Below are 71,087 nucleotides of genomic sequence, written 5' to 3'. Positions count from 1 at the left end.
ATGTTTTTCTCTGCTGCCCCCAAATGCACAGAAAAGCATATTTAATCATACAGTACATCCTGTTCATCTTTTTATAGTATCCAACAGTCCCCTCCTGAAACCACACAAACATTCACTAGATCCAGATTCTCCTCTGGATCTTCAACAGATTGTACAGACTCATACATTTTCATCGAGATCCATTAGTTATTCTCTGATAAATCATATCTCACAGTGTTAGAGAAAGTAAAAATATATTCCTGGATCCACCACCTGATCCAAAGCCACACCGAAATGAAATGTGTTCTTTCCCCTGACCCATGAGACATCTTTCACCCTAGTTTCCCGAGAATCTGTCCTCTAGATTTTGTGTAATCCTGCTAAGAAACAAACAACAAACGAAAACACAACCTCCCTTGCTGAGATAATAAGTAACGTGATGTGGATCCACCTTACATTTCATTTAACAGCATCAGAAGCCTCGTTGTCACGTGCATGTGTAACGTCTCTCTCCCACTCACCAATATTTAGAGGAACATTTACTTTGACTTGACAGAGCAGGGGTGAGGGGAGAGCTTACAATTATGCTATTATTCCCAGTGTGTCCTGTGAGACTGAATACTTCAAATCCATTAGAAAAAAAAAACATGAATTAATCTGGTTCATTTGAAAGGGATAATAAACCTTGTGTAATGAGCATTATATGGACGTGAGTGGCAGCTCCTCTCGTGGTGCAAGCTAGAGTAGGATAGAGAGTGAGAGAGACATGTGTGTGTGTGTGTATGTATGTTGATGTGTATGCTCATTTGTGCATGTGTTGTCTGTTTATGTGTTTATGGATTTGTCACTCGAATGGGTTGGGGGATGGATTGGAGATGCGTGCATGAGTGTGTGTGTGTCTGTGTGTGTGTGTGTGTGTGTGTGTGTGTGTGTGTGTGTGTGTGTGTGTGTGTATGTGTGTGTGTGTGTGTTTGTGTCTCTGTGTGTGTGTGTGTATGTGTGAGATGATGTGTACGCTCACTTGTGCATGTGTTGTCTGTTTATGTGTATATGGATTTGTCACTTGTGTGGGTTAGGGGATGGCTTGGAGATGTGTGTTTGGTGTGTGTGTGTGTGTGTGTGTTTGTGTGTGTGTGTTTGTGTGAGTGTGTGTGTGTGTGTGTGTGTATGGGTGGGTGTATGTGTGGGTGTCTGTGTGAGTGTGTGTGTGTGTGAGAGGGTGTGTGTGTCTGTGTGAGTGTGTGTGTGTGTGTGTATGTCTGTCTGTGTGTCTGTCTGTGTGTCTGTCTGTGTTAGTGTGTGAGTGTGTGTCTGTGTCTGTGTCTGTGTGTCTGTGTGTCTGTCTGTGTGTGTGTGTGTGTGTGGGTGTGTGTGTGTGTATGAGTGTGTTCAAATTCGCCTGTTGTGATCCAGTCCCAGCTGTGTCTCATTAACCGCTGTCATTTTAATCCTCTTAGTCAAATCCCATAATTTTGTCCATCAACAAAAACATAAGCAACAGGGCAGCGATTAGGCTACCCTGCTCCAGCCATTCAATCTGGAGAAAGTCTAGATAGAGTTCAGTCACATCCGCCCTTGTGTTATGTAAAGCAATCAGGGGCCTTCCATTACATTTTTCATCGACCATACTTTGGTGCAAAACCACTGTTAATCGGGTTTGGACTGTGCAGAGTTCTAGGGGCTGAAAGGATTTGCTGATTGTTGCTCTACTCCCGCTCGTCTGCAGATCTCTTCGGGGATGGCGAGCGGTTTTCATTTTTGCTGAGGAAAACTCTGGATTCCCGAAGTCAAATTCCAGTTTGCCCGTGTGGATTTATTTGAAAATGTATGACTGATTCAGTCTCCCTGTGGCCTCGCAGTCCTCTCCCTGCCATCATGAAAGCTATTTTCTTCTCCTTCCCCGCAGTGACAGCTGGTGTGTGCTCCTCACCAGCAACACTTCAGCCCAGACCAGCTCTATGTATAGATCGCCTTCATTGAAAAAGCCTATTTCGGGGGCTCTTGCAGCTATGAATATAAGAGCAACATTCTGCCATGCTTTATTTCCAACGCAATCGCCTCTTCCCCTTCCAAATGAGTCCAATAATGCTGCAATGCGCAAGCTCTGCTGGGTACATACAATCCAACTTCCTTTGTGAGGAGAAACTCCACATGATTGTCCAAATGTCAAGCTGTCCCCCGAGAGGCATTGTAATGTACACACAGCTCGCGGTTGGTTTTAATTGTGACATTTATGAGATGTGGGAGAGCAACGTTTGTGCTCCCTCTCTCCCGAGACAAAGCTACCCAGAGGATTTCTTTTTTCTCCACCGGAGTGAATTGTCCATTAATTGACGGTACGACTGGTGAATCGATCTGTCAGGTAGTATTTTCTCGAGCTGCAAATGAGTTTTCCTGGAAGTTGTTCGAGTACCCATGAGAGGGTTTGCAGCTTGTGTCTCTGTGCGGTGTATATGGTAATGCCACACTGTGTTGCCATAGCTTCCCATGATGCCCATAAGTTCAAATCAACGCATTGCAATTACCATCTATTCCTCAGTGTTGCGGCTGCCTGTAGAGTTGGGACAAGCTTCAGTGCTTTATTCTCCCGTATGTCATTCCGGGCTGAAAAACAAGATTAAATTGGTTCTGCTCAACTATTTACTGTCAGCTAAAAGTAGATGGTTCAGCCTCAGAGAAAAAAAAGGTATCCTGTGAATCTGCGACCAAACACTCAGTCAAACAGACAATGGAGTGCGTGCCAGTGCACAGGCAGGCAAGACAAACTCACACTCCAAGAGATTCACGCACACGCTCACAATGCATGATGACACACACTCGCTAAACGCGCAAGCAGTAAAACCCGCGGACCACACGGTCAAACATTGGCGGTGTGTCAGAAGTCTGTCATTTCTTGTTTGGACGATGTGAAGGCGTAGGCCGGATTTGTGACCTTTGTTGTGACTGCGAGGCTTGTTTCTCCCTCTTTGGAGAAGATGATTAATTTCTGTTATTTACATTACTGCCCTGAAGGCTCCTCAACAGGTTTCACACATTTGTCATTTCCACTGCACTGTTTTTCAAATGGAAATTAAACAGAATGTACAGCCTACTGGCTCCACCTCCCCAAGACTCTTTAAGGCAGAGAAGGCGCGCAGGAAAAAAAAACAAAACGTATTTGCTCATAATAAAAAAAAAGCCATGTCAACATGGCACTGCAGCAGTCACATAGTGCAGAGTCGTTTGGCTCCAGTAAACAATATAATCTTGGGGGCTATGAGGTGCTACACTCTAACCATCCCCACACTGCTCCTGCTTAATTAGAGCTCTGATTGGATGGGCACAGGCCATAAAACAGCCATAACACTGGTTCAGTCCAGCTGCAGATCTGTACGGCTTTTTTAACATTGGTTTATAGCCGTCGGAAACCATGACATCCCCAGATGTCTGTCTGCGTATGCTTCCCCCAACACACACACACACACACACACACACAAACACACACACACACACACACACACACACACACACACACACACACACACACACACACACACACACACACACAGACACACACAAAACTAGGTGAGGAAAAACCTCACGAATTTATGTTCACCCTGTTCTCACTTCCTCTTCCTCTCCTCTCTTCCAGCAGTTCAGGGCTGATTTCTCTCACCTCCTGGGAGTGTGGCAGCAGAGTAAAAGAAGTGAGAGGAGGAAACAGGGAGTTAAAGGGAAAGTGAAAAAAGACCTGAAGGTGTCCTGAGAGCGGTTTTCACTTTATGGAAAACGCTGCGACTAATCCTCTGAGTGTCACTGCACTCGCCGCATCGCAAATAAGAACTTTTCTTTGTGCGGTTAAGTACAGACAATTCCCTGCTTCCCAAGACGTGACTGTCTCCCTCCCTCCCCCACTCTCCTCCCTTCCTCCCTCCATTGCTCACACAGCCTCGGAGAAACAAACAAAAAAAACACTAACAATCAACCGTGCGCCTTGTTTTTTCATGACCATCATTAGCTTCCACCAACACAATTAGACTTTTTTTTATGCTGTTAAAGGAAAAACAGAAACAGAGTAGCTCTTCGCATTATTAGGGTCCGCTGGGTTTCACTGCAAACGGTCTGATTGGAAAAGTGAAGCCTCTGATGAGCCGTAAATGAGTTATGGTCATTTATGCTAATCGAAGCTACCTGCCACCCATGTCTCGTACTATGTCGGACAAACACTTTATATCCCAATGAGAAGCGCAGGCGTTGGCTCCCTGGGGTTGTATTACTACAGCTGGCCTGCAGCTATGATCATAACTTAACATCCCCCATAATGGGCTTGGCCTTCTAAGTAAGCTGACCTGTTAGACCTGGGACTGCTTGACGGTGGTAATTACACACGTGAGTCATTCAAATGAGCATGATTAGCCAGTAACAAGCTGGAAGAGTGAAAGGAGGTGATTAGATGACTTTGTGCTGATTCATCTTCCAGAGGGGAAAAGAAAACCCAAACCGCTGCAGGGGAATATTTGTGTTGCTTTATGCAGTAATAGCCCTGACGATGTTTATACTCGTGGTGTTGAGCCCAACTATAATGAGAATCTTAAATTGTAATAAAATGTGGTTTTACTACTCTGATTCAGACAGAAGGCACACCACGCCACAGTGAAAGTGGAAAGACTTTTATACTGTCGGGTCTGCTCAGGCACATCAGAAAGTCGGAGTCTATTTAATATTAGCAGTTCAGTTTCGGTCGCTTACCTACTGTTTATTTCAGTCTCTTGTTTAATTTAACCACACACTTGTGTTGTCAGCGTAACCCCTGAGCTACGCTCAAAGCCACAGCGTTGCCCTCTGGCTTTTTTTCTCCCTTTGCAGATAAAGAAAACCCATGGCTTAGCATATCAAAATGTTGCTCTTTAATGTGGCAGGTTTATTTATAGAGCGGAGGATTTATAATTATTTTAGCATCACAAGACACACTGGATTGTGTCATTCTAAAGCTTGTGTGCTCTACCTGCCGTCCTAACATCTGACAAGCGACTCCAGGCACTTTGCTGTGCGGCGTGAGCCAGAGTCCAATTCTGACACTCTGTGTTTTTGTGAGATTTCAATCACGCCCGCTGTCCAAACTTTTTCCATTTAGATATTCATGAGTGTAAACACATACCTTAGCAATCACCTACACAGCCACTGTGGATGCACAGCTCTTTGATTGGCCACCAAACATACATCAAAACGTTTAACAGCGTTCCTCTGATAGTTTCCTCTCTCTCACTCTCTCCCTCTCTTTCTGCAAGTACGTCTGATTCCAGAGCTGCCGGATCCAGATCTGACATACTCACCAATTATTATTATTATGAATATTATTACTATTACTATTATTAAACTACTATTAACTGGTGCTGCTATCATTAATAACATCATAACATCTCCTAGCGCAGTGCCAGTTCTAAACCTGCCTGTTTGAAAAGGGCTTTGCTCTGGAGCTAGTTCAGAATTTGTCCTTTTCATCAGTGAGTCCTCCTCAAACAGTTACAATACAATAAAAAGTGACGGTATACTTTTATTGTTTGTGTGCTGGAAGTTGTGTGCAGAGCTTTTCCTAAACAGTCTTCGGGGCAGAGTGAACTTTGTGATCATTCTACCTGGTTTATCTGTGATGACTTTATAGATTTTATACTCAATGTTTTTCATAAAAAATGTATTAATGTAGCTGAATGTGCTTCATTGCTTGTGGCCTATAAGTTATACCCATAGTAATACCTTTAGTAACCCATAAGAATTATTGAGTCAACTCGTGTTTTTTATTCTTTTTCAACAATCGACCCAATCTCTCTGGAAACTGGACACATGACATTGTGAGTGTTCCGGGTGACCGTTCTGCAGTTGACATGGAGTGAATAAAAGACTGTGACTTTTTTGTACGTTGCGTATTTTGCAGGCCGCTCACAAACACACACACCCATGGCCAAACACAAATTTCATAATGATCTTTCACTCAACTTGAAAAACTTGCAGAGCGGCAAGACAGTTCCAGCAGCCAGCGCTATTAATAACATGTTAATGATGTATATCTGCTTTGAAATTCTAATATTTTTGTAGGGGCTCAATTTGAAATCCATCACTGGTGTATGTGTGTGTGTGTGTGTGTGTTGGGGCGGGGGAGGTGGGGGTTGGGGAGGTGGGCTCGTTATTAGTATGTAGCTGAGGAATTATCGGAGCAAGGCCCTTCGCTGCCTGTCTGTCATTACAACACTGTCAGATGTGTTTTGGCTGGGGGGGCTGTTAACGGGAGCACAGGGACTTATCTTCTCAGCTGTAAAATGATTTTCTGTCTCTCCAAGAGATACTGGGAGTGTGTGTGTGTGTGTACGTGTGTGTGTGTGGGGGGGGGGGGGGGTATCAGTGATCTGAGAGTAATTAAGATATGGGCTCACATCACACGAGGGCTTTGCATGTGGGAGATGAGCAGATAAAATTGAACGTGGAATAGTTGAGTTTAAAAGGAGGACTTTGATTAATTACAAAACTCTCAAAGGGCCGTCCACCCCCTCTTGAATTGAACCGCCGTCCAATGGCAGCTGCTCCAGAGCTGATGACCTCGACACCTTTCCTTTATCTTTAATAGGCAGGTTATCTCGTTATTCATTGCAGCTCACCCATTCATTTGCCATATAGCTCTTTCTGCACGCCTGAAATATGTCATTATCTCTGTATCAAGCTGTTCCCTGTAAAGATTTCCTTTAGAGGGTAAGACAATCGCCTGCTCAGTGGCACTTGAACAGAGCTTATGACACATAGACTGCACATCTGCACTGCTCTCACCATTTTGAATGGAGACTCTTCTTTCTGGAGATGCTGATTGCAAGCTTGCCTCATTAATAACTTTGCTCCCGTGCTCAGAATCCCTGACCCTAACCCACATGTGTTCATTAGATATAATCCCACAGCCTGAAATGATTAAATCACAAAGACTGGAAATGAGGAAACAACTTGCCTCGCCCCAAGTGAAGTAACCAAATATGCCTAAACCTGCAGCTCCACAGAAACTAAATTAGAAGAAAATTACAATTCACCATTAAAGGGGGTTGTTCTGTGCCGGACCAGGCTATTTCCACCTCTTTCTGAGTAGTTGCCAGGCAACCAGCAGAGAGCCCTGGAAGGAACTGCCCCACGCCATAAATGATTAGTAACTCCTAAGTAATCGTAATAATTGCCATTTTCATGATTTGTTTTAAAGGGAGATCAGGACAATGTTGATTAGAGCGTTTAGAGGTGCTCGTAGGTGGTTTGTGAACTTTGGAAAGAGTCAAGCTGTGTCCCTCTGTCTCCTGCTTCTTCTCCAAAGCTAAGTGGACGCTGCTGTAGCCTTGTCGTAAAAGGTGCATGTTTATTCAGCGCTCTTCTAGCCTTGATGACCACTCAAAGGGCTTCACAGGACAGATCTTTCCATTCACCCACAAATTCATACAGTGCATATATCTTTTCTATTTTCTCCCATCAGGGGCGACTCGGGCTTCAGCATCTTGCTCAAGGACACGTCAGCATGTGGAATAGGGGGAGACTGTGATCGAACCACCAACCCTCTTTTCAGTGGACGACCCTCTCTCTGCCAAATATATTAAACGTAAAGACATGAGTATAGTATATATTTTCTAATCTTAATCTCTGCCAGAAAGCAAATATATGTATTTTCCAAAGTTTCGAGCTAATTATTTACTCGTCAGTGGTAGAAACACCCGCCTCGCTCTGTGTGATGCCCTGTGCATTCATTTGTCAAATTTGGGATTGTTTGGGTTCAATTCCCACAGAAATAATTGCATCTCGTTAAAATCTGGTGATCACAACAAGAGCGAGAGGAAGTAAAAAACATGTTATGAAAAGCAACTCGGGCTGGGCTTTCCTATGAAATGATTGTCATGGGAATTTGCTATCATCACCTCAGTGCCCCTACTATCCCCTGCGTCTGTGGTTTGTGTGCTTTTTTTGGTAAATTGCAAATATTTTTTACAAAAGCCGCTCAAAGGAGCTTTAGATTTATGCGCCGATGCTTATCACAGTTTAGTGATATGATGTATTTAGTCTTCCTCCAAGCTGCGATGCTTATGATTGATAAAACTTTCAAAGGGATTAAATTGATTTGCCTCCTCCCAGCGAGGTTAATAGGCCACACTTATTTACAGCCCGCCAAAGTGTTCCGTTGGCTTTTCAACCCTTATCTCCCTGTTCCTGTGGACCATATCACTAGATATCTGCTTCAATGACAAATCTCCGTTCACTGGCTGTTCCCCTGAATACTATTCACAGCTGACTGACAACTCTTTCCTTGTGGGACTGGGAAGAAAAAACACAGAGGCCACGAGACAGGGAGCAGAAGAGAAAGAATTTTTTGCAGCACAAATAAAGGGGAGGTGGAAGAGCCTTCTGCAGAGCCTCCTTTCATGATGATATTTCACCCTGAACAAACAAGCTGAGCCTCACAGAGAGAGGGAAGCATCGATCTACCCGGCTCCAATCATAATACATCCACTTTTACCCAAGTTTACTTTCTGGCATTCCATCAGGGCTTTATAAATTATTTTGGGTGACAAATCGATCCGTTGCTCTGCTCCCCGCTCTCTGCTGAGTGAAGGTAAACTTGATAGTGAGCACAGTGTGTGTCTATATATGTAAATGTGTGTCTGCATGTTTTGTGTGTCGTCTGCTTGGGAGGCATCATCTGCCATCTGGCCTCAAAGTACAGGGGCCACATGGCGGGGAAGCAAATGTCACCGGTCAGGCCGGCCAGTGCCAAGTTCTGACAAATGACGTCAGGAAAAGCCCACACCGCCACTGCCCAAACAAACAACCCTGCCACCCAGTCTCATCCCCTCCTGACCCTTTGCCTCAGCCGCTTGCTTGTGCGGATGGTGATGGTAATCTAGGAATTCAATCTTATCCTTCGGTGAGAGTCCCTGTGGGCAAGAGATGAATGACTAAATACAAGTAGAATTTATATGTAGGGATTAGCAACAAACTTAGGAAGTGTGGAGAAAACACTGAAAGCCTGAACTTGTGGTTATTTATCACCACCAGCTGATATAAAAAAACAAACAACAGTAAAGATCCACGTCTGAGCCGGCCGTATTAAAGCAAGTGACATTTAAGTATCAATCAGCTGAAATGGCATAAATTCCTGAAAACGATCCCCTGGGACAGTGCTGCCAAACAAATATGATTTCAATGCCGCAGCAGATTAGATCATATTTTTCCTGTCTTGGATGCAGTCCCATGTGCCCCGGCTATAACGGTCAAGCAAATTTATGCACACCAATGATGAGCAATGAACTCTGAATGTGGTGGTTAATGTCTGCTCTGATCCCGAGCTGAAAAAGATTGCTAACCTCTGTCTTTCTCTCAGCCATTACTCCGCCGCACCAAGGCAGCTGCAACATGAAGGTTTCAACTTGGGGGGAAAAATAGAAGAAGAAAAAAAGCTTCATTTCAATTTGCTGCTGCGGCTGCACAGGCAGTGTGAACCCGTTAACAGCCTTGTGTTCAGATGTATACATAGCATCTGCTCTGCACCTCTGCAGCGAGCTTTGTGCTCAACAGATGAGGCGGGTAAACAGCGCAATGTCCTTGGAAAACAATTACTATTTCAACGAGGGTTTGCCAAGCGGGCATCACGCTGTCTTTGGTTTTTAATTACACACCGTGAGATAAACACACATCTGTATTGTGCTCTGCTGCAAGGCTGAGAGAAATACTACAAGGTTGAGCTGACAAGGCGACGTATTGGAAGGTATGATTCAGTTTAGTTCCATGGCCTTGCTTTACATTATCCAGCCGATGTGCCCTTGTGCAGCGGTAGTTAATCGTGCAGCGGTGGTGCACTGGACTGGAGGAGCCCCGGGCACAGGCTGCAATCTATGCATGGTAGCTATAGGCAGAGGCTCTCACAGTGACAGACACCTCCCTTTCTCTGCTAATCCCTTCCGCACCTCCTCACAAGATGACAAAAGCTACTCACCCTATAGACACAGTGAGAACGAGCTTGGTGAAAAACAATTAGAAACGTGCCAGTGGGTGGAACACTTGTCCTTAACTTATTGTCTCCAATCCAGAATGTACTGCACTGTATGGATTCAATGAGTCAGATCATTCAACAACAAATGTGTGTTTTCCAGCTGCAACTGCATTAGTCACATATGCTACAACATGTTCGGATGTCTCTCGTGGCTGTGAGGTTACAAACATGAATGTGCTTCAAGTGCTAAAATATACAGGTGGCATTACAAGTGCTGTGAACCATACACACCCATATGTTCTATTTGTAGATGTCTGACAAGAGGCAGTTGTAAAATTATAGATTACACTGACAGGGATAAGAATATAGTCACACAGTCCTCGAGCACCAACATCAGCCGTCAACCCCCCTCCCTGCGTTACATCGCACACAGACATGAACACGTATAAATAGCTTCGCAAATGAGCGCGTCCTTTTGTACACACACACATGCACATGGACACAAACACACCAGCTGCCACATGCAATAAATAACCAAGAAGACCTACTCTATTTTACACATCCACAGGGGGTCAATAACTCATTAGTGCTGAGGAAAAGGCAGAAGCGGCTGAGGGAGGTGACGTGATGGGAGATGGGCTGTGCCGCTGTGGGCCGTTCACCTGAGGATGTAAGCATGTCGTTGTGTCCAGAGGTCATGAGCACGATTCATGGCTTCATTAGAAGCATGTCATAAAACACGCCACGGCGTTTCCAGCCTTGAAATAGGCTACTATACGTGTAATTTGCCTGTTTTATTCGTCTCTAACCTTTTTTCTTTTTTTTTCTTTCTCTGATTTTTTACTGCTCATCCTATTGGATTTTTATTTATTATCCTTTTATCACTTGTCATGATCTTTGCATCTCGTTGAAATGCTCCATAAAAGTAAAGTTTATTATAAAGTTAAACTAGACCCCTGTTCCACTTCAACCACAGTGCAGAGCAGTGGTCTATATGATTGTCTTTAAAAGGCATTGTAAGCATTGAAGCAAATATTTGCAATGTGGATGATTTGTTCTGCCCACTTGCTATTTCTGGTTTAAATTTAGAAAATCACTTTAACAGTTTCAAACATTTTTGAGTTTCCCTATCAATGACCTGCATTAAACGGCTACCGTCCCTTTACTTCTCCCTTAACAAGGCGCGGCAAGTCTCCAGTGAAGGGGACTCATCTGTTAAATCATCTCAGTCACTGAGCAGACTAAATATAGAAATACAGAAAACAGGCTGTGGTGTGGGCGGCATCAGGGTACGATTGTGGACAGACTGTTAAAGTCAAAGGATCAAATGGGAATAAAGAGATGGCTGTGTGAGTGTGTGTGTGTGTGTGAGAGAGAGAGAGAGAGAGAGAGAGAGAGAGAGAGAGAGAGAGAGAGAGAGACAGAGAGAGAGACAGAGAGCTAACATGAATGTCTTTGTTGGTTTATCAGAGTGACGGTGTGTGTTGGTTTTGCGTCCCTGCGTCACAACACAGAGCCCATTTAAGGATCTGTTTTCAAAATGTATCCTGTTGCACAACCTAATCCCAAAGGCTTCAGCGACACTTCAAGTTCAAAATGTCAGCAGGATCCATGCAACTGGAAGGGACGAGGGCCTGATCATGTTTTATTACGACTGCGAGACACGGAAAACCTTAATGTTAAAGAGATTCATGCAACATCCAAACCTGTGACTTCCGTCTTTGAACTGATGTCCACGGAATAAAAAACAACCAAGGTTGAGTTGTTCAACCTTGTTAAGGACACATGCTAATTACCTGATCCAAAAAGTAAATCCATAAACACACCGACGATGTAATTAAATCTTCCGCACGGCTCTGTGTCAACATCAATCATCTGAAATAACCTTGGAACTTCTTGAAATATAGACAGTGTTCATAAAGTATTTCAGCATCTTGGATTATGGGTTTCTGACAGAGACAAACACCACAAAACAATACCAGGAAGAAAGACCAGTGTTTAATAAACATCATTTATCCAACACTTACATTTTAACCAAATATCTATTAAAGTATATTTTAAGGGGATATAACACTGAATTTGACCCTGCATGGTCTTTGCCTTTGTCTTATGCTGATTCAGTGTTATATCCCCTTAAAATAGACCTTAATGTGCATTTGTTTAATATTTAACTGAGGACAGATGTAGTTAATTACAGTTTTAGGGTTAGTTGGTCTAAACAACACAGGATAGACTAAGGCAAATGGATATATGAGGAATTACAGATTAAAAAAACCTAATTTAATTGTGTCACATTGAATGTACAAAGCAAATATTACTAATAATTCAGAAGATTTTTACCAAATTGCTTTGCTTAAATGAAATGACATTTAAATGACAAATAACCCCTCTGACTACCTTTTAAATAAAAACACTGTGGCTATCTGTGCTCTGACAAGCTTGCAGCTAGTCTGGCATCGAGCTCAGCTGGGATGCCTGCGCTCGGTGCCATTTGGCAACCACTGGAATATTTAAATGCCCTAATGAATACATAGCCCCTGGGCCTGACTGCTCAAACTGAACACTGAGTGTGCTCTGACATGCTCAGCATACACTAATGGGACTTCTGACAGTCCTGTGCATTCATCCTACAAAAAACTCGGCGTTGCGCCAGAGGGGACCAGAGGCTGGGTGCGAGTGTAGTGCACTGGCTGGGGATCCGGAAGCCAAAAGGCCACAGGTCTGGCCTAAAATCTGACGTGTCCGTCCGCGGCCACTTATACTGTCAAACCGTCCTTGAGCGAGACACTGATCCCCTTCCTACTCACTTGTTGCAAATTACAGTACTTTGGATAAGCGCAACAGCTGCAGTACATTTTCCGAAAGGGAACGAGTCCTGGTTAATGGTCAGAGACACCATCTATTTTGCGGAAGCTCAGCAGCTGTATGTACTTACACTGGCTGAGAAGCCCGTGAAACCCCGCGGCTGTTGAAAGCTCGGGTGCTGTCCGCGGTGCTGAAAAACAAGGAATTCAAAATGTGTGCGAACGTGCTCCGCGTGGATCCGCAGCCAAATATGGTCCGCGGCGCGACACACGCTTCCACGGTGGACGCAGCTGCCTCGAGTTCCGTAGGAGATGCAAGCGTTGCGTTATGGAACAACAAGAGACATTTCATTGATTATGGTTATTTTGGAAAATGTCAGTAGAGCGGTGCAGTCAGATATTGTTGACCTTTGAGGCTGTGCAACAGAGTGATGCAATGGGAAATAACAATATCGATCAAGATTTGTTGCAGATCTGAAATCCTTACATTTATTTCTCCCACAGAAAAAAATATATAAAAGCTATTATATTGCAATCAATACATGCTGCAGCATTTTAACACGTAAATCAAACAAGGGCATCACTCTCAATCGGCACACTGAGAGGACCACACGTGTCATCTCTCCTTGCAGGGACCACAGAGAAACTTCAATGCACTTCATGCGATATTGTCTCAATGCGGACAAAAACAAACACATTACGACCCCGACATGAAACAAGCCCCCCCATAGTTCGCGCCTTCATACTAACGACGTTAAGTGGAATAGTGAGGGTCCGTGGTGCGCTACGCAAACGCAAACCTTAACTCGGGGCTTTTAGCGAAGCCGCCTATTAACAATACTCTACCATTACGCATTGATTAGTTCCCCCACGGTGAAGCAGCAGAGGAATTTCTGGGTGCAGATATAGGACCACTCCTCTCTCTCGCTCTCTCTCTCTCTCTCGCTCTCTCTACTGCATATGATTTTCTCTCCTCTCTCCACAGCCTGGCTTATGCTTGGTGCTGAAAAAGAGGGGGGAGGGTGGTCTTGCAGTCGACGAGAGGAACAGGACTTTATTGAGGAGTATAGCTGCAACGAGAGGGGAAAACGCATGCAACTGAGCGCCGCTGCCTTTTGCGGATGGTAACAAGAGGAAGAGGAAAAAGAAAAAAGGGGAAGAAAGGATCGCGCCGGGGCTGAACGGACACTTTCTGCTGAGAAACTGCCGCTTGAATTGTTTAACTTGTTGATGCGACGCTATTGTACCGTTTTCCTCTATCGCCGGGCTGCAGTGACAGATAGATGGGAGGCGTAATCGCAAGTGTTCTCTACCGAGGATAGCTGTTTTATTTCAACTCCCCGTGGATACAGTTTAAAGAGCAGCCTTTCCTGAGGTGGGTTTTCTTTCACTTCACTATTGGGGGCAGAGAAAAACACACATTCCTGCTTATTGATGGGTGACGGTCTCGAGATCCAATTCATATTCTGCCGCAAAGTAGGCTCTTCCATAGCTGAACAGTTCCACTGTGGGTATAAGGCTGGAGAGTGATAGGCTACTCAACAGAGCTATGCGCAATATCAGCACAAGTAAATGGGTCTGTGTGTTTTCCTATCAGCTCAGGTGCTTCTGCAGCCTATAACCACCGCTTGTCTCTATATCTGCTGCTCTCCCTGCAGATGCAATTCATCTCCGAGTCGTAGCACTGTGATCAGCGGAGCGGGGTCGTTTTTGAACCACTAGCACAGGTCAGCATGGCAGCAGGTGTAGCGGCTTGGCTCCCCTTCGCCCGAGCGGCGGCCATAGGATGGATGCCCGTGGCGAGCACCCCGATGCCCATCCCTCCCCAGGAGAGGAAGAAAGCCAAGGACGGACTCATCATCCTCAACGTGAGCGGCACCAAGTTCCAGACGTGGCGGAACACTTTGGAGCGCTACCCGGACACTTTGCTGGGGAGCACGGAGAGGGACTTCTTTTTCCACGAGGAGACGAGCGAGTACTTTTTCGACCGCGACCCGGACATCTTCAGACACATACTCAATTTCTACCGCACGGGAAAACTACACTATCCGCGCCAGGAGTGCATAGCTGCCTACGACGAGGAGCTCGCCTTCTTCGGCATCATCCCGGAGATCATCGGGGATTGCTGCTATGAGGAGTACAAGGACCGGAGGCGAGAAAACGCGGAGAGGCTCCAGGACGACGAGGACTTAGACAATGGCAATGACGTCACGCCGGTGAACCTGACGCACCGGGAGTTCCTGTGGCGGGCTTTTGAAAACCCCCACACCAGCACCATGGCTCTGGTCTTCTACTATGTCACCGGGTTCTTCATCGCCATATCGGTCATGGCCAACGTGGTGGAGACGGTTCCGTGCGGGATTCTGCCCAACAGGTCCAAGGAGCTTTCCTGCGGAGACCGGTACGCGCTGGCCTTCTTCTGTTTGGACACTGCTTGCGTCATGATATTCACCATCGAGTATCTCCTCCGCCTGATCGCGGCCCCCAGCCGCTACAAGTTCATGAAGAGCGTGATGAGCGTCATTGACGTGGTGGCCATCATGCCCTACTACATCGGCCTGGTCATGACCGACAACGACCAGGTGAGCGGCGCCTTCGTCACCCTCAGAGTCTTCCGGGTCTTTCGGATTTTCAAGTTCTCCCGGCACTCCGCGGGGCTGCGCATCCTGGGCTACACGCTGAAGAGCTGCGCCTCCGAGCTGGGCTTCCTGCTCTTCTCCCTCACCATGGCCATCATCATCTTCGCCACGGTCATGTTCTATGCAGAGAAAGGCTCCACGTCCACCAAGTTCACCAGCATCCCCGCGGCGTTCTGGTACACCATCGTCACCATGACAACACTGGGGTAAGCCTGTCAGCTGTCGCTCACCCTCCCAGTTTCCTCTTCACCTCCATGAAACACCCACGTTCCTCTCAAACACGAGTCCCCGTGTTGCTTCATTACAATGACAACAGCCAGTAATGAACCATTTTTATGACTCTAATTCCTGAGCAGTGAAATTAGCACGCTGGGCGACACGGAGGCTAATTAGCACACATTCTTCCGCCATTGTTTTAACTGGTTGTGCAGAGGCCACAGGTGTGCGTCTATTGGGCCTATTATCTGCCCCGGTGGCTGCTCAGCCAATCAGAGGACAGCCTTGGTCTGCTTTGTGTGCGCCATTCACTGCCTTTCAATGAGGCTGCACCTCACCAGCACCTCTCATCCGAAGGTTAACCCTCATCCCTGCTTGTTGTTATTGGATGAGCTTTTCTGGAAAGGTCAGCACAATGGGGGGGAATTACATTGTGGCCAAACAACAGACGGCGGAGGGGTTTGTGTTTGGGGGAAATAAAAGTCCAAATAACAGGAAGGAGAGGTCATTGGATGGAAGAAAGAAAGAATGAGGCTCCTAACTGGCCAAGATCCTGCATACGGCAGGCCAGAGAGGCACAAGTGTACAGGCCACACACACACAAACACACACACACACACACACACACACACACACACACACACACACACACACACACACACACAGAGAGAGAGAGAAAGAGCTGTGTTTCATGACAAATGAAATGTCAAAGAACATTACATTGCCTTCATTGATTTACTTGAGACTTACTCTAACCTTAAATCATAGTTATTAAGGTCTAACCATAACCCTTAACCGAATATAAATTTAACCTCACCTTAATCGAATCGTAATGTAATCTTAAAACATTCTTCACCTTAAAATGTTATACATGGGGACTTGATTTTCATGCTCCCTATAGTCCCTAGCCCTAACCTTAACCATCAAAACTAAATGCCTAAACCTTACCCTAACCCATGTCTATTCCTAACCCTAAAACCAGACCATTTAAAGTGGGTCAGACATTTTGGGATGTAGCTGGTTGGCTCAAATGGTTGTGGGCTAAAATGGTCCTCACAAAGATATCTGAATAAGAACACACACACACATCTCCTCTTTCTCTTCTTCATTCTCTCTCAGCTCCTGTCTCTTTCTCCCCCTCTGCCGAGGTACAGTCAATATTTGAATGCTAATTTCATGCTCATGAACAATGTCAGCTGTACTATGTGCTGATGTAGCATTAAATAATTAAACACTGTTAAGAAGATTACATCAAATTAATTTGTATTGATGAGTGCATCCAGCCGCTCAGCTGCGGGGCCTAACTTATTATTATTACTACTATTAATTTTAATATTGCCGTCATTCACTCCAGCTCAGCACCCATGGGGCGGTGCGCTTTCCAAGGTGCTGAAAAGTTGAGTCAGTGAGCCGAGCAGCTGCCATTTGGTTTTCATCAGTTCAGATTCATAAAACGAATGCAGCGTTTGGCTGCTTGAAGTGCGATTGCAGGTTACGCAGAGGGGAAATAATGATCACACCATTTCTTATTTGTGCGTAAAAAATATCCTGGTGTCTTCTTTACTCACTGCTGCGTGTGCCAGGCTGTGCTCAGCCTCTCAGGCGATGTTAGTCCTCTTCACTGATGACACTGAAATGAGGTCCTGTTGAAATAATGTTGCCTTTTAATTTCAAAGTCATAACATCAAGGATCAAACATTGCAAAACAAATTGCCACTGGCTGTTTGTACTTGTGTGTCCTAGTTGTGTGTTCGTAGGTGTGTATATGTGTGTGTAAATGTGGCTTTGTGCGCATAACTTCATGTTTGTGATGTGTCAGGAATAATTCTCTGAATATAAGCATTAAATACACACTTTTCTGTCCTATGTTTGTGTCAATGATGCATAATGTATTTAATTGACTTTTCATACATTAGATATGATGCTTCTTGTTTTTGTCTGTCCTTATATCTGCATTGTTGCAGCTATGCTGCACCTGGTTATGCTTCAGATCTGCAGGCAACATATATTTTTCTATCATTCAAACTATCCGTCACTAATATCTATGCGTCTGCTCTCATGCTGTGTTGACAATGCATTAGTGGATTTTCTTTCTTCTTAATTGCATACAAAGCTTCCCCTTGCCCTCACTCAATACCAGTCAAACTACTACTCACCCTCGAATTGTCCATTGAGAATAATTAGTGATAAGCACGAGCTGATGATTGAAGCTGCCACCTCAAACGTAACGCTGCGTCGGCCACACTTTCCTTTCAGATTCAAAACGGAGATGAAAGACGAGTTGTGTAAGAGGGTGCATTATTTATCTTTGGGGAGCAACAATGATTTTGCTGCATTCAGCCAGGAATCCCCTTTGTGTTGCTTCAGATGGATTTGAAAAAGATGTTCTGCCGTGTGAAAATAAAACTGAAATGTCCTTGGTAATGGGGACGTTTCTGTCACTCCATTGTGAGCCCTGTCAGCCTGGCTGACAGATTTGCAACCTAAAACTGAAGCCTTGCAGTGGCGCAAAATGCTGCATAGTGGACCACCGGTGGAGAGGCTGAATGCTTAGCACTGAAAGACAAAGTCGACTTCTTCTCATGATCCATCATTGTCTTAAAGAGTGCTTTTAAAAAACACATCTCACGCAACGCCTGTAGAATTTAATTGTGGTTGTCGTTGTCTCCGGTTTACACTGGAGTGGAGGAAATGTCTCTCGTTGTGCTCTCCTCCACTGACCTGCAAAGTGATCAGTTAGATATCAGGTGTTTCGGGGTTCAGCATGCAGAAGAAGAGCTCCATGTCAAACAATAGCTATTTATGTGAATGTGGTAGTCATTTCATTGGGTGACAAATAAGCTCTGTAGAGACCAGCGATGGTGCTACCGGCTGCATCCTCCATCTGTGGCCTCTGAAAGCATTTGATTTCATTCTGATTGTCAATGGCGTTTTATGCCAGCATCACAGTATCATGATGCCTTTCCACTACATATATTTTCAATTTCCCTGACTCGCACCCTGAAGTAAAGACAGTGGTGTGCGCTCTCTCCGCTGCTGATGGCCCATTGATTGTGCTTAAGCAGACGTGCAGATATTGTGAGAGCAGGGGCTGCTGTTCAGAGGCACTTGGCAGGCAGCCTGAATGGTGCCTGGAGACCATTGGAGAATCAATAGCACTGTGCAGCTGTGTGTCACGCCTCTGTGTCTACTGCTCTATGGCACCAAACACAGGAAAAGAACCACTTATCCCACCTTATTTATTGAGCTTAATCTCTGTGGCTGCTTTCAGACACCCTACAAAGTAGAATCTGCCTTCTGTGAGAATGCTGCTGCCAAGCTCTTCAAGAACTGACTGAGTGTAAAATATGTGATTGTTATCTGTGCTATTGTGTTCTCCAACTTCTGTGAAAACCACACTTGTCTCAGAGTTTAATTTTTGTGACTTGATTCAATATTGTCCATTTAAGAAAGCGATAGATTCCAATATAGAGATAGCGTTGCACTTTATTAGGCCGGAATCAGATGTTTTCGTGTGCTCTTGTTTTCCCTGGATGATCCACACAGTCAGACGGAATTAGCTGCTAAGGGAATTTTTGGTGCTTCAGATCTTTTAAGTGATTTAAGGTGTAATGGAGTGCACCGCTGTGAGCAGCTGTGAAAACAGTTGAAGTCAAGCGCAACCCACAGGGGAAGAAGATAACGGAGGACAGGGTTTAGTCTGGCACAGAGGCACACATGTTCCTCCGGACACAGACATTACCTTCGATAGACCTAACTGGCCTCAGCTTCTGACACGAATGTTATTTTCAAACACACAAACTAAACTTGCAATCCTTGGATCAACACCTTTCTTTTGGCTATGCCTCTGGATAATGCTGAGAGTAGTGATCATTCTAATTACTGATTTGTTGTCGCATTTACTCTGTGCACTGTCCTACGGCACAACACATATGGCTTTGCATTGCATTGAGTCTCCACCTATACAGAATTTATCACAGTGTAGTTTGTCTGTGCTACTGCTCCATCCACCAAACACGACAGGAAAGGCTTGACAAGTGAGCCCTATAAACCTCTCAAGCTAGGATTTATAAGACAGAGGAGGCAAGGTTAACAGACACAAGGGTCACCATAGGGCCCATAAACCACCAGATGTATAACCATTATCATGCTTGCCAGTTTTGACACCTTAGCCCCATGGCAATCAAAGCCTACAACGCAAAGCCTTAACTTCAGGATTCAATGTGGCGCAGAGCAAAGCTTTTTGAAGTCCAAACCCCTCGCTGCATGTCAAATGTAACTGAAGTCTACAGGAAGAGTCTGGGGGGGGGGCTTTAACTGTATCTGTAACCAGGAGATAACGAATGCAGTCTTAATGATATAGTATTCATGTGGTTGGCTAAGTTACCATGAAGAGGATTTTCACTTTTTTTTTCCAACTGAGCTCGACTGTCAGTGAGAACATTTGGTGCCCTTGATTATGTGCCGCAATCAGTGTAATTTCTGTGTTCAGTACAATACATTACACCACTTGGCATTGTGTATGTTATGCACATTATGAAAATCAGCAATTCAATCAGCATTCTGAACGACGTGATGTATAACCACGCAAACGAGAAGTGGCTGATGTGAGATGTGTAGGCTGCCGTTAGCCTATAGGCTCGGTACTCCTCCAGGTGCTTTATTGGAGGAGAGGTGATGCTAATGTGAGGCTGGTTATAATGGTCCTGATGTGACAGGTGACTTAATGAGGGGAACCTGGCACTGAAATGTGTTTTGTGCGAGCTTGATTCTGCCCATGCAAATTACTGCAAAATGGAGGAGTGAGAGCGAGGGGCGGGAACAGGCAGCCTTCCTCAGAGAAGATTAAGATCGTTCAGAAAGACAGAAGCGCTTAGAAAAAACCCTCAAATCCTCAATTGAAAATATGTAAATTGAAAATTGAGGATTAATTCTCCCCCTTATTCTATTTGATTGTTGATATGCTGCGCCACATACAGTGTGTGTGTATATATATATATATATCATTTGAAATACAATGTCAAAAGGAAAATGTATTTGTGGTCAGTCAACCCTGAACTGAAAAACAGATTATGGCCAGCTGGCAGGTTGATGTGGGGATACTGTGTGTGTGAACTGACTCTAAAAGCAGGCATGCGTCACTGCGGATGGTCAGATTGATAAATAATCTATATGGCAAGGACAAAATGGCTGTCCTTCCATTTGATTCGATTTCTTTGACAACCCGTCTTCGAGGCGGCACCAATAACACTCATTCCACGCTGGGGGTTTTCATTAATTCACTTTGAATGTGCTGCATTAAGTAGGGAAATAGAGTAGCACGTTCTGCACTCGGGCCTGGGTAACGTAGTGTGAGGACATAAAATATGGCAGTATTTTTTCCCCACTGCTCAGCATTTTTATCTTCTTCTTTGTCTTGCAAGCAACATCGGAGATTAATGTAATTTGTACGGCTTTGAGCTGCTCAGGATGAATGCGGCGTGGCTGCATTAGGAAATAAGGTGATATTTGAGAAAACACATCGCCTCAATTTCATTGTTGTTGGTAGGCATTTGCTCTGCCTTGTTTCACTTCCATCCAATCTAACAGCAACCCAGAAACGCCTGACCCAGCCTGAGTGAGTGAATGAAATGAGGAAACTTTTCCCATTATGTGTCTGTGCCCTATCTTGAAAGTTGATATGTTCCGAAAGATATCAGATGTTAAGTGTGTGTGGTGAGATCAGTGGATCAAATATTGTAGCGTGCAAATTTATCTTCTGCACCAAGCCCAACAGTTATCTCTTCCTCCGGTGCTGCATGGCTTATTTACATAGTCAGCATTAACATACAGATGAAAATGGCGTGTCTGGTCATGGAGATTGGTATGCAGACACACACAATGCCTCCTCATCACTTTGTTGAAATGTACAACCGTATTCTAAGTGGATTCTCTTTTTGTTTAGTCTTCTGGTTTACCCTCTGTTTAACATTAGATCCATGCAATTATCAGGATCGCAATGAATGTGCTCTAGAAGGAAATATTCAAAGTGTTTGGATTGCCAGTCTAAATATAGAGCCTTTTATGCTTAAACCTGATTCTTATTATTACTCTTCTTACAAAACTTATATTGAGATTGTTTATGTTGTTTCTTTTTTATCACTACACAGAGTATTTTGATATCATGTGGGGGACGGCCATGTTTCATGTTTTATAAGGGGAACATTTTCATAATTTTTATCATTGATGGGCTATTTCTAAATTTGTTTTCATCAGCACCAACATTTCTTTTTTAAATTTTATACAAACACAAAAACATGCAGCAGATGGTTTCTATTGCTGAAGTCAACCACTCGTGTATGATGTTGGAAAAGGATCTAACAATGACAGCTGTCGTATTGTCAACCTAGGATTCCAACAATATGGTCATATTTGCTACATATTCAGTTATATTAATTTTTTTCTAATGTTTTTCTTCATTAGTTTTTAGTATCTATTACTGTCATATTGTGAAGGAAATGCAAAATCTCTATTTGCTTTTGTATTTCCTTTATGTCAAATTGGTGATTTATGCGCCTTAATTTGATCATCCCTTTTTTTTCTTAATCCCCATGTGTCGCAAAAGGGTGAAAATTCAGGCAAAAGAACCACATTGAGTCATTCTTGGTGTTATGAATTGGATTAACAAACAAGATTTATCGTGTTGATTTGTGAGCTTTCGAGGTGATGACACAGACAGGCCAGCTACTACTCCCTGTTTCTAGTACGCATGCTAAAGGCTCAGCTCCAGGCTGCACTGTAGCTTCATATTTAAGGTAAAACAAAGACACTGGTCATCTGAGACTCTCCTCTCAGGAAGAATGGGCGACATAAGTCGTCTCAGCGAGCTCCTTACAAACAACCGATGTTTACATTCAAGTGATTAAACCCTCAAAGTTATCATGACAGGAGCAGAGGAGAAAGTCAGGGGACATTATTTTCAATCGACAGAGTCCACATAGAGTCCACAGGGGGAGGAAGCTGAAGTGGATAGATGAGTCAACAAAACACTTGACTTTAACATGGAGAAAATGTTGTTCATTTCCTGTTTCAAACTTACTCTCATAGTTGTGTTTCTAAGTATGACTACAATTGTTCCTAATAAAAAAGAATCCTTCCAAACTAAACCACAATTTCCCCTAAACCTTAACAAACCTCTTGAGCCTTCTTCGCAGACAGGTCTTTTAGTTGGATCTCTAATTCAATACATTCCATGTACTGTGTAACAAATGGTTTATAAGTCAAGAACAGCCGCTGGATGTTTCCTTAGAGAGTAATTCATAATTAAGTATTTAAATTCTCATGGTCAGCATTTTACTGTAAGGTCAGAAAACAAATGATCAACTCAAGATAGTGTAGAACAGAGGAATTAATTGATCTGAGTAAGTCCCACACCGGAACATTAGCATTAAGAGAATAAAACCACTGTAATAAATTGTAGTGTTTAACATATAAAGTCACTGGCCTTGCCCTTGTCATTTTTTGTGTAACTCTTAAACTTGTCAGCTAAGACAGAACAAGCTGCGCTCTGTTTTCATTGAGAGCTGCAACACAAAGTCTGCTATGGCTGTCTGAACATTAGACGGTTTCCTGTGATGGCATGTAATGAGTGCTGGTTTCAAGGGAAACAGTTGTTCTGTTATTTATAGACGCCACTGTAACTATGGTAAACATGGGACTAGTATTCATTATACTCCGTTTCCCCGAGCCGGACCCGCCTCCTGACCCCGAAATCCAGCCCCGCGGCACAGACGTAAGAGCGAAAAGTTGCGAGGAAGGTGATGATCCTCCCTCCTGTCACTGAGAAGACTGTGGAATGTATTGCTCCTTGCACCGATTATTTCTCGGGCGAATGGGACAGCATAGCAAACACGGCATCTTGAAACAGTGCCAGCTTTTATAATGCCAGAGAGTGAGAATGTGAGCACCCCCCCCCCCCCCCCCACCACCACCCGCTCCCCGTCCTCCCCTCGACATTTGTCTCTTTATCAAAAAACGCCCAGCAGCCAACAAGCCAACATCTGTGATCAGCAGAGATTCAGAGATAGTAGCTAACAGCAATAATCAGTCTGCTGCGTGAAATTAAACAGAGACGAGCTCGAACACTGATGCAACTTCTGCCTCGTCTGAAGAGCGATGGGACATCACCTTAGATAAGGTTTAAAAACAACAACAACACTTATACTGTTTTTCGATGCCTCTCGGCAAAACACTAACTGGGGTGAAATGAGAGAAATCCATTATCTTGACAGTCACCCTAGTTTTTCCACGTACCTGCACTTAAATGCCGTGGAGCACATATTCATTTCACGGTGACACACTTTTTTTATTGTGTAGCGATGTGTAATGTTAACACCGGTTACCTTCTTGTATTCGGTGCGGTCGTTGAAATCAATATGAACTTTCATGTATCAGCAACAAACAGAAGGCCTTTCTTGTCATCGGGTTTCTTGTCAAAGGGAAACGCAAAAACTTTGATACGAGCCCATTAATTGAAACTTGGTTCCCACTCCAAACACCTGAACGTGAGCGGCATCACGGCAAAGTCATGAATATTGATTGAGCTTGTTTGTCAGCTTAAAGCTCTGTCTCCCTGCTCATGAACCATTTTTTTTTTGCCAGCAGCGGAGGAATCTCGTGCCAGTTTACAGCAGCCAGGATGCAATAAAAGCTCCTCGTGATCAATACTGATCCCACTTGAATGAAATACACAGTGTTTGCTGTAAAGGCAGAGAACAGATCTCTGTAAGGCGCACAAGTGTGGCTTTGAATCAAGCTGTCCATAGTAGCCACTCTTAACCCAGTTTCATTGTTGAGTCTTTGCCACAGGCTCCATAGATTATTAGTTGCTGTATGTGGTATGAATGGTAAGAGGCTATGTCCCATTTCAGTTTAGGTATAAAGAGCTTCCTCCTGTCGGCCTGCCAGGGAGGTCCTGCTGAGATGAGGGATGTCAGCCTGTCACCCTGACGCATGGCAGCTGTTTCCTGCCTGCCCCGGCGCCTATAAATAGCTAAATATATCACCTAATGTAGGCCATTTGGTCAAACAGACACTAAACAGGGCATGTGCCGCCGGGCGACGTTTTCCTCTTTCACCTCTAACTAATTTCCAATATACAGGTGTGTCGGTGACCGCACCGCAGTCTCAATGTTTCCTTCTTCGTTAACCGGCTCCATGCGGCCTCAGATGGATTGATGACACCCTAAGTGGTGATCATATAGCTCCATTATTTTATGTCAGGTTCAGACCTTCAGATCCATCAACTGATCATTTCAGCTTATCTAATGCAAGTGTGATGGATTTTTTAAATATAATATAAATGCATCAGTTATTATTAAGCAGTCTATAATACCTGATGAGATACTGCCAGATGCGATTATAGTTACTGTTATAAGCCACTTTATATTGGTGATGGGCACAATAAAGCCTGCACATTATAGACTGTTCCAATAAGCTGGCGCTGCAGTAACTGCCACTCTAAAAAATTGCATTATTTCTTTTAGTTCTCTGTTTTGTGTGCATCCGAAATGTATTCAGAGGTGGTAAAAATTCCAATCGCACGTAACAATACGATGCATTTGAATTACCACAACCTGACTTTAAAAAAATGAACCACAGCAGGAAATGGTGATGATGCTTTTATTGGAGCCACCCACTGTAAATTCAGAGTAGTCACATGACAGATGGAAGGCAGCACATGCCGGTGTCAATCTACTGCCTGTATTTCATGATAATTTATTATCCCACAGAGCGGTGGCTTGTGGCAATTTTTACACATAGGCAAGCAGAGCCACAGAATGCCCCCCCCCCCCCCCCCCCCGCCCCTACCCCAACAAAGCAGCAGCTAATCGTGTGATTCAGTTGTTTACTACACCAAACACACTAAAATATACCATTTTATGATTTAATGATGCCTGTTCTTTCTGAGACTATTTCTCCTGCATCCTTCTGCTCTCTGCCTGGACATTGTCAGGTTTCTGCACTGCTTCCCGGCAGAAGAATTGTTCCATTTGATAGTAAATGTATAAAATGTATTGTATAAAGGAAAACGTGTAATCACTTCTATATAATTTACCAGTAACAATTACAGTCTCCAGTGAGGATGCAGAATCTGTATTTTTTCCTGTGTCTGACACACACCTCTTGAACTTACTGTAGATCTCACACAGAGAACACTTCACCTTGATTAGCAGTGAAGAAGAGATAAATATGATAACAAAGCAGAATTAGAATGCTTGGGAAATCGTAAACTCAATAATTATTAAACAGTAGGGTTGTGTGAGTGAGTCTAAAAATACCATGTTATCTTATAATTGTAAGGTAATCATTGCAGAGTAAAGAGAAGACCAGGGCATACCAGCAGTTTTGCTGAGACTGATATCTCATAGACTTTTATTAACTGATTAACTTTTCTTCTACCACCGATATCATCTCTACTTCGTGCTTAGTGTGAATAAGTAATTGTTAGCAGGCCTAAACAACAAACTAAGATTTTAGAATTGTCGTTGCATGTTGCATGGTTTTTTGCATGCTCTAACGTCACAATGTTACTCTTAAACATTTTCTACTAGATAAATCATATCTTGCTGTTTCTTTGTAATTTCGGTGGTTATATTTTTTGTCATGTTGCTGATTTTTATTAAGTGTGTCCATTTAGGATGCCGGTGTTCCTTTGCTAATGTGTCACTCATCATGTTCCCTCTGGGGGGGGCGGCAGGTCAGGACACTTTGCTGTAATTGTGTTTTAGCTTCACATGAGGTCATATTTCATTAAGCAGTGGTGGAAAGTATGGAAAATATGAATGATAGTAGGTCACTAGTTATTTTTGATATTAAGATTTTTAATACAACCAAAATATTTGCAAAAAATATATAATGTTCGCTAATGTGGATTAAACTGCATTGGAGTAAAGATGGTATGGAAAGTTCATTATTGGATATAAGTGGGTGAATAGAAATGTTAAACTGCTGTGCACACACTGCATTGTGATTTGGTTACGGCCAAGTTTATATAAATATCATGAACCAGTGGCAATTATGAGCGGCGCAAAGCAGGAAGTGAGTGTGGGTTGCTTTTGGTTATTTCAATCTGGAGTCATTCAGCGGCCATACCATAACAATCCTTTAACCACAGGGAGATGGCTTTGAAATGTGCACGTCTAGAAGCGAGAGGCCTCCTGAGTCCTTTTGGTTTCTCCATAAATATTTTAATGGGTATCATCTGGATGAATGCATTAAAAAAAAAAAACTATAGTCGTATGACAATGCATTCTGCTTGGAACAAATATAGACATTTGGATCCTATTTCCCGCTGTACTTTAACTGTTATTGGTGCTTTTTACACCAAACTAACTAAATCTTTTAAATGGCAGAGTGGGATGTTCTTCATCATTCTAGAAAATGGACTGATCCAGAACTCTTAGAACTTTAGGTATGGTTGTGTCAGGGTTGGTGACATATAATGATGAATCATCTACATAAAGTGAGATAATATCAAGCCACTGGATCTGATACCTTGGAGAAAACATTGTGGACTGAATGAGCTGAGTGTTTGATCCCTCTGAGACCGTAATAGTAGAGAATCAGTATGAACTGAGGCAGTGGGATCAGAGAAAATATGTTTAGAAATATCTAAATCCAAATCTAACAAATATGTGGAGTTGATAATCCCACTTCACCCTATCAAATGTCATTTCAGCATCAAGCAATTAGAACAAGACTGTTTGCCAGTGTGTTCATCTGGAAATATATGAGTTAGAACCATTTCAAGGCAGACTGCATTAACTTTCAAAAAACACTTTACAATCAAAGTTCAACAAACCGATTTGTCAGTATGAAGGACAACCAGGTGGGTCACATTTCCTTTAATAGCCGTATAGTAGATGTCTAGCAGAGACTGAGTGAGTGGATGTTTTATCCCAGCGCTCTTTGATAAATAGGGACTAGTTCATTTTTGTTCTTATTATTTTGAATGAAAATTCAGAACACATCTGGACATGGGGTTTTTCCACTCTGGTTTTTCCACTCTGAGACATAATTGCCGCGACAATGCTCCTCACTGTGAGAATCCATTATAATTCTGTTTTTCAGTCAGAGTCAATTGTAGGAATGTTCAAATTAGGAAATTAATTGTTTGATGTCTGCTGCTGAGGAGCCATCAGATGATGTAATGAGTGAGACAGTGTGAGATGCTGCTTTTTGTGATCAATTTGGTTGGTTTGTTCCCCTTTATGTAAAGTCTATGATATTGGTGTCTGCTTGGTTTTACGTCCCTAGCTTGGTCGTCAGTGCATTTTTCGGATAATACTTTCTTGTTTGTTTTGACTTAAGTAAAACATGCAGAGCTTTTAGTTGTTACATAGTATTTCTTCATTGAATTATGTTAATTTTACTAACGAGATCATCAGTTAGGGACCAGGGGCCTCATTTATGAAATAGTGCGTAGGATTCCTACTAAAAGAGTACGCACAAACAAAAGCCAAAAATAGCATATGCAAAAAATATATTTGATATATAAAACCGCAATGCTCCCGTTATAAATCAAAGTCCGCCTGGAAACGTTCCTGCCTCGTATGCCGCCCTCTACACGCCCACATCCAACCATAAATGGTCAATGCAAAGTCCCCGTGATTCATGAATACTAAATTATCCTGCTGACCAATGGGTTTCCACAGTGAATCACGGCATCAAGCGATGAAAAGAAGAAGAGCAACTCCCACACTGACATCGAGGTGGAGGTGAAGAGCGATTTTATGGGACAGCAGTGATATCATTAATAAAGAAAATACACTGGTACTCTGCTGCTGATAATACAGTGAGTGAGAGTGAGTACGATAGAGAGAACAGAGTCTGAAATAAAAAGATCTAAGGCAAAAAAAGAATCGCGTCACACCTTGAGAATGTGACGGAGCATGTTGTATCGCCTGTACCTATTCAAATCATCCGAAACAGCAGGATTATTACATTCAGAGACAACTCTGATGTCCCCTATCTATAAACTTTAACACAATTCTTTATTTAAATGATTACAAGACGCTCTACATAGAAAGGTCAATATTATACAGTGTTAATCATACCACACACAGACCTGTCGTCTAATAAACCAGAGTGATGAGTATTGTGTTTGTACTGGGATGGTTCGCTTCGGTCAAATATCCAAGATCACAGATATATAGAATCTATATCAGCTGATCGGTCATCATCATGGGTGTCATTGCTGTACATATTTTCAATTGAAGGTTCTCGTGGAATAGATATGTCAGGGGAGCACAAATAACGCTGTTGGTTTTAATGATAATATGAAGTGGATCAAATATCTGGCTGCAGTTCACCTCCCGTCTCCAAAATGTTGGTATGCATGGGTCAGAGTTGGCTTGGAAGTGCGCACATCCTCCCCTCAAGTTTGTTTTCGTTGTTTGCAATGGTTATAAATGAGGCCCCAGATCCTTCTGAGCCATAGCTGTGAAAATGTTAAAATACCAAAACACTTCATCAATTTAGGTTATTTATTTTCAAAGGTTACATGCTGGTAGCGAATACAGATTGCAGGGGGTATGTTAGGTGACCAGGGCTCAGCAGATAAGCATATTAAAGTTCAATGTTAAAATAAACAAATGACAAATTCTCTCCTGACAACACCCTCTGTTATTGTACTGGTTGGATCCCACTGACTTAAAAACTGCAACAATTTAAAAGCTTTATTTAAAGTGGGATTGATGATTACTACGTAGATAGTTATGATTGTCTCCGCGTTGTTAAAGTATGAGCTCAGCTCCCACCTAAGGGATTTCCTGTCTGTTTGTCTCCCTGCAGGCGCCCTATGCAGGAATATCTCCCCTGAAATGATTGCACTCTTTGTGGGGATTTTAGCTTTTTTTTCAAAGTATTACAGGAAAACCATAAACAGATGATTATTTGTATTTTCCTCTTAGCCAATTGTCTATTATCCCTGTGGAGGAGCTTAAGAGTTGGATTTCTGGCATCCATGGCCCTATCTTTACATAATAGCCACAGACAAATGGAGTGCGTCCTGTTTTTACCGAGCCAGGACAACTGATTTGGGCAGAGAGGAAAACCGACCCAGACAGTCAGCATTAATAAAGCAAGACAATACAATTAATTTCAGATGCAGCTCAGTCTCCTTTACTTGCACACACAGTCTCAGTGTCACATGCTGGGAAACACACATGACAGACACACCATTTACATTCCAGATGTATCTGCTGGTGGTGATGCTGGATGCTCCGCTCCTCGCTGTCTTCTGGAAGTCACAGGGGAATCACAACCGAGCATCCTGGGAGATAGATCCCAGCAACTGCCTCTGTAATGTGACATTCAATTACCTCCAAAGGTGAGGTTGTCTCATTTGGATCCAGAAATCAATTCTGTGTGGACTTTGCCGCAGTTTACTCCTCCGAGCTCTTCCCCCCACGATTTTGTGTACACATGTTTGTGACAGAAAACAAGCTGCGCCGCTACCGTTCCCCAGCTCCCATTGTCTTTTCTATGAAATGGCAACCATCAAAGTTAATGGGCTGTGATCATTACCACAAACACATCGTCCTACTCCTCGATCCTGAGCGTTCAACTCCCAGTCAATAGGATGTAAAGAGTGACAAGCTTGAGCAACACAATCTCCTATATCATTAAAAAGTCCAAGAGGGAATTGGGGGAGAATCCAAAGACTTGTTGTGTTTTTTCGAACTTAAAAAAACCTTTTCTGTTTCCTCGACATCTTTGGCGACTGCAGAGTTAAAAGATTTAGTTTATGTGGTTTTGGCATTCAGTCAATAATACTGACACTTTATTTTCCGGCATCTGTCAACATCGTCATCTGGTGAAATAATTCTTATTAAAGTATGTCACTCGCCACCAACAGATCTGCTGTGTGCTGATGGATTAATTTTCCAAGTAGCCAATCCTGCCAGCTTTATATCTGGGTGAGGCGTATACTTTGTATCTACTTATCTCCATGCTGTATGCTGCTGGTCTTCTGATTATACATCACACACACACACACACACACACACACACACACACACACACACACTCTGCTTTTACAGCACGCCAAGAAGGCTGTCCCATATGCATCTGTGATAGGATGTTTTAGCCTTAGCATCCCCAGAAGACAATGTGTAGGCCTCAACAGATGGAGAAGTCCAATTAGAAAGCGGGAGAATGAATGGGAGAAATGGGTAACATGGGAGACAACCATTACTAGACCCCCCCCCCCCCCCCCCCCTCTCCCTGAGGACAGACAGCTACTCTTATAGTGCAGGTACAAAACCAACACCCCTTCTGTTTCTGTATCTGAAGGGGGAACAACAAAAGAGGGAAATAAAAGCTAAAAAGTGGGCAGTAAAAAAAAGCCAATGATTTGATTTCCTAGCACTGCGCAGTCAAAGAGGAAGGTGCAGAATCTGATGCAGCTTGCTCTCGCTCCACATCTACAGTATGTATAAATATCTCCTTCTGTTGTCTGATTCTTCAAGGGCAGACATCCCACAAAGCAATTGCCTTGCCATCAGCCAAGACCAAAAAAAGGAGAAGGAATGAAAAAGTGCTTAAATATAGCAACCCCCTGGGACAGTGGGAGGGAGAGAGGGGTGTGCGGTAGTGTGATTAAAATGAATAACCTTCATTCAGTCGCAACTCTTTAACGGTACATTCGAATGCGCTGTCCGGGTGGAGCCAGGGCTTTGCCCCAGCACCTGCCTCCCGAGTGTTAACATCGTTATTCATCAGGAGGCCTGTCCTCTGCGGTGACAAACATGCTGGAGTTATAAATAATGGGAGTTGTGTCATTAAGTACACATGCTTTCTCCTAGCGGCCCAGGGTCAGTTCAATCCAGGCTTCGGCCACCCCCTGCTGTGGAAGCAGACGCAGCAATAACCCCACTGATGACGGACGGATTGTGTGGATGCAAGACCAATTTCCATCCACAAAACAGCCTTTTGGTGTCGGCGCTGTTGTTCTGCCATGGCCCTGAGTTATTATTTTTCATGTCATTTTTTTGATTTGACAGGAGAAGTCCCATGGAGTGAAATGGAAAAAGTAATGATGTCCCCATGCGCGTGAAGTGGCGTGGTGCAGATGGGGAGATGGTGGATATGGCTGCAGCAAGCAGCTCTGCTCTGCCCCAGGGGCCAGTCCGCAGCTGTTAGAATAGATGCAGCCCTTCCCAACACTTCCCCACAGGTTCTCGCTGGTTCCTGGTACTCACTGACTCACTGTTATCTGGGCTCACTCCTGTCCCCGGTCTGGCTGCTGTCCAAATTCTTAGCGAGAGCGCTCGCTACATTTTTATGCTTCAACACTCTTTCTGTCTCATCCCAGCCTCCACTAGTCTCCCCAGTTTCAATGTGGGCTTTTTGAAGTGTTTCTTTTGAACTTCTTTTAAACGGCAGGAATTTGTACCTTGACGTTTGTTTCAAAGACACTCTGAGGAGCAGGCCGAGGCCATTTCTGTATTGAGGTCCACTTTCAATATTCTGTTCAAGGTGATATCTTTCTATCCCGAATATGTGTGTAGTTTTGTTCGAGAAGCAAACCTGAAAATGTGAAGTTGCAGTTGTTTGGTGCAAATAGCTGAGATAGGCAATTTAAAGTTGCAACTCAAACAGAATCAAGAAGTTTACTGGTTTCGAGCACAAAGAAAATCAATCCCTTTCCCCCAACCTTTAATTATTCTGAGACTTTTCTTCTCCTCCAAACTCTAGGACTATATTTTGTCTACTGGATATTTACTTTTTTTAAATCTCTTGATGTGACTTCAGATGTTGCCCTTACAATGAATCACTAAATAGAAAGTGTACCTTGACACAAAAATCACAATGTAAGGTCCGCTCTTTCATTCCTATCACACAGTCTTCATCAGCAGATTTTGCACAGTTGTCATGAAGATGATTTAATAACATGTGAGGCTCAGACGTTTTTTATATCAAAGCATTCACCAATTTCAGCTGCTTTTCTCTGTCTTTTATAGTTGTATATTAAATTAAATCTGGGGTTTTGTATGAGACACCACCTTCCCTTCAGGTCGGGAGACAGTGATGGGTATTTTCAGTTATTTCTTTTACATTAACACTTAATGGTTTGTAATAGTTGATTTAAATGGGTGCACTGGCAATTAAGTATTGTGTTTTCATACAAAACATTATGCAAATTTTATCGACTGAGTTTTTTACATAAAACAAAATTAATTCAATAATTGATGCTGAAAACAATATGCTCATACATGCCATGATGGCTAATGGATAAAATTGGATTATATTTAAACCAGAAAGCATCCCATGTTTCTTTATGGTGGACACAATACTACCAGGACAATAAATCCATTTAGGTCAAAACCTGGTGAAACTGTTCTCTACCATTAAAAGCAGATTTTTTAGATACTGTAGCTCATGAATGCACACGCTGCAAACCCAGAAGGGGCCATTTGGTGGAGGGAGCTGATATCCAGCGGCTGCTCTGTGTGGAATCGCACATCAAAGTTAATCTTGCACCGTCTGCTCTGGCGCGGCAGAGCACTAATCTGCTGTCAATGTGATGAGGCTCCTGGACCAGTTCCTCCTTTCAGCACAGAGGCACAAGACCTTTCACGTTTGTTCGCTCTCCTACAGCACCTGATCACGCTGCAAAGGTTACAGGGGTCACTTCGAAATCTTATCTGCTCTATACCAGTTGACCTATAGCATAGTTTCTAATGTACAGTATGTTTCAGTAAGAGGTCTGTCTGGTGTGGTGTTGTTGTATCATCCAGATTCTGCTTTTGCAAGTGCATTTTTCAAACTTCTGGTATTGGGATTTCACGTTGTCCGATGCGCTAAAAATAACAATACACCTACAACAACTTCTACTAGCTGCTGCTGTTACTACTGCTTTATTTTCTGAATTTTATTCTCTTAATTGGTAATTGTTTCGCGTTTTCAACGTTAACCCCACCTCAGTCCTCCACGTGCCATAGGTGACGTACTGCAACTCAGCCCCTTATCAATCTAAGCCTTTGGTGTTAAAGAAGATGCCTCCGCACTTCCAGATTAAACAGTGATGAATATGGAATGTCTTCATTAGCATAATCGCTTGAGTGTCTGATGATTTCATTTCATTATGAACTTCTCTCATAATCCAAAGCTCCGGCACCCCTTCGTGCTCCTGAACTCCTGAATGTTCCTTTGCCCTCCCTATTCAGCCACGAAGCAGTGTAATTGCATTATCAAAGTATTATTCTGACATTGTGGGAATATATTTTTAGCCCCTGGCTTTCTAAAGCAATATAAGGAGGACGGGCATAAATCTACACATGGAATGACAAATCAGACTTTAAACAATGTTTGACTGGGTTTACTCTGCTTTCATCTCGCCCCTGCCCGATTCAAGGCTCGCCCCGTCCACACCTCCCACTGGCATGAACAGATTCTTTTTCTCACATTTGTGTGTTTGCAGGAAAACTTTGTGGAAACTTAACCCCTGTAAAACTTACTGTTATACTGATAGGCCATTCATCCAGCAGTTAAAAGAAATTGCCACAAGGAATAAGGTTGTAATCATGACAATGAAAAGCCAAAGTAGATGTGACTTCGCATATAAGAGCGCTGAAATAGGGCAACTTTTTTGCGTAGGACAGCAGTTGTTTTTCAAGAGTCAGCAGGTGTAGACTGAGACAGTAGAAGAGCCGAAGAAAAGAGAAATGTCAAGCAGGGCGGCTCACTGCATGATAATAGAAAAGGGGGAGAAAAAGAAAGCGAATGAAGCGTTTCATCTTCAACTCATAGTTAGAGACGGGCAGGTCCAGGCAGAGGAAGGGTGAGTCAAAGTCAGGAATGGAAGAGCAGTAGAGAGGAAAGCTTTTTATCATCCCTGACTCTTAAGAAGATCTTCCAAATGAGAGAGGGCGTGCATGCTAATGTCAAAGCCGCGGTGATAACTAGCCGCCTGGTTATCGTGGGGTGAGGGTTAAGCTGGGATTTGGAGTGCTGAGGGAATACATGTTTGATATGTGAGGGAGAGAGAGAGAGAGAGAGAGAGCTGAGGTGCCTTTGCTCGAGCTATACGTGGGGGATTATTCTATATGGTCTATCTGTATCTGCATAGCTAAATGAAAGGAATTTCACTGTCCTTAATAGTTATGCGCAGTGGCCGAGATTCCTGGGTGAACGTTCGAGTGGAAGATCAAAACCACGTTGACATCGCTGCACCACAGAGTCGTCATTTACATCGTTTTAACACCGACTGACATGTAACGTCACGTGCCAACCTTCAGCTCTGCCCGGTGCCTTTGGGCAAATCTCCAGAGACGAGATCTCCGTTGGATTGTGGAAAGCATAAAAAAAACCGGAGAGTTCTCCCATCTGCACCACACTTCATCTTATTACATTTCAACATCCAGTCAGAACAATGCACCCCATTTTTGTTTTCTTCTCCCAGAGTTGGTGAAGTTCCCCTATCTCGAAGTTGTCCTTCCCTGTAGCTATTGTTCGCAGTCACTCATGCTCAAGCCTTCTGTGTTTCCTACCCACACGCATTACACCAGGCAGTGCGGTCCGCTGGCTCCCCTCCTATCTCTGCTTTCCCATCTCCCCATTATGTTGTGTAGTTCTGCCAGCCTCTCCTCCTCTCCCTTATCACCTGCAGTGAAAGTCTAGCGGGCTAATCCCAGCGCCTGTGGGATTCCCCCATCTATAATGATGTATATCTGGGGGGATAGCATCGGAGCAGAGTCCTATCAGCCCACACACTCTTAATCCCATCAGTCCTTGGTGTCCAAACCCGAGAGGGGCTGCATTTGGGATCTTGTGCCCGTGGGTCTGTAGCCAGAGATGCAGTGCCAAACATCAGGAGTCATACTTGGTGTTTAGGGATCATGTTGGAGATCATGTTCATTTATTGTGCCCCTGACTCAGAAAGCTCCTGGTATACCTCCCTGAGGATTGCATTGCAGTGGTTCGTACGTGCTCGTTGAGCCACTGCATTGGAAAAACTCTTGCAGGGTGTATGAAACCAGTGAAGCTGCCATTCTCCCCGGCATAACAAAAATGTCTTTTCTCTGTTTTACAGTGTGTTCACGGTTGAGAATGTGATTAATATTTTAACATGCCGACCATAACACGAAAAAGATTTACAGTTGGTTCATCAATAATATAAATACAGTATATAGCACACGGTGAGTGTTTTCCTTTATTCAACTAAGCGTCACTTACTCTTGTTTATGTGTAAATGCAATGTTCTCTGTTTGCAGCATTTCTCTTTTTGTTCTTGGTGGTCAGATTCATAAATCCTCCTGGCACAGAAAAGAATGATCATATAGCCCTTCTTGTTTTTTTGAACTAAATTTTTTATGAAGGCTCTTAATATGACATCCCTCAAGACCTCTCCTGCAGTACTCTATAAATCTTGTGGTCTTCACAAATGCACCCCAGAAAAATGTATATCATAATGTCACTCATATTAGTATGCCTCTGTGACATGCAGGCAGTATAATCCATTTTCCTGAAATTCTAAATTCATAGTTGTACGAGCATGATGGAGTTCAGGAAGAAAATTACATTTTTGTGGTACATCTATTATTTAACTGTCAGCAAGGATGAATACTGTGTTCTCTCAGCCTTGTGGAGAAGGTACAGGGAATCGTATTGTCGAGGAGCATTGCTCCATTTGCTCCTTGTCATGGCTTGTAATAAATGGAGCCTTTCTCGGCTGGTCAGCGTAAGGCTTCATCGCCTCTTTGTCAAGCCTGTATCTAGATAAGATTTTAATGTTGTGTCCAGTCGGACACTCTTTGCTGCTTTGCAGTAGCTTTAAGTTTCACATCACGCCCGACTCAGGTGTCACCTCTGCTGATGTAGTATCTGATACTTCCCAACCTTTTCTTCGTCCCGTGTCCCGGCACGATTTTAATGGCCCTCTGTGTCATTATCAACTTTTGATTGGTACAGTCAGTGACGGTATCAGAGTTTCAGGATAATTGACACTTTTCAGTCTCGTAGGTTTTGAGGGATTGTCTGTGCGGTGGAAGTCATTGAAGTGTGAAACTGAACGAGTGAATTACCTCAGAAAGCCCTGATGGGGAGCTTTGTGTGTTTGGTGAAGGTCAAACAGAAAACCATGCATTCACAGAATTATCAAAGACAAGCTGTGGATACTTGATGCTGCAAGCAGGTTTGAATTCATTATCTTTTGGTTAAAAAACAAACAACACTTATTCTTTGTCAGATTTGAATGTGTTGACCTTGACATTTTTTTCTTAATAAATTGCTTGTTTAATGAATGTCTTGTTTTACTATCTCAATGAGCATCGCCTTTTAAGTTCACCGTGACCTAACAGTGGCCAGTGAGGCCAACGGCTGTGTCTCAGGACAATTCCCCAGATAATAAGAGACAAACGCTGAGATGGGATGTGAAAGTAAACCAGTCTCATGGAACAAGGTGAGATTGAAATTAATTTTCAGATTCAGATTATGCGATTGCAGGCCCTTCAGTAATTACAGCCATGAAACAAGGCGTGTAGATGGGACAGTGCGCTTAATTCATCTCCATCCCAATCAGCTGATGAGTCAAAATGCTTAATGTATTAATCAAATTAGTTTCATTCCATTGCTTCTCATTGAAACATCAGAGTATATCAAAGTGAAGTTTGATGAAATAGAGATTTAATGCCTTTCCCATGATGAATTAAATGGGAAGGTTCATTGCAGCCTGGCAGCTTTAGCTCCTTCATCACAGGATTTGTTTTTATTTGAACACCTTGACCTTGATCGCTTGCATCAGTGGAATTGAGCACTGCCAGCATCCATCTTTCCCTTTGGCTTTGTAAATGCACTTTACTAGAGATATTTCCGCAAGAGGCGATTTCACGGTAAATCCCAGGAAGAGGAAGCTAGAAGTCCCCATGACAGAGGTGCCAGTGGATGATTGGATTTGAACGCTGTTGACAAAGCCCTCTCAGCTGAAAGATCTGCCACAATCCTTCTTGGATCCTAATTGTCAGCACTGCTAAGCTGTTGGCGATGATCTCCACTGGCAGGCGGGTGAGTCGGTGGCACAGCGGGACTTACTTCAGACCTGTATGATTACATCAAAAACTTGAGCTTGTTCTCACTTTAGAGAGGTTCGTCTCCTGCCAACCTCCAAACACTTCAGTGGGCTGGTTTGTCTGTGTGCTGTAGGTGCCGCAGCTCTGGTGACCACGAAAAGGTCAGGTCTTTACACTTAATTCTCATATCGCCTGAAAATATTTTTGTTTGATTGGGAAAAAAAAAAGAAGAGATTTGTCCTTTCTCTTAGAAAATGAATAAAACGAATTAAATGTACGTTAAGTCATCCAGATATGTGTGTGTTTTTTTGTCCGTTCCCTCGAACCAGATGGCGGATCAGATTTCAGACTCAGGCTTCTGCAAGACAATTAGGGAACAAGATTGCTTTTTTGGGAAGAGGGTTTGGTTTAAGTAGATGTCAAATTAAAGGCCTTCCCACACAAAGTCACACATTACACAAGCACACATTACAGAGGCACACACACACACACACATCACATAGAAATGCACACACACATACACATATGCCCATGTACACACATGCACATGTACACTTGGCTTAAACGCCTATTAACACACACCAACACACACACACACACACACACACTATATGTCTGTGTGTGTCCATGTGCGGGTCTTGGGCGTGTCCATGTCTTTTGGTGTCGGTGCTCGCTGTGAGGCGGTGAGGTCATGTACAGAGATCTGTCTCCGACCACCTCCTGATGGAACACCGCACCGCTTTTAAGGTCAGCTGCACAAACTCTGCCACGCAGGTTGACACAGGGACTCATTAATGTTTTATTGGTCTATTATCCAAGCCGGACGGGGGACATTCATTTCCCGTTTCTGGAATTCAAATATTCTTTAGTCTTGACATTTCTCCTACAATGTCTGAGGCGAACCCCCACTCTCTCTCTCTCTCCCTCTCTTTCTCTCACTCTCTCTCTCTCTCTCTTTCTCTCTCACTGCGCTGGGCTTCATCTGCAATGCTGTCATCGCACCGTATTCCACACAGGAATGCGCTGTTTTTAAGAGCGGCAAGAGTGCGAGGCACAGTATGGTTTCAGGTGGGTGGAACTGGGGAATTGATACTCAGTCATTCCGACACCCCTCTTCCTCCTCTGCAGGGTGGATAAAGATCTGGCCATCCATCTTTGTGTCTCTCCCATGTCAGCTCAGGGTAGCGAACGTGGGTACCTGGTAGTCGGAGACAACAAGAACAAAGCAGGAACATTACTTTAATCTCTCGGCGCTGTTAATTCCTACCGCTGCCATCATCCAGGAGGCAGAGCTTTGTGTATCTCAGCTTCCCCCTTATGAACAATCCATCACTGTTAGTGCCCCTCTCCAGAGTGCGCTTGCTCCTCTTTTTTTTCACCTGCTCACCACTATGCTTTGCTTTCAAAAGACGATGCTCGCCGGAAAAGAACTGCAATACATTGTTTTCCACAGTTGACTGTTCAGACTTATTTTCTCAACCAGCAGCAGCATCTCGCCGCTCCTCCCATTGGAATAAAGCACACGTGAGCAGTCACATTTATATGAGGCAGTGCAGCCCTGCATTTGTATGTGGATCTCTTATTAGGCTATCAACAGTACTTTCAGAATTTGTAATCGACACCTGGCGTTCGGCTTCGTCTGTGATTTCGCACGAAAACGACTTGACCTGTAATGACCTGTAAAACGAATGACATCCGTGTGAGATTACTCAACTTGAAAGCAAACTGTTGTACATGGGGTCCCATCGAGCGTGATATTAAAATGTCCACTTTTACATCTTTCCGCCCGAGCTCTGTAAAAACTCAGGCTGTTTCGGCCCGACGTGCTAGGAACCGGAGGCTAATGACTCAAGCAGACGGCCGTGGGCATTAGACAACTTCATTTATGAAATAGTCAACCTCCCGTGTAGCGATACATTCACATTACCCTGCCACGCTTGAGAGATCTGCTGTCACAGCCACTGAGCAATGCTGATGTCCCTTCCTACCTGCATTCATCTTACTCTCCGGAGGTAATGGTCTTCTCAGGTCATTTGCGGATTAGGGTCTCGATCATTCATCTCACACACCTGCAATCCTGAGGACTGCATGGTCCTCTCCGGGCTCGTACAGGGGTGTTTAGAAGAAAGAGAAAATACACACGCTCCATCATTCCTTTCCACCTGTTTTAAAAACCCAGTGCTGCCTAACCAGTAGAGGGCTATCCATGAACACGCAGGATGTCTTCACTTGATTTGTGTGTATAATTTGCAGGCTTGTGCCTCAGAGAAATCCGGACTTGCTGCCTTTGTGTTTTTTTTCTTTTATGATTTTATGATGCCGAATGATAATTATCTCTCTGTGTGAGAGTTTTAGTGTTTGCGGGTGAGTGTTTAGCGCGCTAGTCAAGGTTGTAATACCTGGTAAGTGTCTCTGGAGATGGCTTCTAATGCAAAGAACGGAAGATGGTGAAGACAGTTTGATTTTAGCTTTAGCTCAAGCACAGACGGGTCTGAACGCCCGAGAGGAGGCAGGCAAATGAATCCCGTTAATGGAGATGATTCAGTCACATATGACACATACAACCATTCATCTCTTCATGCTGAATGTAGCCTGTTCAACATTTGCAGGTGGTGCAAACATTTCCAAAGAGCTTTTTATCTTTCAACATGAATTGTTCTATTGTGGTCTCGTTGCACTTCTGCATTCAATATTCAAGGTCCATTATGATGAGAGAAGAACAAAACACAAAAGTGGCTGTTGCTGAGGCCCACACACCTAAATGATCCCTTCAGGGCTCAGCACTACACTGTTCTCTTCCCCCTTCTTGCTTTTACTCGACGTGATGCTGCTCCCTGTATCTTTCACAAGCTGTTTGGCTAACGGAGGGTCACGGGGGACATGTACCACGTTCGGTCACAACGTGAAAGCATTAGCCAGTGCCAGCAGGTGTGTAATTATATATGAAACAGGCTTTGGAGAAAAAAAAGCATCATCACGACGGCATCAAGAAAGTAGGCCAGGTAGAAGAGACTTCACAGAAGTCCTATTTATTCCTCACCCACTTCAAATGTGCAACTTTTGTATTTGAAGTTGTGAAATAATCCAAGGTCAGTGTAAGTATTTCAAGACTTATTAAAAATAACTTTAAACACACAACTTAACATGATATAATAAGCCTCCGGAGCGGCTTCTTTAGAAAGAATGTGTCCTCTTCTTGTTATTCTAGCTGCTGTGTTCACTGTGTGTCTATTTTCTGTGTTTCAGCTACGGTGACATGGTGCCAAAAACAATCGTGGGGAAGGTGTTTGGGTCCATATGCTCTCTGAGTGGGGTGCTGGTCATCGCCCTGCCGGTCCCTGTCATAGTGTCAAACTTCAGCCGCATCTACCACCAAAGCCAGCGGGCGGAGAAGCGACGAGCCCAAAGGGTACTGACTCTCGCCCTTCCTCTGCCGCTCTCTTCCTGTTTCTCTCTATCTCTCCTTATTTTGCTTCTATCTGCCCCTCTCCTCTGTCTCTGTCTTATCCCGACGCAACAGAATGACAGGGCAAACGCTATCTCCCAGAATAATAATCTTTTATTGTGCTTCTGTGTATGTCTGTTTTGGGTGAGCTAGACTTGCTTTGGGTATATTTCAGTGGGGAGGAAATAAGAAAGGAGTGACAATGACTAAACAAATGATCTTCACAGTTTTGTGTCAGCAGCTTTTCAACGGCAATATGTGCATTTCCCTCTGAAAGTGTTTGTTAATGCAGAATTTCCTAATCGTAGATTTCAGCAAAGCCTCTCCCTACTAAATACTGTGGCAGCCGGGGGGGAGACAGAGCCAATTAGTGTGACAGCAAAGCGTCAGAGGCTAAAACAGAGGTCTGTTTGTTTAAACAGAAATCGCGGCTTGCTAAAATCCGTGCTGCGAAGATTCGAGGCACTAATGCCTATATGCGCTACAAACAAAATGGGTTCCTGATCAACTCACTGAAGGAGGTAACGGGGCCAAGCAGCGGCTTGGGGGCTGACTGACCGGGGCCTCGCTGACGTCTGCATGCTGCTCTGCTCGGGGGTCCATGCCACCACGCACAGGGGGAGGGGGTGCTTATCATGCTGTAACCCAGGGGGGCTGCTGTCATTCCAGTGCTTCAGTGTGATCGTCCTCTCCCTTACATCACACCTCTCAGCCGCAGCATCGACATCCTTCGTCAAAACACTCTCTCTCTCTGTCCATACAGCAGGAGGGCCAGGCAGGCATACTCGCCTTCTGGTGGAGCGCAGCCATTACAGTCACACTGACTCATGACCTAGCTCTGCATGTCTGTCCAACAGGGTTTGGAGGGGAAGGAGGGAACCAAAGGCTTCCTGGACAGTTGGTCGCCCATGGAGGCTGTCGGCTCGGCCTGCATCTCCTCTGAACTCTGTTTCTGAACTGCTGTGTGTTCCGTGTGTTATTTCTAGATTTCATCCAGGTTGTAGTGCAGACTAACACGACATACCTTCCATCCCAGAGCCGTGCAGAGCTTCATCAAATTGTGTGGTGTGATCTTGTTCCGGAATCTGTGCTGTGTTTGGTGCAGTCTGTTCGATCTGTGTCTAGGTTTGCCACTGCTGTTGCACTGAAATGAGTTCAGTTATAATTTGACTTTTCTGGTCCTTCTCACCTAAATCGGCGAAAGAATGAAATAAGCAAGTCCATCCGTGAAACATGTTGTAATCAGTCAGTGTATCTATGCATCTCTAAAACGTCCCCATCTCACCAGGTTCTCAGTAGATTGGCTGCTGTGCTACAGATCAGCATTTCAACCCTCTGCTTTTCGTACTCTCCACTACATCACCTAGCCGTTGCCTGACACTCTCTTTCCATGAAGAGTCTGAGCCTGCTCACTTACTTTTTTCCTTTTCCCCCTTTGTGTGTTCCAAGGCCTCCAAGGAGGCAGGAAAAGCCCTGGTGGCGAAGGCTGCCGGCCCTCCCTTTGAGATCCAGCACCATCATCTGTTGCACTGCCTGGAGAAAACCACGGTAAGAATCCCCTCTCTTCAGATTTTTGTTTTATTTCATGAATTAAAACCTTTCTACTATCGTGCTATGGCTCACTGTAAAAAGTAACTCCTCTCATGTAGTGTTCCATTACCGTGACAGTTTGTGCTGTATCACCAGCGGTGTCAGCCTGTTACCATGTTTTGCAAATAGAAACAAAGTAAGTTCCTTCATTCATGCACAAACTGCAGAATCTATTTCATGCAGGTTAAAAATAGCTCTAAATGGGGCTGGGAAATGTTGAGTCCCCTCGCCAGCAACATGCTAAAGATAACATGACTGCCAGCCAGTAACATTATTTCCTCCAAACAAACCAGCACACTTCATTTTACACTATCCATAATTTAGAGAAGTAAGAGTCTCTTCACTGCTCGGCCGTGACTCAAGTTTTACACTTGCAGCTCTAAACCCTGTGTGGACAGTAAATCAGTGTTCCTCACCACAGATCATCCTCCCCCAAGTAAAAGGCTCTCCTGTCGTCTGGGAAAAGCTCCATAAAGGCCTCATGCCATTCAGATGGCAGCGCTCATGTGTACATCAGGCCTCTCATGACGTGCATTATAGATGGCAGAGAGGAGAGCAGAAGTGACAGAGGGAAGGTGTAAGAAAAAGGAGGCACGACTCGGGGCCTGGCATCGGATCGCACGCGGTGTCACTCTGCCACCTGCCGGCAGAGTCGGAGACATCCTTGGAGGCTGACCTTCAAGTCACGCTCATTTGTCACAGGGATAACAGTTGTGAATGTTTTCACAGATGGCACTTAATGTGGACATCTGGGCCAATATTTTCCAATTCCCTTGATGATTCATTTTCCAATTATTACACAATTTCGCTTTGGATTCTGCTTAGTCTGCTGCGTCTCTGCTGTGAAACATCTTTACTCATTATTTAACGGACCCAGTCGTTGATGTAATAGAGTGACTCATGGGCATCATCAAATCCAGATTTTCCATCACTGCCTTCCCTCCACAGAACCACGAGTTTGTGGACGAGCAGACGTTCCAGGCCAACTGCGTGGAGATCTCCACGATGAACAAGTCAGGGTCCCGCAACTCCTCGCTGTCGTCGTCGCCGCACAGACTCAGCTCGTGCTGCTCGCGACGAAACAGGAAGAAGAGCAGCTTCAGCCTGCCCAGCACAAACAACCAGGAGCTCAGCACCATACAGATCAGAGAGAGGCCAGTGGTCAACAGGTGGGCGGCCTCTTTCTCTCCTTTTGCCCCTTTCGACATCTACGTCTGTTCTATCTCATGCACATCACTGCTCCTGTAAGATAAGACAAGCTAAACTTTGTTGATTCCATGCAGGGACATTAAAGGCAAAAACAAACAAGCATTTCATATCTGTTTCATACCCTCTTAAATGGCCAGTCCCTCAAAGTAGCTCTGCAGATAAACCGACTGGTGTGTCAGTGGAAAGTTTGGTTTTTATTATGGCCTCTGTATCTGCCACTGAGAGTTTTGTTGACGATGATTGATGTAAAAGTGATAAACAACACATCCTTCCAGGGACAGTGTTCCCGTCACTCTGGACTATCCACAGCACTGTGAATAATTTTCATTTTCAGAACGACTTTCTACTAAAGTTATATAGTCCCTAATCTCTGTGAAAACTGTTGAAAGCTTTTTCTGTGGATTATTCAGTGCAACGAGGACACTGTATCTTCGAAGAGGGGTCGCTGCCGCGTGCAATTTTTTTCAACTGTTAGCAGCGCTGATGATATTCCCCTCAATTTTATTGGGCTGCAGAATTATCGAAGCTGAATATCAAAAAAATATGGACACATAATACATGGAGTAGCCGTGTTTCTAAATAGCACAAGGGGTTTATGGGTAAAGGGAGAGGCGGTGGACTAGTGGCAGAAACTTGGACTATGGGCAGAAAAGGTCTCTGGTTCGTCTCTGGTTCGACTCCACTGCGAAACAACAAAAAGACGAACCTGGATCTGTCCAAAAATCCAAGAGGATTCTCCCTACCCTGTCTAGTGCCCCTGAGCAAGGCACCTTGCTCCCCCAATATCTGCTCCCCGGGCGCCGTACATGGTTACTCACTGCTCTGTGTGTCCTGCACCAGATGGGTCAAAAGCAGAGGTTAAATTTCCCTACAAGTGCATGTGTTTGGGATTAATGAATGTATCTTAATCTTAAATGTGGTTATTATTATTCTGAATTATTTATAGCACATTACACTTTAAAGAAAAAAAATTCATTTCATAATTTGGTTTAAAACTCGACTCCTTTCACTGGAACTTGTGCGTGTGACCCGATTTTCTCATTTCCAAACAATTCCGTGATGTTTTGTTGATCCAGCACCCATCAAAATATTTTCTTACTGGATGTGTGTTTTCTTGCTATTTTTTATTCCTAACCATTAAACCTTATAATTTTCTTTGATTTAACATGCAATTAAAAGGAAACCTAAAATTAAATGTGTTTTCATGCAACAAAAAGCAGTTTTTACTGCCTCTATAGAGAAATTACTTGAAAGAGAAATAACTGTAGTCCACTCTGAAAACTGAAATATACCTTAATGAGCAGCAAGCGCTAATTTTCCTTTCCCTCTTTGTGAAGAAGGCCTGTTTCCTAAGTGTGGCTTTATTAGAAAACAGAAGCTCTGGAAGGACTCTGTGTGATGCAGGCTTTGTGTAATACATTCACAAGGTCAGGCCTCTCACCCTCTTTCATCCTGTGCTCCCTCCTGCAGCCGCTCCTGCCTGAATGCCAAACTCGACGGTACTGTGCCCTTGAAATGTGACGAAGCTTACATCACTCCCTCCATGGTCCGCCTGTCTGCCCCGGTGATGACCTCATCGGACAGGGACGGCTCCACAACCGCCATCGCGTACTCTCAGAGCAACATTGTCCGAGTATCTGCCTTGTAGATGTCACGCTTATCTTATCAGCTAACTGGTCTTGAGGAGAACCAGATGCTGAGGAGAGGGACCACCGAGCATCAACCTGCCATAATCTAGAGGGATTATAAGATTAGCAGAGGGGGGAGGGGGGTGTTTTTGAAGTAGTGATCTCATCTGATGTCAAACTCTGCATGGTATTAAAATGATGTGGACGGCTTTCTTGGAATAAAAGCGACCAGCAGATCTTGCTACATTAAGCACAGAAGAGCGAGGAAGGGTTTTGAGGATTGCGTGTGTTTTTTTTGTTGTTGCCTAAACATACTGAGAAAAAAAACTTTATTTTTGAATATGTAATGTTGGTGTATTTGTTGTCTTCTGATTCAGAGAAGGAAAAGATGTTGTTTCAAGGTCATGCTTGGTGACCTTAATTGACAAAGCACATGTTCATTACCCAGGGGCCATATTTGTGAATATTCAAACAATCTATGTGCACTTTCACTTCAGTTAGCACCCAGTTATATAGATTGTTTTTTCAAAAAACCCGAATTGACTGGTTTCTAATCGTCCCCTCACTGTTGTAAATGCAGAAATCATGAATCCACAGGAATGAATAACCGTTATGAATATTCATGAAATGCCTCGTTAACATGTCCATGTCATCGCTTGATGAGTAAAATATGCTACCCATCCTGACATGTTTGTGAAATGTGCAAGTGAAAGTCAAAACCACAAAATATGTGTTAGCTTACATATTTGACATTCTGATGTGAATCTAAATGTCGAAGCCATCGTCATCAATGAAAAAAACAGGGTACATATTAGTTAGGTTACAAGGTAGAGATGTAAGTGAATGTTCTTTGCAACACTTAACTAATACTAACCCTAATGTGGACCCACATAGTATTGACCTGGGAATCCAAATGAAAGAGGGTTGACCATCGATTCCACTGATTTCCTGTTATATCACCGCACTCAAAGGGAAGGTCGCAGTGTGTCAAAGGGCCATTTTGTACATTTTTCATATTGTAAATATCTCAGAACTTTATCAACTGCATTTGAAGTTGGCTCCTCTAATTTCTAGATTTAGTTGACAGTTGTTGGCATTCTCTTTCTGTCTGTTACCTGGTTGAATTAAGGATTTGCATGCTGTCATTGCAGAATTCTGTTTTATTAAAAGTATGTCTCTTCTTCTTGTCGGAGGTTTGTCAGTAAAAACTGGAAAATGGAGAAAGGAAATCACAACGAGCCGGGTATGTTATGTAAATTCTGCAACACTTTGCTTTTAATGAAATACAAACCTTGTCATGGGGTACATATATAAAGGGGTAAGGAGAGACGAATAATCACACATTGTGCATTTGGTTGAGTGGATAGAATAAATACTGTAGCTCTACTGAAACATCCCCTTAATGAGCCATGTCTTTTCTCTTTTTTTTATACTAAAACACAATTAGGTCAATTTCATAACGTTTGTCTCCTGATTGCTCAAACAGCATCACTAATGGCGGAGATGGGATGATAATTAGGTGATGCTGGAGGACATGTGAGGACCTGACTGGCCCAGTGGTGGGTCCAGGCTGTGGGGTCTCTGGGGACAGACGCACAGGCCTCACCGGGTTGTTTGACGGAAAAACACGGCAGCCTCCCCCCCGCTGAGCTGATTGCATTGGTCCAGGCTGCGTCTCACAGCATGCAGCGCCTCAGCTCTGCAGTGTTAAGTGATTGCTGAGAAGTCAGCCTGCATAAAATCGGAGATAACACAGCGGCATATAACATAATAAACCTCCTATATACCTAAATACAAATCACACTTTGGGATTTAATTCAATTAAGATTGGAACACAATGAATAGACCAATTTTAAGTAATGAATATTGACCGGTCCTTTGGTCTGGTGTCACTGAACGGTGAGCGCCATTTTAACCTTATTTCTTATTCTGTCAAATTCTGTGCGAAACTGCGGGTTCACTGCGGCGTATATTATGGGGTCGGTCAGTGACGTTACACAGGAAACAGACACTGACAGGATCTCCACATCGTGCATGATGTTTATCTGGAAAAGTAGAGGATGAAAAAGAAAAATGTTACAGATCATTCAGAAAGACTGTAAAGGCTGTCAGTTATTAAACACACAAACACACACACACACACACGCAACGACAAATACTTCACACTTCACATCTCTTCTTCACACTTGCTTGTTTATTTTGGTCCTAAATGTGATGTCACAGCTTTTTCCTAAGTGCTTGTAAAATTGCGTCCTTGCTTCTGTGATAACTCACCGGTGTATTCTTGTTTTTGGGAACGACAAAATTCACCAGGATGGTTGTGATCAGCGGCAGCCAGAACAAGAGGAAGGTTACAATTATGTAACCAGCACGCTTCGCCATTTTGCTTTCCTTCCTTTTGTTCGCTCTCTCTTTACCCTCTTTTGAAGGCATCATGCAAACAGCACCTTCTACCTCGATTTTGGGAGCCTCTGTTTCTGGAGCGTCACCTGCGACTGGAGGTAATGAAGACACTTGATCTACTGTGACAGCCGGGGTTTGTCCTCCACTTCTGTCCTCGCCCTGTTTCGGTTTAATCTGTAAAACAGCAATAGATTCAGGATCTTCTGAGCAGGGAACACGGGGGCTGGTTCCTGTCATTTCAGTGGGTGCCTTGTCAGTTTTCACTTTCTCTTCGGTTTGGTTTTCTGTGTTAAATATGCTTGACACCTTCTGGGGCTCTGCAGTTGAGCTCTTAACACTAACAGCGGCAACTCTATTTGATGGTTTTGCCTCCACTCTCGTGGCACAGGGGTTGGACTGCTCTGTTTTAAATGGCTTCTCTTCAGTCTGCAGTCGCACTGCAACCTGCTTTGCAGGAGGGCATGGTTGTTCTGTTTCCAAGTCTGTTATCTCCACAGTGTTCTTCAATTCTTTCTCTGAACCAGACACACTTTGCGCAGGTTTTATTGGGGTCAGTGGAGCAGTTGAAGAATCTATCTTTGATGAACACACTTCAGCTTTAGTCACCGGCTCAACCGGGGCAGCAGGTGGAGAGGTCTGCTTTTGCTCAGACTTTCCATTTTCCACAATCGTGGTTTCTTCCGTCTTTTGTTTATCCTCTGTTTTTTCTTTCTTAGGGAGTGGAGTAGTACCTTTGTCGAATATTTTGCGATTGTGCGACCTCACAATGGCAAATATGCCAGCATAGAATCCAATGATAAGACCGAAGCAGGCGGCCCACAGTGGGAACAGCATGTAAAGTCCAAAGCTGTCATAGGAGGCTAACATGTCTCTCTGTAATCCTTTGCACCTTATGTGCACCGGTGAGTCCTTGACAAATATGAGACAATAAACAGCCACCAGAATCGCCACGGTCCATGTGAGAGGAATCAGCACTTTGATCCGTTTTCCTCGCTGGCGTATTTTGAAGGGCTGTGCAATGGCCTGGTACCTTTCTGCACTGATGCATGCCAGTGTTAACAGCTGGATACAGCAGCAGAAAGAGAAAGAGGCCACTTGGGCATCGCAGAGCGTCTCGTCCACGTGTCCGTACCGATGCACAGCCACAACGATGGTCAAGAGAAAGGGGCAGTCCATTACACACCGCAGGCTGTCTATGATCGCAAGATTCACCACCAGCGCATTGTTCGAAGTTTGCAGGGACTTTTGGTGATAGACCGCCAGTATCACAAAAATGTTCGCACCGATTCCAACCACAGAGGTCATCAACAGCACCAAGCTGTTTGCCACCACAAAGCTGATGTCAACGTATTCCTCCCAAATGGTGTTGTTCCCAAAGTCCCGTGCAGGCGCAGGTTTAACTCTCATCTCTGAGTTCAGAGAGTCGACATGTTTAGTTCTGTATCTTCATACGCACACCAAATACACACTGAGCTGTGTGATTCTCCGCTGAGCGACTGAGATTAATGAGTGAACCCTGAGCCTGGACAAGTTACGCCGCAGTATCCGCCCTTTTCATTATCACCCCGCAGCGCCAGCGGCCACCTGGGAGTCCTCACTGTTCACATTCATTAAAAACTGTGCTGGGTATTCACAGCAGAGACGAATGGAAAGGACGGATGGCTGATCAAGGAAAAGCTGAAATGTCACTATTTTCTCAACCCTTACATCCAACTTTTTCAAATGCAGTAATGATGATGGGATGAACCTATAGTTGATCTGTGTGTGTGTTTGTGAACTGTACAGCTATCCATTACATTTAATGCAGCACCACACAAAGGTTAAAAGCTCTGCATTAGCTATGCCAGACGGATGACTTGGGAGTTCTTGAATTGGCTCAGGAAATAAGGGGAGCCATGCTGCTGGATTATAGCATGACATTGTGTAATCCTGTTTGGAGATAAAGTGTGAAATGCTCTTTGCTTCAGATCTGAAAGCTTATGGACTATGCCAAATCTGGGATTAGATCAACACAATACATCTTTCTCCTGACCAGCCTACATATTAAACTGATCAAATGTCTCTCAAACGACATAAACAGGAAGGTCTGGAGAAGAAAACTGCGTCAAAGTCTCGATCTTCTCGGCGGGAACAGATAACTGTGAACATTTTAGGACGTTGTAAACAGAGAGAACACATCAAGCGACTTGTTGAAATAGAAATAATGAAACAAAGGGGGAGTTGCAAATGAAAAATGCTGTATTTAGAATTTGACACTCATCGGCAATATTTACATCAAGCAGGGGAAACAAAATGGAGGGAGCAGGACCAAATACAAAGTTATTACAAAAATTACAAAATTCAGCCAGACATGTTTTATTTTTATTTTCTCCCAACAAACACTAATGAATCCAAAAAAACTTGATATATTTACATAATGACTTTACTCCATCATGGGCACCGATTGCAATCCTACAACATACAAATTAAACAAAGTCGTGAGAATTAGGTCTCTAGTTACTAATTGTATTGTAATGTAAAGTGAAAGATGTGTGGAACGACCAAGTGACAGTTTGATATGTGAAAATGTTTTGGTCCTTTTAATAAAAGAATTAAAATATTGTCAGATTCAATGATCTTATGGCAAATGTTTATTGTCTTATCGTCAAAAGTAACATCATGGTTAAAACATGGTTAATTAAAATTGCCAACTAAAATCAAAGCAATACAATAAAGTAAATCACAATATAATAAACAAGCATTAAAAAAATATTAATCCCAGGTGCTAAATCAACAGTTCAAAATCAATCAAATTCTCTTTCAATGCATCCTGTCTCTTCCTCCTTATCCACTGATGTGTGTGAGTCTCGGCTGTGGTGACTCAGTGCGGGCGGTGGCGTGTGCCATGTGAGACTCGACCTGACGGGTTGAATTCAGGTCCACAGACTGTGTCATTATGTCATCATTCCCCGAACTGTTTAATCCCCCTCTGAACTGTCGGCGAAGATTGAAAAGCACAGAGTATAACACCGACACAGGCTCAGCATGCAGAGCACAGAGCAGGATACCCAGAAAAAGGTTTTACTGTCTCGCTGAATCAACATTGGTAAAATACATGTTGCTTAACAAGTGCGCTCTTATATCCTGCTTTTCTAATCTAATTTTGTGTTATACACAATAGCATATTGCTTTTTCTCTGCAACTGAAAATAACATTTTTAGACGTAACTCCTGCATTCATCTGTTTATAAATGAAACCTGTATACAGTTCAGCGCAGTGATGAAATGCTGCGGTTTGTGCAGCAGAAGTCTGGAAATGTTGGTAAAAGACTAAAACAGAAATAAGTCAAAGGATGTGGACGGAGCTGCCAGTGTTGATTTGATGATGGAGCTGTTTACTGTTTACTCTAATTTTGAAATCAACATTTGCATAATGTTGTTACATAGAAGGAGGCGCTCGGCAGCATATCTTACAATAAAAATCCCAGCCCTCGCTCCCAGAAAAACTCCTTGTGATATAAAAATTGTTGCACACTCCTCTGTCCGTGTGAATCAATATTTCATTACCCAGCTCCTTGAAACTGTTAATCACCCAAGTGGCTTTCTGAGAGTCGGAACTCTCTTAACTCACGCTACACTAAAACAGGTCCAGTGCATTTTATTTACGAACAACAAATCAAAGGTTTGACTCCCTCTCTTGTGTGCGGGCTTCTTAAAAAATTCACAGAGATGAAAGAAATACAAACATTCATTTCAGTCAGAGTTTCCTGACTCCCTTATTTTTTCCACAAGTTTATAGTTTATTGATCGAAGCAAATCACAGAAATAAAACCATCTTAATGATCATTCTGATTGGTCTAGAAAAAAAGCAATGGACAATAAATACTAGAACACCCTGCAGTTTAATGCAGTTCAATACATCTATCTATCTGTCTATCTATCTATTTATCTACTGGCTGTCTGTCTGTCCACCAATCTGTCCATCCGTCCGTCCCTCTGTTGTCTGTCAATCTATATGTCACTCTGTAAATCCATCTATCTATCTGTCTATCTATCTATCTATCTATCTATCTATCTATGGTCCATCCATCCATCCATCAACCTATATCAGTCTGTTCGCCCTTCCGTCTGTCTGTCTGTCCATCTGGCCTTCTATGTATCAATCTATCTATCTATTTAATATTGTATTGAATTGCATTACTCCAGAGGTCTCTCCTTTATTCTCTCCACCTAAAGAACAGCAGCTGTTAGTCTCTGAGCTGTCTCTGTTGACGTTGACACATCGAAGACGTCTGTGTGAGACATGAGCCTGTGGATCTTTAGATCTGTGTCCACGCCGAGGCACCGACATTCGACAGCGGAGACAGTCACAGAGGCAAAACCCTGCATTGCATGTTGATGTTCCTGTTGAAGGGAATCACATGGCTCCTCCTGTTCAAGCTATGCATGTTGAAGCTGACACTAGTGGGTCCATGGGGAATGTATCGTCCACACGACAGCACCTCCAGGGTGGAATCGCGGAACTGTGGGACATAACAAAAACAAACACATAATCCCCCTGTCAGGAAATATATGAGCCATTGTTTCACAGGCATGACATGCAAATAGGCCTCTGTATTTCTTGTGCGAATCTTGGTTCACACTCAGCCTTTGCATCTCAGCTCCACACTTTAGCTGCTTACCTGTTTGTTGGAGAGGAAGTAGATGATGGGATTATAGACAGGGCTGGTCTTGGCAAAGTACATGGGCATGGTTGCAAGCAGCGGAGGGATGTAGAGCTCAGGGTCCACGACCACTACCACGGACAGCGCCGTGTAGGGCAACCAGCAAACAAAAAAAGATACAATCATGGCCAGGACCATATTGATGGCGTGATCGTTCTCCTTGTGGCAGGAACGCCCACCCTGGAGCTCCACACTCCTGTTCAGCTGCATGAGTGGAGAAACACATTTGACCCCTATTAAAAGTTCATAACCTGTTTCTGTCTGTAGGTGGTAGATTGCAAACAGATGAGAATGGAGGTGTGAGTTTTAAAACATTGTTTTAATGGTGTAAAAGTGTGATAAACATGCCGACGCCGTACTGAACCCACCTTATCCATGGATTTGAGCACCTTGGAGTAACAGTAGATGATGACTATGACGGGGAGAATGAAGCAGAGGAGGGTGTAGAGGATGAGATAGCTGTAGTTGCTCCACGATCTTTCCTCCCAGGCCAGAGAGCAGGAGGTCTGGACTCCCTCGGGTCCGTAGGAGCTCCAGCCAAACAGCGGAGCCACGGCCCAAAACAAGCAGAATACCCACACGCATACGAGTCCGTTGAAGCTTCTCCGCATGCTCAGCTTAAAACCAGCTCTTGGTTTACACACCACGATGTAGCGCTCGTAGGCGAGCAGGGTCAGAGTGCAGAGGGAAACCAAACCTATGGTGGAAAGAGAATCTCAGCTCAAGGGTAAGTTAAAACATTTTTGGGGCTTTCAAATGCATGTTTTTAAATCTTTCTTAGGAAAGGAAGTTTGTGAAGCAGAAATTTCCCAAGCCAACTAGGCAAACATTTTCATGAAAAGACCTGTGTTTACTCTAAATCAACATTCGATCAGTCCCAAAATCATGAATTAAATCCCCCAAAATCTAAGGATTTGAAAGCTTTGAGGTGAACAGAAAGACTCCTCTCCCACTTTTCCCACAGTGTTATGCAGAGCTGATGTCTTTATCTCTAAACCTCAGCCATTGTCTGGTAAATACATCGTCTTTCCTTCTCAATCGATAGGTAAACCTTTAAATCACACAAATATCTGGTTTGACTTCTTCATAAAGCAACAAAAAAAGCCCCAGAACCTAAATATTATAGTAAAGAGACAATTAATTCAGGGGTAAAGCATTTTATCCTCTCATCCTTCCTTTAATATTTTATATATCACAAGCATTGTCAAACACATCTCCACTCACCAAAGTAATTGACTGCAAATCCTTGAAACACACAGGCCGTGTGGCCAATAAAGAAATAGCCTTTGTAGTTGGTGATGGTGACGACCAAGGAGCCGCACAGGCCTATCATGAGGTCAGACACGGCCAGGCTGAGGATGAAGACGTTCATCGGTTGGAGCAGAGACAGGTTCCTCAGCATCACGGTGATGACGAGGCCGTTGTTGAAAACTGTCAACACTGTATTGATGAACATGAGGAAGGAAAGTATGCTGAAACCAAACCGAGGGAAGATGGTGGGAGACACCGTCGCCATCTCGGCGAGGTTGTACGGAGGATGAGAGCTAGAGCTCCACGCGGTGCTGTTGCTGTCCATGACGCCCTAAATGATGTCCAGGTGAAACCGCTGTGAGGCCAGAGGACTAAACCCTCAGACTCTGTGCTCAGCCCAGAACACAGCGTCACAGATCTTATCATTTCTGATCCCTCAGCTTTTCTTATTTCCAAGATCTCAGACTGCGCACCTGTCTGATAGAAAAGGCATCAAATGCAATATGAGAAATTGGTCCATAACACGATTTAGAGGTTTAATCCCAACAAACCAGCTGCTGTAATGGTAATTGGAAGAGTTATTAACAAGGGATAAATTAGTGCTCAAAATCAATTTTCTAAATACGCTACGTTTCTTTTCCTTTTGTTGTTCACAGAGCAAATAACAAAGTAAATGGCACACACTGGACTGCACACTCACTAAACACATACCTGCAAATTAAATCTGATTACAGTATAATTATCTAATTACATCAAGCTGTTCCACATTAATGACACAAGCACTAGGCTACAATTATTAAGCCATTTCCATTTTAATAAATAATGAAATAAAAATACACATCAGGACAAACACAACACAATCAAATGAATAAAGCAAACCATGAGGTACTGTGTGGTCACTGGTGGAGATGTATATGCTTTCCCTTTTTAACTTGTTCAACAGTAGATTCTAGCATGGGTGAGAGCATTTAACATATTTTCAGGAAAAAAAGAAAAAAGAAAACAGAGAGAAATCCTCGAAACTCTGCACAGATCAAATAGCAACACGCGTGCTAAATATAGCACCGGCACTCTATTTTCTCCCGACTAATATTAACATCTCTCATTTGCTTCGGAGAGACACACAGGCTGTGCCAAATATTATTAAAACAAGAGAAAAAATCTGACATCACAAGATCTCAACTCAAGGTGAAATTAACCTAAAGGCTTGACAGAAATAACATCAGGCTGTTACAAAAATATATACACGGCAGTAACGTGAGCATGAGATTAAGGCAACAGAGTTTGTAATTCAAATGTCATATCTCAGTTTTAAACTTGCTGTTAGGACAAAAAAGGCAAAGATAATGTTTACAGATGGTGAAGAATTCACAGCATGACAGACTTGATGTATGACTGCCCCCTATTGTTTAAACTGTTGCATTATATTCGTATAATCTTGCACCAAAATCGCTCTCTCCCATACACAACACACTTACAGGTTTGCACAGCTGGCCTTATGAGGACTTTGCATTGACTCCCATTCTTTGTGTGGACAGCCAAACCAGAACCTTATCCCTAACCATATCCAGGAGCAATTCATGCCTAACCCAAACCTTAACCACCCACAGTTCACATCTTACACTGACCTTCACCACTAGCTCAGAAAATACATTATTCTAACGTAATAAACATCAACACTTAATGTGATAGTTAGACAATTATGCATGACCTCAAATGTGGCATGCATCTTCTACAATACCTTATTTCAAGTTGTTTAAAATCAGCAATAAAATTCCTTCATTCCTGTTAATTCTTTTAACAATCTCTTCTTCTCTCTGTCTCTGTCTCTGTCTCTTTCTAATCAGACGCTGCTTTGGTCCTGCGGTGCAGCGTGGAGACGCTCAGACCTTCAGGATGTCCTCAGGCCAGAAGGGGGACTCGTGCTGCAAAGGGTTACGGCGGGGGAAGAAGGTGTGCTGGAAGTCGTAGTTGAGCAGGCAGCTGATAGAGGCCATGTAGATGTCGGCAAAGCGCGACAGTCGGCGTGAGAAGTACGTGGGGTTGTGGTAGGTGCGGAAAAGACTCCCAAACTGGGGGTTGAAGCTGTCCTTCGTCTGTGGCCTGCCATTAAAATAGATTCATAAGCATTTGGTTTAATCAGCTCTACAAGAGCTCAGTGTATTATTGACCTGCTCATGAATGACAGAGTAATTATCTCTATTACCTCATGGCCTCTCTTTCTCTGATCCACTCCTCAACGACAGCTTGGGACGCAGGATCCCTGTGCACCTGTCCGGGAGAAGTGCGAAGAAGTTAAGCACAAAAAGTTGAGATACATAAATAAAGCAAGGAAGACTGACACACAAGTCTCCTAACCTGCATCTGCTCAATGAGTCCAGTCAGTGCCTGTAGCCAGGTCATCATGTGCACATACTGCTCCGTGTTCATGATCTTGATCTCTTTCCTCAGCTCAGGGATGATGGCACCTGTTCTCCAGCCATGTTTCAGTGTTAGATCCTGCAGTGACAAAGACCATGAAATCAGTGTTCAACATAGAAACATTGTGTACAGCATGATTTGTTTTTATTTGTTTGGCTGGTGTGAGGGATGCCTCTCAAGAATTACTACCATATAGGCCTCCACATGCCTGTGCAGTTCAAGAGTAAATACATTTTTCGTATATATTTTGTTAGGTCACCGTGACCTTGGCCTTTGACCCTCCAAATCTAAGCAGTTAATCTAGGAGCCTAAGTGAACATTTGCACCACATTTGAAAGGAATCTCTCGAGGTGTCCCGGAGAAATTGTGTTCAAAAGGTAAAAGAATGTGTTTGTGAAGAATGTGTTTGTCACAGTGACCTTGACTTTCGACATTTCCTCAAGGATTTCTTGAGACATCCTGTTAATAATAATGGGATGAGCATACGTACAGGTGGACATCCTGAAAACATGCTGCTTTCGGTCACTGGCGGTCTCCGGCACAGAGTCATAAAAACAGGGGCCTTTATAAATGATTCAATCTAGTGTCAGGCTCAAGATATACAATGCAGTCACAGAACTATTGTACACTGCAGCACACAGCGCTCACAGGTCAACATACAGCCAATGCAGCTGAACACATCAGATCAAGGAAAATAGACTTCCAGCCTTAATCCCCCTGGTTGCAATTAATTGCCTAAATCCATGGTGAAGAGTAGCCCGTTAGGTGGCCAGGGCCGACAGTATCAGCATCATTAAAACCGAAGCACATCTGTTCCATCAGACAAACCTGAGATCGAAAAACTACGTTGAAATGGATCAGCGAAATGAGAATATTCTTTTCAATTGTTCCCCCGATCCCACCCCCGTGAGAGGCCTCTACTCTGTTTCGACTTACGGTAATGATCTGGTCCCAAAGCCACTGAGGGCGACTGTAAACTGAGAGTGAACTTCACACGGCGTGTTCCATCTCAATAAATAAGCAAGATGATATGTTTGACACCTGGCTGCCTGCCAACAGCGAGGGCATTATGCCAGAAACGTAAAAATCTGACTTTCATTATCGCCATATGTATAAATATCCACGTTGTTAGAGTGTTTCATTTCATTCATCACACCTACATTAAAATATCCAGAGGGGCTGTATGTCACTCCAAACACATTCTGGAACTTTTTGTTTTGTCATTTTACTGCAGGTCGCCAAACACTGCAAATGAATCTCTGCAAATATGAGAGATTATTTCTCTCCGAAGCGCCTGTCAGTTAATAGATGGACAAAGGATTTTTCATTTGTGAATCAAGGCTGGAAAATGTTCCAACCGAACCACCTAGAAAATGTCTGAGTGTGCCCAGGTGAGAACACACAAGGAAATGTTCAGAAAATCCGTGAGCCAGTGTGTTTCTAACGTTTCTAACATGCCAAACCGAAGAATATAATCAAAAAGGAAAACTCGACATAAACATGGTGTTAACTTGGAAAGATGAGATTCAAGAGCTTTTGCTGATGAGGGCAAACACCAGTGTCGATGTACTGTTAACACAAACATGTGCGTTCCACAGCAGACTCTATGCGTCATGTCCTGCTCCCTGCATGCTCTACACTGACGTCACTCCTCCCCTGGATGTTCCTGTTGTTCTGTACACATCTGAGCCGGAAAATCTCCTGCTGTGTTCTTCATAAGTGAAAGGCAGACTCAGCAAACACTACAGAGTATTGTGAGTTTTTATATTTATCCTGTTACTCTACATATGTGTGGATGCTGCTTACTGCCAAGTCGCTGTAGATGTGATCACCAAAGTACAGGACTTTGGATCCTCTCCAGCCGGTGAGTCTCAGGAACTCATAAAGGTTTCCCTACCATGATCAAACAACAAATTACAAAAGTCAACAACGGGGCTTTTCATTTATGTTCATACTGGTGAGGTAATTGCCTAACGCCACACCTGTTTGTAGATCTGCCCTTTTTCCAGCTTGTGAATCCTGTCCCACAGCAACGCACCTTGGTCTGTCACTCGCCTGAAAGGTCTACGAAGAGAAATAAACAAAGACAGATCTTAAACAGTATATTTATATATATATATAAATTTATATAATATGATCTAATATATATATTAAGAGCTCTAAGGAACACGTAAACCTAATGTTTACACCATTGGTTTACACAGTGTTTAGGCCTACTAGTGACTGCTTATCGTGTGGTCCAGTGAGACCCCTAGTGGGCTAGAAGAGGCATAACATGGATATACAGACTTACTTTCTCCTGTCGTTGAAGAAACTGGGTTTGTCGGCCTGAACAATAACAATATCAAACAGGTCCCTCCAGTCCTTCCCTACAATGAAGTTCATTCCTCGGTCCCTAAGGAAGACAAACAATCCAGATTTCACCTCGTCAGCAGCATCTTGAAGCTCATCACGAGGGTACAAACACAAACAATCCACCTGATTCAGCACCATGCAATGATGATGCAAACATCAGCAATAATATGTCCATCTGCTACTGTGTTAGTGTGAAACTCAATGAAACTGCATTGCTGTTTTATATCTGGCAATCACATGTTTTGTTGCTGTGATGACTCAATGTGACTGATAACTAAACCCAGGACATTAAGGAAGTGGTTTAAGGTTGGCTAGACAGACCTGGGGCCTCATTTATAACCGTTGTGTACCCATAAAGCAGGGCCTGAAAGACCAACAGCGTTATTTGTGACTTTAGTTTTCATACAGTGTGTGTGTGTGTGTGTGTGTCGTACTTGATGATACACGCACAGGGTTAGAAGATAATATAAACTATTAATGACTTGGCTCTGCAACTCCGCTATCTTTTCCAATTGAAGGTTCTTATGGAACAGTTCTGTCCTGCGAGCACAAAATCATTGTTGGTTTTAATGTTAAGGATGAAGTGGATCAATAATCTGGCTTCAATTCACCACATCATGTCTGCATCATCATTTTCCTGTCTCCAAAATGTTTGTACTCATGGGTAAGAGTTAACGTGGAAGTGAGCACATTCTCCCGTCAAGTTGTTTTTTTAGACCCCAATGTTTGCATGAGAAGTGGCGTACGCAATCCCTGTTTTGTGCGTACACAATGGTTATAATTGCCACATATTGCCATATAAACTGCCACCTTGTTGCAAGGCGACAGCAATAAGGGGGTGGAGGGGGACAGGCTGGGGGACAGGCTGGTGACACGATCACTGAGATCCTGTGTAGACCAGAAACTTATTTCGGTTGGGTCTTCGGGGCTTACGCAGCCCACGTAGACCACGTCCTCTTAGGCCGATAACTTATAATGAACTACGATTTTATTTCTAAGTCCTTTGATGTGTGTGTGTCTTTATGCCCATCCATAAAAGTGAGAGCGGCAGTTAAATATTTGTACACCAATAAATTAATTAACCACGACGACAAGCGCCTGCACCCTGCTTGTTCACACTTACACAAAGTCAAAGGGACTGTTGGTGATGAGGAACATTTTCTTTCCACTCTCTGACAGCTTCTTCAGCACAGCATGGCTTTGCTCACCATAGCAAATGTATTTACCTGGAAAACAGAGTGAGACAGAAAAAAAACGAATATATATATATAATAAATACATATGTCTCAGCTTCACTATTCAAATTCATTTTTTAACGTAATGGCAACAACTCACATGCAGCTGTATATTTTTTTTTACATTAGTTCAAACAAAGTAATACAATCCATTACCAATATCTGCCTCCACAGCTCGGTACATAATGCCCTTGACGTGAACATCTCTAATGGCTTCCTGTGAAGAGGAAAAAAAGTAAATGGCCCTCAGCGAGGAAGTTTTGACTTCAGCGACACAAAGTTGGCATTCAGCTCTCGTAGCAACACCTTGGTCTTTGTATAAACGCTTGACTTGGAAGCATAAAGAAAGTGCATCACTGAATACAAATGAAAACATGAGGAAAACAGACCCTGGAGTTAATTTACTTTGTTGACACACTGAGAAACTTTGCACCACATTTTAAACTGATTATCTTGAGCTTTTAAGTCAGTGAATTGAGATGGAGATTTAAAGGATAATTTATTGAAATAATTAAGCAAACATAAAAGGTTAATACCAAGTAGTAAATCAGTTTCAGTAAGGAAAAAAAAAGATTGAGGAGTATGTCCTTGAAAAGACAAGAGAGACACTTGTGAGTGAGAGAATGCGTGTGAGGGCTTTTTAATGACAGCGATCTGTCAAACACGCTAGGGTGTCACACAGAATAGATCGGACCGGCGTGACAGCTGCTCTCAGAGGAAGAACACACACCGCTGATTTCTCGCTTCTCTCCCACTGAAGCACCCGAGCCACCAGTGAACAGACACAGATGGCCAAAAGCTTGACTAAAAATAGACGCTGGTTTTCAGAGCTAAAATTAACATGAATGGCTGACGTGTCACGTCACACCGCAAACAAGTAAATACATTGTCTGGCACTTGTGGCTGGATTTTACACACAGGCTGCTAAGAGACTCAATCACAGAAAAGGAGAGCCATGCCGAGTCCTGAGCACTTATAAACAAAGGTAGATCCCACCTTCACGTCTTTGTAGAGATGGACTGGCTCGTAGTCGATGTTGTGCCTCATGAAGAAGTCATTGACGCAGGACAGGAGGTTCATCTCAGGCAGGGAGAAGATGTCCATGAACTGTTTCATGGTGTGGCCGTGGGAGCTCTGCAGGACAGTCATTCACTTCATAAATAAGATGTTGTTTTTACTTGTGTTGATACAGACAAATGTAGGCTCTCTTCACCTTTCCATAGAAGTCGCTCATGATCTCTAGAGGTACGTGACAACCTTCATACATGGCAATTACTTCCTCATCAGAAACTGGATGCAGACCCCTGTAGGAAAAAGATGAAATATGAAAAACTAAACAAAATTAGCCACTCTATCTGCAGTTTGTGCAACCTCCTGAGAACATCGATAAAGAGAGAAAGCTATACGATTCTTAGTTTTAACATAACTATATATTGAACATGATTATCAGTTGCCATATGAGAAAAAACATATTATATAAAATTCACATTTGATCCCACTGCCCCTGCTATAAAACACAACACAGTTACCTGTATACAGTTCCCTGCTGGATGTAGTGAAAAGCATCTATCTTCATTAGCAGCGCCTGTTGCAAAAGGGATTTCATAAAAATATGCAAAATATATTTTTTTAACCAAATGTTTCAGTTTTTTTGGAGTTGGGCCTTCTTACCTTTTGCACGTCATAGTGAAGTCCTCTCACTGCAAAATTTGGAATATACTCGTACTTCCGCAGACCCTCTGGATACTAATGCACGGAGGAAGAAACGTCAAAAGGGCAGATAAAGAAAAAAATACAGGAATGTATCGTCCTCCTGTATTAACTGCATGAATGAGTTTGAAGTTACAGGTTGCAAAGAGTCAAACACTGCACACACCCTGTGGTTAGTGATAAGAATGTCCCGGGCTATATTAAAAATCAGGGTGTGGAGGTGGCTGGAGTAGAAGGCGAGGGTATAGTCATAGTCGAAGCCGTAGATCTCGATGTCCCGCAGGCTCATCTCGTTGTTTGCAAAAATGGTGTTGGGGTTGACGGAGTTGGCGCAAATCGCTGGAATCATATCTTAAAAAGAGAGAAACGATACAGGTTACTTGGCAGTTTTGCAGGATTTTGACATGTTGCTGTGACAGAAAGTCGGATCTTATTTAATAGGACGGAGGTTCATCTGATAACGATGTTTGTTGATGGCGATGGATATGTTCAGAGCAGAAACACAACTTTCTAAAGATTATACGCACTCATGGATTAGTTGGTTGTAAACTTTGGGCAAGAGAAAGTGAAACTGTGGAGGTGTGTGAGTGACAAATTGCGATGTAGTCCATTTTTGTTACACTTACTAATTAGCATTTTATACCGGCTGCTCATTTTAGGGGCAAGCACATTTTTTTATTCCAATTCAAACACTCTCTCAGGAGAGATTAAATAATAGTTATTTCAACAAATACGGGACATTATAAAGGTACGTTTCATTATATAAGGTTTGTTGTGTAGTTGTGATCACCTTTCATGCAAATTACTGTTAATAATATTTATGTAAGTTCTTGTCTTGTTTCTCTATTTTGAATTCCTTTTGTATACATATTTACATTTTCATAATTGTATCCTATTTTAATGTGTTTTCTATTAAAACACATTAATAGAATATATGCAACAACTACTGAGTAACGCAACGTAACAACCTGCAGACACATCAGTAGACTTGAATCAACTAAACGTGCTTGTTGCAGGATCTTCAAAGGCAGTTTTATTTTTCCATGGCAGCTGCGTTATGTTTACAGGATGCTGCAGATCTGTCCATCCCACCTAAAGCATCACAGTCTATAGCTTACTGTGTGTTGCATGTGGGTTTGTTGTTCGATAGGCTGCTGACCTGAGTCTGTGGAATTAGCTGCTGCATTAGTAAGCTGGAAACATGAGTCACGACAGAGTGATAAGACAACAACAGTTCCCTGCAGTGCTGTGTCTGCATGAAGTGTCTGATCAGAGTTCCTACCTTCCGTCTGCTTCTTGGTCTGATTGTAAACAGACCACAGTCTCTCCGTCATGTCCTGGCCGTTTGAAGAGGAGCTGCTGCGACACACTGATGCTCCGTGCTGCTGCTGCTGCTGCCGTGACAGGAGCTGGACCGAACCGAAACTCCGTCTCCATGAGCGGGAGCTGGAGGAGAAGGGCCGCTGGTGTGAACCCTGCATGACGCTGCAGAAGACGGCGGTCCTGTGGAGACACTCCCTGTGTCTGAGGAGGGACGACAGGGGCAGGGACAGGGGCGCCATGTCGGTGAGATACGAAAGGCGGCCCGGGAGAGAGTCACTGTGAAGTCCCGGGAGAATGCACGTGGCTCTGAGCTCCTCCGTTACCAGAGTGTCACTGCACCACGTCACGTCCGTGTTTGGCAACGTGACAAACCCACAGCCAATCAGCGTCTCAGAAACTGATCCGCAGACAGAAACGCTTCCTGCTTTTCCACTAATCAGCTGAGCCAGTTATAATAATAATAACAATAATAATAATAATAATAGTAATAATAATATTAATAATAATAATAATAGAAACTAAGATTTCTAGGACTTTAAAGCAGCACTGGCCGAGCCCGTGCACTTGCATTTTGAAGCATTGCATGTGTTTTGCCTGAATAAAAATAAATAATGACAAGGAAATATTGACAAATAGAGCTGTTCTGTGAGCCGTACCTCAACGTTTACACGGAAATGTCCCAATTCTGAGAGAGAGAGAGAGAGAGAGAGAGAGAGAGAGAGAGAGAGAGAGAGAGAGAGGGTCGTAGAAGTCCAGGGGGCTTCTACGACTTTCGAAAGGGAAAAACCCAATATGTGCAATTATGGTAAGGGGGGGGGGTAAGGTTCAAGTTTAAGGCTAGAGTTAGGGTCAGGGTTATGGATAAGAAGGTCGTAGAGACTTGCGAGTAGGCTCTAACCCCACTAATGCGGGCACTCCCGATCAATTGGTCCCATCCCCGAGCTTCTACGACCTTCGGAAGGGAAAAACCCAATTTGTGCAATTATGGTAAACAGGGAGGTCCTGGGGCCCGTTTCACAAAGCAGGTTTAGTGAAAACTCTGAGTTAGTTAACCCTGAGATGAGGGAAACTCTGGTTTTTCAGTTTCACAAAGCCAGTTCAGCTTTACTCTGAGTCAGTTACCCTGGCAACATACTCCGTGAACCTAACCTGCTCGCTGGCAGGTTTTCTTCAACTAACCCCGAGTTTCTCCTGCTCTTAAGTTGAAGCCTGCAGACTGAAGGCAGTGGCAGACATGGCGTGTCCTTTTATTGAAGAGCCAGTTGATGTCGAGGCGCAGATACTTCGCAGACATCTCCACCGGGAGAGGATTATTAGACCCCGATTGGATGTTTTATCATTCCCTGATGAGTATCTGTTTGAGCGTTTCCGTTTCTCTGCATCATCTATAATTTATATAAACGATATTCTCAGCCCTCACATCGCTCACATGACGCATCGTGGACATGCTCTCAGTTCCGAGCAAATTCTTTGTATTGCACTTCGTTTTTTTGCCAACGGCAGTTTTTTGTATAACGTCGGTGATGCAGAGCATGTGTCCAAGGCAACTGTCTGTCGGGCTGTCCGAAATGTGACACTTGCACTGAAACGGCTACTATGCACGTTTGTAGTGTTCCCAAGTCACAGACCCACCAGACTTCTCAAAGAAGAGTTCCACAGAATTGCAGGTATCAGTCTAAGCAGTAATTCATTTATGTCATAAAGCTTTGAGACTTGAAGCACTAATCAGTCAATTTGATATATTTTAGGGTTTCCAGGTGTGATTGGCTGCATAGATGGCACTCACATTCCTATCATCGCTCCTTCAATAAATGAAGGAGATTATGTGAATAGGAAATCTGTCCACAGCATTAATGTGCAGGTAGGCCTAAATAGTAGCCTTTAACATTCCAAATTAAATACACTACACCATACAGCTAATTACTGTTCTCCACTGTGAAGATCATATGTGATGGAGCCCAGATGATTAACAATGTGGAAGCGAAGTGGCCTGGGTCTGTGCATGACTCACGAATGTTTCGTGAGTCGACACTGAGTGCCAGATTTGCCGGTGGTGAGTTTATATATATAATTTATATACAGTATATAGTTATATCCTATGATCAAATATTTTGTTTCCTCCTATTGCAACTGAAACAAACTGTATCTTGTATTATCATAGTAGAGTTCGATGGTTACCTACTCGGAGACAGAGGGTACCCCTGCCAGCGCTATCTGCTGACCCCTTACCCTGACCCTGAGCCTGGCCCACAGCGACACTACAACTTGGCTCACTGCAGGACACGAGCCAGAGTGGAGATGACCATCGGGATACTCAAGGCCCGGTTCCAGTGCCTTCGTAGGCTCAGGGTCACCCCAGAGAGAGCTTGTGACATTATAGTGGCATGTGTGGTTCTCCACAACATTGCCACTATTAGAGGAGAACAATGTCCTACTCTTTCCCCCTGTGATCCAGGTATTAATCATACCCCCCCTGCTGATACACGAGATGGAAGAGCTGTTAGAGACATGATATGTGTCAATCATTTCTAACTGACCCATCACCTCCCCAATGTTCAAGAACGACAATATGCATCTCATTTTATGAGGTCTTCTTTATTTCCTAGAAGGACAAATTTTGTACAGTTGTTAATCCTTTGTTGTTAAAACAATTAAAAAACATCCACCTGTGGGCACGTCACCCACCTTTAACTGATGGTCCAGCAGTTGTATTTCCTTTTCTGTTTTGGTGATCTGCAGCCTTATGTGCTCCATTTCTAGGTGTGATTTGTTTATTTGAGATTCTAAATATACCTTGTAAAGTTGTTTCACAGGGAGCTATAGGAACATAAATAACATTGAATTTCAGTGCCATGTCTATTTAGTGTCATTGTAAGTTGTGGGTCAATGCTGAACAACATCTTACTGAGGTAAGCTGTGCTGTGGAGGTTGATGGACCTTCTTCCCCATTGTAATTTCCAGCATGGCTCTGTTAGAGAGAAAGAAGTTGCAAGTTGTATTGTGGAACAACACTATTAACTGAGCCAAAGTTATTTAAAAAAAAAAAAGGTGTATACTTCAGCAGGCCTCTCTGCATCTTCCCTCTCTGTGGCAGCTGATAAGGTTTCTTCATCATCCTCCTGTAATGAAACAGAATGTGTGTGTTATATTCTACCAATTATGAAAAATCTGTGGAATATTAAGAGTACTTACAACAGCATGGAGGTCTGTTATGGCAGAAGGCTCAACGAGACAGATTACACCATCAGTAACTGGTAGAAAATGAAGATTAGACAGTTGATGATTACCCAGAAAAGTGCCCCACCTAATTTAAACACAATTTTTCAAACTCTGAGTCACCTTAAAATAGATTGATATCTGAAAGCAAAAGCAGCCAATTGCAAAGAACTGTAGCTTACTGCTACAAGAAAAATCAGTGTGCCAACTAAGTTGTGTCTAAGATGAATGGGTGGCCATTACTGAGCGAACACTAGAAAAAGGATTAACGTACATGCCATTCATTTGAATAACTTACCTCTTATGTAGGCCCCTGTGACCTGGGGCGTGGGTGGGTCCGATGAACTCCCCCCAGAGATGCCCTCAGCAATGGGTCGTCCACTGTTCTGACTGAGGGCCATCTTTTCAGCCTCTGTGAGAGGTGGTGGTGGTGGACCGCCACCTGTTTTGCGGGCCTCAGCCTTTTTTCTGTTGGCTATAATGGAGGTCAAATTTAAATACATACAGAAAACACAACTTTGGAGACTTGTATGTATAAAAGGCATTTAGGTGTTGCTTTCATAGAGACAATATTAAATACTGGCAGTGTTGGGATTTCTCTTTTTTTTGCAGATTTCCCTAATTACTTAAATATATCCATCACATGTTGAATGTAGCCACTAAATGCTGTTTAATGAGGGCAGGCTAAACAACATCACAATTGCTTGTACTTTATTATACCTTACCTGTTTGAACTACATTTTTATACTTCATCTTTAGCTGCTGCCAAGTCCGTTTGGTGCCTGTTGGGTTGCACCTGTGCTCACAGACACACATATGGAATATAATTGTTGAATAAGTGGAACATTCAAGACAAAACATTTCTTTTTTTTCTCAAATTAATACTGACGCATTGACTCGGTCAGCAATTTCCTGCCACGCAAGATCCCGCGCTTTTGCTGCTGCCACAGTATTGCTTCTTTTTAAAAATATATGCTCACTTTCTGCATACGCAGTCATTAATATTTCCAACTCCACTGGGGAGAAGTAGGAGGATCGAGGCTGTTTACCACTTGTTGCCATGGTGAATCATGTTATCTGTGCTCCATTGATGAAGGCTTTTTATATCCTCATGCACAAGCTTCACTCAGGGTTACCTTGACTCTGAGTTGATTGAACTAAGTGTTATCACCTGTTCTGAAACCGAAAACTTAGAGTTTGACAGCTCAGAGTTGCTCAACCCAGAGTTAAGGTTTTAACTCAGAGTTTGTTGAACCTGCTTTGTGAAACGGGCCCCTGGACACAGGCATATCAGTCTCTCTCTGAACTTATTGAGCAAAGTGTTTTTACAGTACTCTGAAGTATCCTGAAATGATCTATTCCACAGTGAAAATGTTGGACTTAACCCTCGTGTTGTCCTTGCTTCCCCATGCTGTTGGCTGTGAGCGTTTGGGTAATGATTTAACTAACCACACACACACGCACACACACACACACGCACACACACGCACCATGCCGGTGTCAAATGCTCTTGACGGCACGGCTACGCAATGGCGGTGGGGACGGTGTCCCGACTTGTACCCTGATGCATTGTTAGTAACTCTCTTTGACCCCGACCTGTCTTCGTGGCGACCCCCCGGCTCCCCGCATTATGTTCTGAAACCTGTTCTTGCTCGGTAATAATAATAAAAAAAAATAAAAAATGACTATACGATGGCACGTGTTTGACTGCTTTTTTTTTCTTCGAAATCTCTGCACGTCACATGCTCCAAGTTGCGCGCCGGTGTGACCGCGTTGAGTGCCGTCTCTCTGATCGGGGTCTCCCTGATCCTGAGAGTCGCGATGTCGGGCCCGCCCCGCCGCCCACGTTGTCTACTTGAGCCTGTTCTTGCTCAGTTATGCGAAGAAGAAGAAGAAGAAGAAGAAGAAGAAGAAGAAGAAGAAGAAGAAGAAGAAGTAGACTCTTGCGCAGTAAGAATAATTAAAAAAAGAAATTCATTTATTTTATTTTTTTTTATAGCTGCACACGACACACACGAAGACGTAGTCTCTTGTCGTTCGGGGTCCCCCTGACCCTGAGACTCGCGACGTCGGACCGACCCGTCTCCCTCCGTTGTGTACTCAAATCTGTTCCGGCTCAGTGATGCGAAGAAGAAGAAGAAGAAGAAGAAGAAGAAGAAGAAGACTTTTAAATAACTTTATTTACGACAAATTGTCTAAATAAATCCTTAACTATTCAATTATGTGGAGCAGAAAAAGGTTAAACCATTCCATACACACGCACATCATACAACACCCCTAAAATTACCAGATGTTGTGTTAAAATTTTGTTGAACAGTGACTCTATCACGGAGGTATAAAAATGACTGAGTCCAGTCAGTCTGTGTAGAGGAGAGTTTAACAGGAACAGTTGTTTGTCGTACCCAAGGCCCCCGGCTCTCCAGAGCAGCAGGCGGGCCACAGCCGACCAGCACCGTGTGGAGCCGTACAGCAGCCTCTGGGCGGCCTGCAGTCTGAAAGCAGCCGTCCTGGAGATGATGTCTATCAGTCCATGGCCCCCCTCTGCCACAGGGAGGTACAGCACGGACGCCCGCACCCAGTGATGGCCCGACCAGAAGAAGTCCACCAGCAGCCTCTGTAGTTGTTGCAGGAGTCCCGGTGGAGGAGTCAGCACCTGGAGTCTGTGCCACAGGGACGCTGCAACCAGGTAATTGACGATCAGAGTTGACCTGCACCTTCCCCAGCACTCCCTCCCAGTTCTCCCTCTCTATCTCTTCACTGCTTAGAAACACTCCGAGGACTTTTAACCCTTTTACTCCCCATGTCAGGATCCCAGGGAGACGGGGTACTCTCCCTGTGTCCCACTGACCAATCACACAGGCCACACTCTTTTCCCAGTTCACTCTTGCTGTCGTAGCCTTCGCATATAATGCCAGTCTGCCCTCCAATTCTTGTATGTCCCCCTGATCCTGTACAAGGATGTTTACATCGTCAGCATAAGCTGATATATTATCGAGGGACTTTGAGGCAGCTCAAGCAGACGCAGGCCTTTCAGCCGAGTCCTGAGCCAACAAAGGAGAAGTTCGATGGCCACGCTGTAGAGCTGGCCTGAGATTGGACATCCCTGCCTGATCCCTCTTTGGACTGGTACCGGTCTGCTCAGCCCTCCCCCACCTTCACCACACAACATGTATCATTATATAATAATTTCACCCAGGACAGAAAGCGCTCCCCGACACCAAAAGCCTGTAGTGTGGCAAACAGGGATGAACGATCGACACGATCAAAGGCTTTTTCCTGGTCAATGGAAATAATGCCAATAATAATGTTATATGTTGCACACAAATCAAAAAATGTCTCTCATTAAAAACAAATTGTCCTGCATTGACCTACCTGGTACACAATATGATTGGTCAGCACCAATAAACACTTCCATAAAAACCTTGAATCTATTTGCTAAAACCTTAGATAAAACCTTATAGTCACTACATAAAAGAGAGACGGGTCTCCAGTTCTTCTGCAGGGTTAGATCTCCCTTCTTTGGCAGGAGTGATAAGACCGCCCGTCTGCAAGAGGCTGGAAGAACCCCTTTCCCAAACGACTCCTTCAAGACGTCCAGCAGATCCTGTCCCATAATGCTCCAGAAATGTTTTTAAAAATCTGCTGGTAATCCATCCAGACCTAGTGCCTTGCCTGCAGCCGTCTGTGATACAGCAGTCGTCAGCTCCTCCAGAGTTATGTCGGAGCTCAGGGTGTCTCGCTCACCTGAACTCATCTGTGGGAGGCCACAGCTTCCCCGTCACACTCCTCTGCCCCAAACAGGTCGGTATAAAACTCCACCGCGTGTCTCCTCATCTCGGCTGGTTCTGATGTTATATTCCCATCCGGCAGCCGGAGACACACCATCTGCTTCCCCTGGGCCACGGATCTTTCCAGGCTAAAAAAGAACGTGGTATGTGCGTCCATGTCTTTTAATTTCTTGAAACGAGCTCGAACCAGAGGTCCTTTGGCCTTCTCCTGGAGAAAGGAGTTTTGTCTTTTAGCTTTTAATTTCTCCGTGTTGGTAGGTACCTACTGCTGGCCAACATCAGTAGGTACTGCTGTTGGCCAGCAGAACACCTTAATTTGACCCTTGCCAACCTCCCACCACTGACTCAGGGAGGGAAACGAGTCTTTCTTGGAACACCAGTTGGCCCAGAACAATTTAAAATTCCCACAGAAATTTAAATCATTTAAAAGCTTAACATTAAAATGCCAAAAGGATCCAGGCTTTCTAGCAGGTGATAAAAGTAGCTCTACTAAAACCAAATGATGGTCTGTGAAACCAACCGGGTGGATTTGACAGTTTGCCACACGGGTGATAAAAGGAGCGGATATGTAAAATCTGTCCGGCCGGGCCCCACTGACCCTGCCATCTGTTATTTTGATCCAGGTATACTGCCTGGTGGAAGGATGTTTCCTCCTCCACACATCCACGAGCTCCTGTCCTGTTCCGTCGAAAGTGACGTCTGTGCAGCAGTTCCAATCCCCCCCCCATTATTATACATTCCCCTTGACCAACACTATCCAACTTGTTTTTTAATAATTTAAAGAGTAACCGGTTCAGGACCTTGGTTTTGTCACGACGTTGTGCCCGCCCGGTCGCCCGCGTTGTGTACTCGAGCCTGTTCTTGCTCAGTGATGTGAAGAAGAAGAAGACTCTTGCGCAGTAATAATAATTAAAAAAAAGAAATTCAGTTTTATTATTTTTTTATAGCTGCACACGACACACGTGAAGACGTAAGGCCTGTCGCATGTCGGCCGGGGTCTCCTCGACCCGAGGGCACGCCCCGCGGTCCTTGTTGACCGCTTATGACTTTGATGGCTTCTTGGAGATCAGCTAATGGTCTTTGCGCTTCCGGCCCTTTCTTCCCTTTTTGCCAGAACTGCTTCGACTGGTGGGGGACGAATA

General features: G+C 43.6%; 5 protein-coding genes across 5 annotated transcripts; 2 read left to right on the top strand and 3 right to left on the bottom strand.

The window, feature by feature from the left end:
- The first annotated feature begins 13,735 nt into the window (after nt 1-13,735).
- Nucleotides 13,736-46,721, top strand: LOC128444531 (potassium voltage-gated channel subfamily D member 2). The gene is made up of 7 exons (XM_053427058.1): nt 13,736-14,137; nt 14,421-15,607; nt 40,916-41,078; nt 41,537-41,635; nt 42,564-42,662; nt 43,653-43,873; nt 45,384-46,721. Exons 2-7 carry the CDS (start codon nt 14,496-14,498, stop codon nt 45,559-45,561), a joined length of 1,872 nt encoding a protein of 623 aa, XP_053283033.1. The 5' UTR covers nt 13,736-14,137; nt 14,421-14,495; the 3' UTR covers nt 45,562-46,721.
- A 709-nt stretch (nt 46,722-47,430) lies between these two features.
- On the bottom strand, nt 47,431-49,351 carry LOC128444140 (dopamine D2-like receptor). The gene is made up of 2 exons (XM_053426447.1): nt 47,816-49,351; nt 47,431-47,586 (listed from the first exon to the last, which is right to left on the bottom strand). The coding sequence occupies exons 1-2, from the start codon at nt 49,349-49,351 to the stop codon at nt 47,431-47,433; spliced, it is 1,692 nt and encodes a 563-aa protein (XP_053282422.1).
- A 2,906-nt stretch (nt 49,352-52,257) lies between these two features.
- parietopsin lies at nt 52,258-54,222 on the bottom strand. Its single transcript, XM_053427823.1, has 4 exons — nt 53,871-54,222; nt 53,015-53,343; nt 52,605-52,850; nt 52,258-52,445 (listed from the first exon to the last, which is right to left on the bottom strand). Exons 1-4 carry the CDS (start codon nt 54,220-54,222, stop codon nt 52,290-52,292), a joined length of 1,083 nt encoding a protein of 360 aa, XP_053283798.1. The 3' UTR covers nt 52,258-52,289.
- A 468-nt stretch (nt 54,223-54,690) lies between these two features.
- nt5dc3 (5'-nucleotidase domain containing 3) lies at nt 54,691-63,249 on the bottom strand. Its single transcript, XM_053427765.1, has 14 exons — nt 62,901-63,249; nt 61,785-61,969; nt 61,580-61,654; nt 61,438-61,493; nt 61,122-61,212; nt 60,905-61,042; nt 60,065-60,125; nt 59,797-59,899; nt 58,612-58,713; nt 58,301-58,382; nt 58,125-58,211; nt 56,256-56,396; nt 56,104-56,168; nt 54,691-56,000 (listed from the first exon to the last, which is right to left on the bottom strand). The coding sequence occupies exons 1-14, from the start codon at nt 63,178-63,180 to the stop codon at nt 55,781-55,783; spliced, it is 1,686 nt and encodes a 561-aa protein (XP_053283740.1). The 5' UTR covers nt 63,181-63,249; the 3' UTR covers nt 54,691-55,780.
- Nucleotides 63,250-63,952: 703 nt separating this feature from the next.
- Nucleotides 63,953-65,569, top strand: LOC128444559 (putative nuclease HARBI1). Its single transcript, XM_053427101.1, has 4 exons — nt 63,953-64,608; nt 64,690-64,802; nt 64,883-64,994; nt 65,103-65,569. Exons 1-4 carry the CDS (start codon nt 64,176-64,178, stop codon nt 65,471-65,473), a joined length of 1,029 nt encoding a protein of 342 aa, XP_053283076.1. The 5' UTR covers nt 63,953-64,175; the 3' UTR covers nt 65,474-65,569.
- The last annotated feature ends 5,518 nt before the right edge of the window (nt 65,570-71,087 follow it).

Source organism: Pleuronectes platessa, chromosome 7 (genome assembly GCF_947347685.1).
Source record: "Pleuronectes platessa chromosome 7, fPlePla1.1, whole genome shotgun sequence".
Classification (NCBI taxonomy): Eukaryota; Metazoa; Chordata; class Actinopteri; order Pleuronectiformes; family Pleuronectidae; genus Pleuronectes; species Pleuronectes platessa.
Note: the sequence above shows the minus strand (reverse complement) of the source record. Positions and strands in the feature narration are given on the sequence as shown.

Coding starts and splice junctions, on each gene's coding strand:
- parietopsin (XM_053427823.1), bottom strand. CDS start 54,222: ATGGACAGCAACAGCACCGCGTGGAGCTCTAGCTCTCATCCTCCGTAC. Junction 52,851..53,014: donor TGCTCAAATCCATGGATAAG/GTGGGTTCAGTA, acceptor CCACTCATGCAG/CTGAACAGGAGTGTGGAGCT. Junction 52,446..52,604: donor ACTTCCTCTCCAACAAACAG/GTAAGCAGCTAA, acceptor TATGTCCCACAG/TTCCGCGATTCCACCCTGGA.
- LOC128444140 (XM_053426447.1), bottom strand. CDS start 49,351: ATGAGAGTTAAACCTGCGCCTGCACGGGACTTTGGGAACAACACCATT. Junction 47,587..47,815: donor CCAAAAACAAGAATACACCG/GTGAGTTATCAC, acceptor CTACTTTTCCAG/ATAAACATCATGCACGATGT.
- nt5dc3 (XM_053427765.1), bottom strand. CDS start 63,180: ATGGCGCCCCTGTCCCTGCCCCTGTCGTCCCTCCTCAGACACAGGGAG. Junction 61,043..61,121: donor TGAGCGACTTCTATGGAAAG/GTGAAGAGAGCC, acceptor ACTGTCCTGCAG/AGCTCCCACGGCCACACCAT. Junction 58,383..58,611: donor TTCTTCAACGACAGGAGAAA/GTAAGTCTGTAT, acceptor TTCTCTTCGTAG/ACCTTTCAGGCGAGTGACAG.
- LOC128444559 (XM_053427101.1), top strand. CDS start 64,176: ATGGCGTGTCCTTTTATTGAAGAGCCAGTTGATGTCGAGGCGCAGATA. Junction 64,609..64,689: donor AGAGTTCCACAGAATTGCAG/GTATCAGTCTAA, acceptor GATATATTTTAG/GGTTTCCAGGTGTGATTGGC. Junction 64,803..64,882: donor TCCACAGCATTAATGTGCAG/GTAGGCCTAAAT, acceptor TCCACTGTGAAG/ATCATATGTGATGGAGCCCA.
- LOC128444531 (XM_053427058.1), top strand. CDS start 14,496: ATGGCAGCAGGTGTAGCGGCTTGGCTCCCCTTCGCCCGAGCGGCGGCC. Junction 15,608..40,915: donor GTCACCATGACAACACTGGG/GTAAGCCTGTCA, acceptor TCTGTGTTTCAG/CTACGGTGACATGGTGCCAA. Junction 43,874..45,383: donor GAGAGGCCAGTGGTCAACAG/GTGGGCGGCCTC, acceptor TCCCTCCTGCAG/CCGCTCCTGCCTGAATGCCA.